The 63,619-nt window shown below is 36.4% G+C and overlaps 2 protein-coding genes across 3 annotated transcripts; both read left to right on the forward strand.

The window, feature by feature from the left end:
- Window positions 1–1,644: 1,644 nt before the first annotated feature.
- On the forward strand, window positions 1,645–8,351 carry TSLP (thymic stromal lymphopoietin). Of its 2 annotated transcripts, XM_011958273.1 has the most exons (5): window positions 1,645–3,074; window positions 3,490–3,626; window positions 4,436–4,480; window positions 5,067–5,201; window positions 7,503–8,351. In XM_011958273.1, exons 2-5 carry the CDS (start codon window positions 3,618–3,620, stop codon window positions 7,629–7,631), a joined length of 318 nt encoding a protein of 105 aa, XP_011813663.1. In that variant the 5' UTR covers window positions 1,645–3,074; window positions 3,490–3,617; the 3' UTR covers window positions 7,632–8,351. The 2 variants fall into 2 exon arrangements, with proteins under 2 accessions (XP_011813663.1, XP_011813662.1); XM_011958272.1 differs by lacking the exon at window positions 1,645–3,074 and having other exon boundaries at window positions 3,252–3,626.
- Window positions 8,352–17,168: 8,817 nt separating this feature from the next.
- On the forward strand, window positions 17,169–54,596 carry WDR36 (WD repeat domain 36). The gene is made up of 23 exons (XM_011958274.1): window positions 17,169–17,496; window positions 19,238–19,265; window positions 21,546–21,646; window positions 23,183–23,300; window positions 25,128–25,260; window positions 26,865–26,919; window positions 28,568–28,700; window positions 28,954–29,129; window positions 29,473–29,593; window positions 30,069–30,134; window positions 30,802–30,888; window positions 32,041–32,186; window positions 35,142–35,256; window positions 35,738–35,903; window positions 36,120–36,228; window positions 38,001–38,080; window positions 43,843–43,950; window positions 45,451–45,548; window positions 45,951–46,096; window positions 48,741–48,860; window positions 49,044–49,125; window positions 50,528–50,715; window positions 51,656–54,596. Exons 1-23 carry the CDS (start codon window positions 17,248–17,250, stop codon window positions 51,803–51,805), a joined length of 2,775 nt encoding a protein of 924 aa, XP_011813664.1. The 5' UTR covers window positions 17,169–17,247; the 3' UTR covers window positions 51,806–54,596.
- Window positions 54,597–63,619: the final 9,023 nt, after the last annotated feature.

Raw genomic sequence — 63,619 nt, forward strand, 5'->3', positions numbered from 1 at the left:
GATCTCACTTCTATTTCCATATGGAAGACACACCATTCTTCACCTAACCTAGGATTTCCCAAACTAGGTATGTAGATACTGTTCACTCCTTCAGCATTTGGACAAATGAAAAGAAAAGGAAAACAGGAAGATTTTCAGCTCACCCTGAATTTTCACAGAGGGCCGTGGTCTGAATTGTTGCCCCAAGTGAGACAGAAGTAGATTCCAAGAAGACAGAAGCAAAGAACTAGAAAAAGAAGTCTTTATAGAGAGGTTCTTTCAATGGAAAAGAATTTGCTTCCTGACAATGATCTTCATAGAAGGTTAATATGCTTAAGCATATTGAGAATTCATTGAATGTCTATTACATGTAGTACACAAGACAGCCCTATTGTTATGATGATGACCATTAGCTTAAGAAAAATTGCCTTTCATGATGAATTTGTATGTGGCAGAGCTTGTCATAGTCTACCCCTTGTAGTGGCTGTTTGGAAGCTCAGAATTCACTTTTGAGATCAATTGTTGTAATTCTCCAGTTTTTAGTAACGTTTTTCTATAGTCTTCCCTGCACCTGATTCTAACCACCTTATTCCTTTGTTCCATTCTCTTGTCTCACCTTGACTGTTTTTTTACCTTTTGGTACCAATGTATTTATTGCAAATCACTTCAAATGCTACTGGAAAGGTAAATAGTGAACAAATGAACTGCTATAAGACATTACCTACTTTTAAAGAACTCACAATCTAATAGAGAGATAAGGTTGAAAAGCATTATTGAAATGTTAAGTAATCTATAGAAGTCATAGAAAGAAGTCGAAAATAGATATGGCTTACAGGATAATGAGGTCGCATCCGGGTAGGAGACCACTTTTGGAGACATCAAATAAGATGAACATGGAAAGACATGAAAATCTAACATCTCAGATTGGGAAGAAGAAAGCCCAGAGCATGTTTAGAGCATATTACCTTCAGATACCATTTGCTGGAAGCCTAGGAGAATCAAGGAAATAAGGCTGGAAAGACAGCCTGGAGCCAATGCAGGAAGGATAATTGTAAATCTCAAAACAACCTTAAGTAGGTTGTTTTGCTGTAACTTTTTGAGCAGAAAAGTAATATAATCCAGATGATCTAAGAGGTCACATAATTATAGACAAGGAAATTGCAGGCAACAGGAACACGTGTTTAGCAATGTTTTAACAGATAAAGAGACACCTAGGATGCCTTAGGAGGAGACACTCTGCCTACCTCATCTCAACAAAGACTCTACATAGATCATAGACACAAGGGGTTTTTAAAGGAGAAAACAAAAGAAGGGAGGCAGCCTGGTTATACCTCCAGAAGAATGCAAGTCAAACCTCAGTGCAGGCTGCTTTCTGCTGTTCTTGCCCCCATCAACAATCAAGAAATGAAGCTGAAGGTTCTAGTGGGCACTCACATTCTCTGGCCCTACAGCAAGCCACTAGAGGGGAAGGCATGTGACATGAGGGTGACAGAAGCAGCCACCATGCCCTTTCCTTTGTCTCTTGGAGCTATCCAGCCCAGTGAAGAAATATGGGTTTAGCTCATGTCTGCCTATGCAATGTCCAGCTGCCGACCAGAATCATCTCTGATGTCACAACAGATGAATCAGATTTTGACATCATCCCACAACACCCTGAGGAGTTGGTGATGGGGGAAGAATGGACTTCTTTTTCAATGAATGCTGTGGTGACTTGAGTACAACACATGAAGAATTCCAGAAAAGGGCCACTTTTGAAGTCAGCGGTGAATCAGAGGTTTTCTGACCCTCTCCAGTGCCTTCTATGAAAAAGAGTTCAAATCTGGCTTCAGTTTGTCCCTTACGCTTTTCCGGAATCCCTCGACATTCCCTGCTCTTTTTCCCGGGCACCGTATGGCCTGTGACATTTGCTGGGACTCACACACGCCGTCCAACCTCCTTGCTCCGAGCGATGACTCCTAGGAACTTCCCAAGTACCAGAGCGATGCAGGCTCTGACACGCGAGGGCGGGGGGCGGGGTGGGGGATGAACGGGGAAGCGGAAGGGAAGGAGAGAGAGAGGGGACCTGGGTGTAGAGAGGGCCCAGGGCAGTATGAGCCAAGCTAGGGCGGAGCAAGGGGTTCGTCTCAGCAACGTGATCGGTTCAGCCTTTCCCTCCCTTCAACGCTCCATTGGTGCCGCTTTGGAACTCGGAAGACTGCTAGACAGACATCCTCTAGGGCGTTCTCCCTGACTGCGCTTTTAAGCACTCTTTCTGGATCAACAATAGTTTGCTAGTACAAATCCAAGCCCACCATCTCGTTGCTTCTCCTGTCTCTAACACCTGTGCCCGCGCTCAGGCCCCAGGTGACAGACGTTTTCCAGTCTATACTGCGCGGGGCTAAGCCTCTGGGAGGCAGAGCTCAGGAAAGCGTGCGCCGCCTCTGGGAAAGCTGAGCTCAGGGCAGCATCCTCTCCGTGCCCTCACCGCTGCGCACCCAGCAGCGCGGTCTCCTCAGGTTTAACGCTGGCTTTAAGAGTGGGACTGTGAAGGTGGCTGGGCACTGGAATTTGTGGTTTTAAAAGTTGTTGACACCTACTAGAAAGTGCTAGAGGACCCTTCAGTCCCTAAGGTGCCCCTAGTCACTAAGAGTAGGCGCTTTTCCTGAAATTGATATGAGAATTTGAAAAGTAGGATTTTTGAGAACAAGGCACATCAGATCTTTCCCCATTTATTTCAACCTGTTATCGTTCCTGCCCCTAAGGTTCTGGTCACGGTTGCACACTTAATGCTTTCACATGGAAGTGCTGTTGAAGACTGAGACTGCACCCACCCTCCAAAGCATCCCATAAGTAAGCACAGTTTCTTACTAGCCAAGGAGAAGGGAAAGCATTAGTTGAAAGCAGCCACACGAAATTCTCAAAGATGTTCAGGATGCACGGGACAGTATGCAAGGACTCCAAATCCTTACAGTGGCTGCTGGTTTCAGAAGGTGTTTCTCCCAAATAATAGAAAGGATTGGTCACTGAAACGCCCTGTGGGAGAAAGACACTGGTATCCATTTCTTAAAGGACATTAACACATATAAAGAGTTTAAGGCAAAGTAAAAAGGAGGAAGGTGAGGGAAATTCCTGATGACTTTACTAATGTTAAAATTCGATAGATTTAGCTACTCCTTTTTTTTTTTTTCCTTTCACATCATCAATTCAGAATTCTATAAAGGAAGAGAATGACATGGTAGAAAATCATTGGCCTAGGAGGAAGGAGCCCGTAGGCGTTTAGGTGTTATATATCTGCAGCCAGAATGCTCTGGAGCATCAGGGAGACTCCAACTTAAGACAACATCATGGGTGAATAAGGGCTTCCTGGGGACTGGAAATGAGAGGAAAACCTGGTGCTTGAGCACTGGCCCCTAAGGCAGGCCTTACAGATCTAGAGACAATTCAGCCTTAGTGGGAAGAGTTTAGTGTGAAACTGGGGTGGAATTGGGTTTCCACGTATATTCCCTTTTGCCTCACTATGTGTTCTGTCAGTTTCTTTCAGGAAATTCTTCATCTTTCAACTTGTAGGGCTGGTGCTAACTTATGACTTCACTAACTGTGACTTTGAGAAGATTGAAGCAGACTATCTCAGTACTATTTCTAAAGACCTGATTACATATATGAGTGGGGTAAGTGAAGAAACTTTTTTAAAACGAATGTATTTTCATCAGAAGAGTAGGCATACACACAGTCTACAATTTAACTTTGAAGGAAAGAAAAATAATTTAGAAAAAATCATGGTCCCACATTTTGTCAAGAATTCTTACAAGTGGCATCTAAAATGATTATCTAGAAACTGGCACATTCTAAGTGTGCAAATGCTGATGAGGAGCAGGTATTGATAGGAACATGCATCAAGGATGTCTATCCTCTGCTAAAGTGCTGCTCTGACTATGCTGTAAAAAGACAGCAGGGGAAAAGAGCTTAAGAAAGAGGAGTAAAAGAGAGATAATTCTCATGAGCTAAACTTTAAGGATTGATGTTGTGCTCCAGGTCTCTCCAGTGTTTTAGATGTTTCAGGATGCTACTTATTACAGAATATGGTGTACTTGGAATTTTTTAACATACAGTAGTAATCATTTTCCTGATTAACCTAATTTCTAGATAGAGTCTGCATTCATGAATAGCCACAGTACAGATGTGGACATCCAAAGAATGGCATTATTACTCACCAGCATAGTGCTATGTGCAGTCGTGGCTTGAGGGAAAGGAGCAGGAGGTCTCCCTCTGAGACCTGAACCTTTTGGTGTGGTTTTAAGCACTAGCCAGAACTATCTAAAGACTATTTCACTGCCTTGTCAATGACATAGGAAACAGGTACCTGAGTGGAAACTGTTTTCAGAGCACCTTTAAAGCCTGGGAGCAAAGGGTGGAGGGATGATTTTCCTTGTGGACTTAAAAGTCTTTACCCTCCTTGTCGTATTTTTCTTTCTTCCAGACCAAAAGTACCGACTTCAACAACACTGTCTCCTGTAGCAATCGGGTGAGTAGAGAGGTCATTGCTGCTGGCTTTCTCCAGGGAGACGCCAGGCATTTTGGAGAGGGAGTATCCTGCGATGTGCAGAACCCCAAGAGGTGCCTGGGCTCCGGGACGCCGCCGCTCGGGATAGGGGACATCTGGGCTGCCAGCTTGGGGCTGCGCCCGGCTTGGGACAACACTTCTGTTCCAATTTAGGGAAAGGAAATCTCTATCCGGAGGAAAGGCAAATTGGGAACTGGGATGAGGGAACCTTGTCGGGGCACCACCTGCGGGGGTCCGGCGCTCCGCGCTTGGGCTCCGGTTTTTGGCAGCCTCCGCCCCCTGGAGACTTGGGCGGAGCGAGCGTGGGTGACAGTCTTTTCGCGACCAATGCCCTCCGTCACCCTCGCCACGCCCCTGCTCCCCGCGGTTGGTTCTTCCTTGCTCTACTCAACCGTGACCTCTTCGCTCTTACTCTCGACTTGTGCACCCGCTCCTCCCCGACCTTCCTCCGCTCGCCTTTCACTCAATTCTCACCAACTTTCTCTCTCTTCTTTTTTTCTTTCTGGTGTTTTCTCCTTTTCTCGTAAACTTTGCCGCCTATGAGCAGCCACACTGCCTTACTGAAATCCAGAGCCTAACCTTCAATCCCACCCCTGGCTGCGCGTCGCTCGCCAAGGAAATGTTCGCCATGAAAACTAAGGCTACCCTCGCTCTCTGGTGCCCAGGCTATTCGGAAACTCAGGTAAGCCCGAAGCTTCAGACGCTTGCTTTGTACCTTGGGACTAACCTCAAATTAAACTGGGGCTTTTGTGCAGAAGTCGTTCTCTGATTTTTATTTAGGTTTTATCTTTCGAAGAGCAAACGAGCCGGGTAAAAGTAGTAGGATGTCAATTAGACCCACGTTGATACCCGGACTCAAACTCACCTATTTCTAGGGTTCTGATACTGTTTTGGCTGAATTATGGTTCTAAACCTTACAGCAATGTTTCAAGGTATGTTGAGTGAGCCTCCTATATCAGAATGTTTTGATTGCTGGAGCATAAGAGTATGGCTGTTAAAAATGCCAATTCCCGGGGACTCAACCCAGACCTTCAACATCAAAATCTCAAGTTATGGGGCTCCTTAAGAGATTCTTGTCCAGTCCAAAGTTTGAGCAACACCGCTTGTTCTAATCACTTAATTATTGTGTGCTTATTTACTAAAATGTTACATTATACATAAAATCTCTATCCTGTGTTTGCTTAATTGCTTGTATGGCTGCTGTTGCTGTCTCTTTACATATTTTTGCACAGGTAGTTATCTGCATTTGAATGCTTGTGTAGCATTAAATATGGACATAGTGTAGTGGAAAGTTAGGCGTAGGAACTCTGGAGACAACCTGCCTGACTTTGAATCCTGGCCCTATAACTTCTGTGAAGACTTAGTTAAATTACTTAGCCTCTGTGTACTGTAGCTTCATGGGTAAAGTAAGTATCATATCAGTTAGTCTTATATAGGTTGTTTATGAGGATAAATTAGTCAATACATGTAAATGCAGTTGGAACAGTGCCTGGCACACAACAGGCACTCAATATGTATTTCACTCAGCAAGTAGAGAATTTATCTTCAGGATGACAAGTTTAAGAAACAGAGTGACAAGTGCAGATATGTATGATTGCTCCTTATTAATCTAGTAGACTTTATATGTCTGCAATCTAGGTAGATGGACAAGACTGCTTTTTTTTTTTTTTTTTTTTTTTTTTGACAGTCTCGCTCTGTCACCTAGGCTGGAATGCAGTGGCACAATCTCAGCTCACTGCAACCTCCGCCTCCTGGGTTCAAGTGATTCTCCTGCCTCAGCCTCCCCAGTAGCTGGAACTATAGGCTCCTCCCACCACGCCTGGCTAATTTATGTATTTTTAGTAGAGACAGGGTTTCACCATATTGGCCAGGCTGGTCTTGAATTCCTGACCTTGTGATCTGCCCACCTTGGCCTCCCAAAGTGCTGGGATTACAGGCGTGAACCACCATGCCCGGCCAAGACTGTCAGTTTTTAGAGACTAAGGATTGAAGCCATAGGGCTGATCTGGGTTGAGCTTGAATTAGAAACTCAATACCAGACAGCCATATGAGAAATCTATTTGGCTTCATGCCTTCTTATGAAGGAGTGACTGGCAAATCTACAGATGGCCACAGTAAAATTCATTCAAATAAGAGCACAAACAAAAAACTAGATAAAATTCTTGGACAGCATGTGAGAAAGGGAGAGTCTGAAGAAATTTATTTCAGTCATCTCTCAAGCCCAAATGGAGAGTCTAAGACTAATAATAGTTATGATTTTGTAGATTTTTGTAAGATTTGTGCTTAATAACCCTGTGACTTTATTAATCTGCATACCATGTGTCTAGGAGACCCAGTGTACTACTCAAAGGTAATTCAGATAAAGTTATATGCTGGAATCCTCTTTAAAATAAGCCTTCAGATGTCTGTGGCACATCTAGACAGTAAGGCAGGGGAGGGGGAAGGATGGGGAGCAGGAGCATGCATTTTGGGTTCAAAAAAGAGATTAGGTTTACTGAATTACATCTATAAGGAGGTATAAGATAGCTCTTACCCATGAGGAACTTGAGATCTTGTTGGGGAGATCTTGAAATCAGCAATTTATTCATTTACTTAATCACTCAACAAATATTCAGTGTTTCCTATGATTAAGACTCAGTGCTATGGGGAATACCTATGATGCAATATAAAGAAAAGCATGTTAAGTGAGAGCCAAGTTAAATGACACATACTCTTAAGCACTGGAAGACTTTCCAAAACCAAGGTCTGAGTAAATAGTGGAGGCTTTTTGAAGGAGATGGTGGTTGGCCTTGAAGCAAAAGTAGGTGGGTAGAGAAACAGGAATTCATTCCCCTGGAGAAGGCACATACTAGCACATAGTAAGCAGGTGCTTTGGAAATACACTGAAAGATGGATTTGCATAGAGAAGGCAATAAAACCTGCACTCAACAGTTACTAAAGATAGCGAAAAGTAATTTTAACTATTGATTCTCATATTCTACAGATAAATGCTACTCAGGCAATGAAGAAGAGGAGAAAAAGGAAAGTCACAACCAATAAATGTCTGGAACAAGTGTCACAATTACTAGGATTGTGGCGTCGCTTCATTCGAACTTTACTGAAAAAACAGTAAATCATCTTTATTATGGTCATATTTCAGAGCACCAAAATAAATCATCTTTATTAAGTAGATGAAACATTAACTCTAACTGTGACACAGAAGATCACAAATAGTTATCTTTTAATTACAGAAGAGTTTCTTAACTTATTTTTCTAAGTTTTTATTGTTTAATATAAATTTATAATGCAGGGGAAGTATTACTCCTCAAATGTTGAGGGAAGCTTCCATAACATTGATGACTGGCTTCATGGCAGTAATTCTCAGCCATAATTGCATAAGCATTACTCAAGAGGAAAATCCAAAAGTGTAGCAGGAGAACTCTTTTCCTTGAAAAAGGAAAAATATTGAACTAAATGATAGCACCTAAACTTACGTTTAAAAGGCAGACACTCCTTCTACATGTAACGACACTTCTTGTGTTAAACTAAAAATTTACAAGAGCAGAAAGTGAAAGCAAATGGGATTTCACAAATAGCTGTAAATATAGTGAAGCAATTTGAAATAATTTTCAAGCAAAATATTGTGAAAGTATTCTAAGCCAAGTTTTAAATATTATCTAACAGACAAGAGTGGTATATAATAAGTAGATCCTGAGAAGTACCTTTGCCACAGCTACTATAAATATATATAGAGAGAATGTACTTTAATTTATTTTGTGAATGCTTTTGAAAATGTATATGTTCCTTTGTAATTGACACTATATATTTCTTAATAAAATAATTCCCAAATTTGTTTCTTATGAATCATCTTTCAAATCTAGTTAGTAGACAATTTGCACACATACTTTTCTAAAGGACATTATTTTTCTTCAGGTTTTTACCTCTACTTATCCTTAGAGTCCATTGACTGCTCCCCTTTATACCTGTTGGCCCTGCCTATAGGAGAGAATATTTGGAGATAGGCAGCTTCAGGATGCATTGCAGTCCTCCTTTTCTTAAATTATGTCACTAGTCTTTTCTTGTTTCCCCTCTTGAACTTTCCTCACACCTGGAAGAAACAAAGTAGGCAAAAGTGAACAGGGGATGTCAAATCTATTCTTGAATTCCCACTGCAAGCTAGAGCCATCGGCACCCTCTCACTCACCTTCCACTCAGAATCCTCCAAACACCAGTGGGAAGGGCAACCCTGGCCATAGAACCTAGACCAAAATAGAGCACGTGGGAATGCACTGATTTTTCCTAGGAGTAGACATGCTCCTCTACTACTTCCCTGAGGGTTAGTTGGGGCTAAACCATGACAGAAGGGGGGAAGTTCAGTGTCCTTAAATCCATCTTACCTACCAACAGGTAAGAGGAAGCTTACATTATATGTCCAGTAAGCATTTAAAGGGCACTCACTGTGGAACAAGCCTTCAGCCAAACACTGGGGATAGAAAAGTAAGACTCAGCCTTTTTCCAGAGAAACTCAGGATGTAGCTGAATAGGCAGTTTCTTTTGTACTGAGGAAAATCAAGACATGCTTGCTTTCTAAAAACCTTCCTCTGAAGACCTGACCCAAGCCCTTAAATGCCATTATAAGAGAAATTGAGAAATTTCTTTAAGTCTACTAACTCCATTTTAGTAGGGATTCACTGACTAGATTTTACTGAACTATGAAAATAAATACAAACAATTTTTCACAAAATTTTGGGCCCAATTCCCCTAAAAGAATTGAGGATTAGGGAGAAAGGAGACAACTCAAAGTCATCCCATTAAGTGCAGTTTCTTTGAATCTTCTGCTTTATCTTTAAAAAACTGTATAATTTATATATTTTATTCTATGTATTCCATAGATGTCTTAATATAAAATTAGTCATTTAAATTACATTGTCAATTAAAAGGAATGGGCAAGAGGATGTATCATATTAATTTAGTAAGAACTTTCCCAAATGTTGTAACAATGTGGATCATATATCTCTGCTTTTTAAATGTACTCAGGCTTTCTTGATGGACTAGTATAGTATACAGTCAGTTATGTCAATGTTTCATGGTCAATAAAAGGAAGTTGCAAATTCTGATTTAAGCATATAAAGTTGGATATACTCATATTGAGACAACATGGTTAGTTATGCTATTTATATAATCTATATTCTCACTTTTGTCTCCTTCATTCAGAGGCTAAGACTGCTGTATGAAAGTCTACTGCTGATATAATTCTTTATTTCTTTGTATCCATAAAGTTTTGCTTCCTTGTTGCTGATACTATTTTTATCCAATGCCTAAAAAATCAATGGAGCCACTGATTGATAATTGTACCCTTACCATTACAACATTTCCACATCTTATTTGCCAAGTAATCTATGCTCTCTATTAAACTCTTTCTGTGTCTCTTTTCTTTTGATATTTCTTATACATACCATGTAATTTTAGTGTGTGGAGGTGGGGAGCAAGAGGTTTGGAGGAGAGGGAGTGGATGAATTCCAAACTAAGGCATGTTTACTTTTAGTGCTGTTGCTGCATTTTTATGTTTTCTATTTTCATAGTTCCACATTATTTGTATAATTTTAACCTAAAAACAGGTCTTTACATTTATTCCTTTTAACCATTTCTTATTGGTTTTTGTCCTATCCCCTCAGCATGTTGATATCTTGAGAGTTTGGATCTTGATTCTATTATTACATAACTCTCCCTCATAGGCTTTCTATTGCTTAATTCAGTTTTTGAAAAAAGGATGACCAAGACAGGACTAAGCCCCTCCTTATACCATCAAAGGAGGCAACTCTATATGCTGGTAAAGTTATTTGTAAATGTTCTTTGTTAAAAAAGAAAAAAAAAGCTCCTTTAACTTTTAAGAATCAAATATCAATTTTTCATTCTATCCATATCAAAATAAAGGTGAGGGGAAATTTATCAAATGCTTTACTGAAATCAAAACCCATATCAAACCTACAGATCAAATAAACTTATCAAAAAATGGGAGTTTTAAAATATTTCAATTATATTCCTTTCTAAATCTTACAAGCCAAGTCTCTGAGAATTATACCAGACAATAACATTAAACTGATCTGAGATTTTTTAGTATTCCCTCCTTTTTATTATTCAAAAGTACTAGGTTTTTTCAAATGTTTTTGTTCTAGCTGTAGCTTTAAGAATATCTGTTGACTTTCATCTGGCATTGTACTTTGTAAATACACCTATACTTCTTGATACCCAGTATTTACAGATTACCAAATAATACAGTTTCACTGATGATTATCATGCAAAAGTTATTTATGTCTAAACACAAAGGATAATAGCTCATAAACAAAGTTAATTGAAAATTGAATTTTTTGAGTCTCGGGTTCTACATTTCTAAAATAAGGTGATGCTTCCTACATTATAGGGTTATTATTAGAAATAAAGTACATTATAAAGTCCTTGGCAAATGGTAAGGAAAATACTTTAAATTTAGTTATGTGAATGCCTGTTTGTAACCATTACAAAGATTAGGAATAAAGACTGTTACAGAGCCTGTCAGATAACTTTATTTTTAGTTTTCTGTCTAGAACTGCTTTGTGGCAATAGAAAGAAAGTTGAAAAGTTTAAGCACACAGTTACTGACAGCCTGGCAATTTTGAACTCTACCAAGATAGCAGAGTTCATAAGACAGAGTACCTCAGGTGAGAGATGCACAGAGAAAGAAGCTCAGAGACCTGTAGGGATATCTCTTGCATATTTAGCTGAGTACTTTTCAGCACATGGCTGAAAACTCACATGGCTATGAGAAAACTACCCAATACTAGAGAAAGAGTCATTTGAAAGGTTAGAGGGAATAGTGCCCATTACTTGCCCAACACCAGGAAAATTGCCTGTTTTCATCAACTAGAATGGAATATCTCACAACTAATTAGGCACTGGGTTGAGCACTCAGGAGAGTCTTACTTTAGTAATAAATAATACTTAGCCCAAGGCTAATTGCTGCAATAATCCTGCATTAGAAATCTTAAAAGTAAGACTTGAAAGAATCAAACTGTTTCCAAGTAAGTTAGCTGCATCCTACAATAAACGTCAAGAATATCTGTAGAAATAAAAAATACCCAGGACCCAAAAAGAAAAAATTCACAATATTTTGTATACAATTAAAGATTATTAGACATGAAAAAAGTGAGAAAATACAACACATGATGAGGGGAAAAAGTGAAACTGATTCAGAGCTAACATCGAAGTTAGAATTAGCAGACAAGGACATTAAAATGGTTATTGTAACTATATTCAGTATGTTCAAAAAGTTAAATATAGACACAGAAAACATAAAGAAAATCCCAGTCCAACTTCTAGATATGAAATCTGTAATGTGTGAAATGAAATGCACAGTGAATGGTAATCATGAGAGATTAGATGCTGCAAAATATAAGATTAGTAAACTTGAAGACATACCAAGGGAAACTATCCAAAATAAAACACAGAAGGAAAACCATAACTTAAAAATGAAAAGACCATCAGTGAGCTGTGAAACAACTGCAAGTGCCTAATATACATGTAATAAGTCCCTTATGCAATGAAGAGGTACAGAAACAAAAAATAGGAAGAAACAATGGTAAATTACCAAACTTTATAAAAATTCTAAACCCACAGTTCCAAGAAGCTCAATGAAGCAGAAGAAACAAATAAAACTACATTAATGCCCATCATAATTGAATTGCTCAAAACCAGAAAATCTTAAAAGCAGCCAATAGAATTGTAAAGACCTTCAGCATGTTCTTCTTAGAATTTCCTCTCCAGAGCACTTCGACCCTTTCTCCTTTACTTCATATATAGTATTTCATGAACAATATCATGATATAAGTAGAAACAAATTTTACATTGATTAGCCTTAACTATTGATTTCTACCTGTTAGCTTCTGTTTAAGTAGGAGGGTGGGAAGATTCTTCTCCATTCTCCGCTATTCTTGAAGTAAAGACGAGGATTGTCATAAATGAAACCAACACTTACTGAGTAGTTTTATCAGTTGTTTTTTCTTATACTACCTTATGAAATCTTTGTAACAATCCTGTGAGCTATGTGCTATCCCCATGTTATAGATGCAAGAAAAGGCTCTGAGTAAAATATCCAGTGTAGCAAAACCAGTATGTGTAATATCTGGCTGATTCCAAAGTGCACACTTTCCATTACTTGAGATTAAAGTTTGAGATTTTAAAATAAAAAAATGCCTTCTACTAAGTGGAAATTATCCTCATTACATAACTAATAGATGTTGTAGTTGTCTCCTCAACATGGATTCTACCACTTCTTAATTTTGCATCTATTTCCCCATCCACCAGAGGGCTTTAGGGATTAATCCCAGCTCCTGGGGTGGATCTGGATTAGTCTAACCTAGTCTGGGTGTCCCAATATCCTTGCTTGGAGTTAATAGAGGTAACCAGGCTAATATTGATAAGCATATTGATAAGCAAGTACCTTGACTCCGGTCTTATTCAGGATAAACATATGGGCACATTTGGTGATGAACAATAAGCATAAGATTTTTGCGGGGAAACTCTGAAAATATGTTTCCTCACTTAAAAAAAAAAAAAAAAAAGTAGAGTGATAGTCTTCCCCTCTCATGAGATACAAAGAAGCATGCAGTGGCAATTACAATTAGCAATTATCCCAAACCCAGGATTGAGATGAAGCCGTGAATGGCAGAGAAATAAGATGGGAAGAGCCTGAAGTTTTAAATATATAATTACACAAGTAGATTAATCAACCTTGCCCTCACCCTCCTTTTGATTTCCCATTCTGTGAGCTACTTAAGTAAAGGTTTTGTTTTTGTTTTTCTGTGTGGGTAGTTATTGTTTCTTACTGATTAATGCTACAACTTACCTGAATGCCAAGACGAGGCAAATCAATCTTGATTTAATTTGAAGTGGGAATAAAGGATGAGCAAGATGAAGGTAGGCCCCAATATCTTAGGGAACAAGCCAAAACTTGTGGCCTGGGATAGTAGGGATACAGGAAAAGTACACATGTAAAGAGTATGCCATCCTTTGGCATATTTCACATTGTTCCCTGCTGTGACTTGAATATGTATCCTATCCAAAATTCAGGTTGAAGCTTAAATCCCCACTGTATTGGGGAAGTGATTAAATCCCGAGGGTTCCACCCTCATGAATGGATTAGTTCCTTATAAAAAGGGTGGAGGAAGCTAGCCTAGTCTCTTCTGTTCTTCCCATCTTCCACCATGTGAGGACACAATGTTCACCCCCCTTTGCCCTTTCTGTCGTTTCTGCTATGTGATGACACCTAGAGAGTGCTATGTATGAGCAACATACTTTCACCAGACACCAAACCTACTGGCACCTAGATTTTGGACTTCTCAGCCTCCAGAACTGTGAGAAATAATTTCTGTTGTTTACAAATCCCCCAGTCTCAGGCATTTTGTTATAGCAGCACAAATGGGCTAAGAAACTTTCTATAAACAACTCTCATGTCAAGAGATTATTGCCTTGGCAACTGAAGCTGAGATGCCACTTTTCAAGATGGTGCTCATAAATGCAGTATTTGTATGCCTCTATACCCTTTCCTCTTCTACTCTCTCTTCTGCTAGCTATTCTTCTTGTGTGGAAGAGAGTGGCAGGACATTGTAAATTGTATTGAGAATGAACTTAGATTGCTTTTGGAGCAGATATGTTAGATATAAAATTTATGGAATGAATCAGGGTATCAAATGGATGTGGAGTTTGAGGAAGATTTAGTAATATCTTAAGAGTGTAGCCCATACTTTATGTTGGTACAATATCTAGCACATAATAGTTCTCAATAGATATGCTGAGTAAAGGAATGAAGGAATTAAAATGAATTAAACGTTAAATACGTGTTTCCCAGGAATAAACTGTTTTAAAGTCCATCATGAGTCAGAAACTGAATTGGCAGCAGCAACTATCAGATAAACTATCTGATTTCTGCCACCTGCTCTATGCAAAAGGAAAAGGAAACTATCAGTCAATGTCATTGCAACCTATCATTATTCTTCACAGCTTCCTTTTTTTTTGAGATGGAGTCTTGCTCTGTTGCCCAGGCTACAGTGCAGTGGTGCAGTTTTGGCTCACTGCAACCTCTGCCTACCAGGTTCAAGCGGTTCTCCTGCCTCGGCCTTCCTAGTATGTGGGACTACAGGCACATGCCACCACACCTGGCTAATTATTTTTTGTATTTTTAGTAGAGATGGGGTTTCACCATGTTAACCAGTATGGTCTCAATCTCCTGACCTCATGATCCACCCACCTTGGCCTCCCAAAGTGCTGGGATTACAGGCATGAGTTATCGTGCCTGGCCCATAGTTTCTTTTTAAACAACTCTACCCCTTCTTTTCCCCAAAAAAATGCAAAATAAAAATTAAACTTGCATTTATTCAATCATCAAACATCCACTGAGCCTTTATTCTGTATCATCCTTGGGCACACAACTAAGAACATGAATAATTTGGAAACCTGAACATCATACTAGAGGATATTTGTCATTTGTGAACCTGTGACCCAGTCCTCACTTTCTGTAATGCAGCTTTAATGCTTCTATAAAGAAAAACAAACGATATATTTTTATTTTTAGATGCTAATTTTCACATATTTCTCCAAAATTCACAGACTTTCGCTAGGTTGTAATTAGAAGACAAACAAACACCAAATCTCACTGGCTAGCAACAACACTTAATTCTCACTCACATTACAAATTGGCAACCTCAAGTCAGCCATAGGCTTTATCTACAGACCTTCTCATTTCAGGAACCAGGCTGAAAAAGCACCTCCTATTTGAGACATACCTTTCTCTTTTGGCAACAGAAGAGAGCAAGAGAGTTGGTAGAAACAGACAATGGCTCTTCAAGCATCTGCTGGGACTTGCTGAACATCATGTTTGCTCATATGCACTGGCCAAAGTAAGTCAAACGCTTCCTATTCCTGCTCCACCATGAAGGATTTGCTACAAGTCTTGGGCAAAGGACAGAGAGACACATCTTCTTACAGGAAGAAGTTTAAATATTGGAGACGCTAAAGTACACAACTCATTACTTTGGGAGGGAACATGACTAACATAAAAAAAGAGAGAATATTCCACATTTTTAGCATTTTATTACTTAAATGTAGCTTCTTTTTTTTTAAAACAAATGTTTATTAAGCACCCCTTTTGTTCCAGATACTGTTCTGGGTGCTTGTTATGTATTAATGAACAAAACAGAAAAAAAAAAAAATTCTCTACCTTTATGGAGTTTATCCACTAAACTATTAAAATAAAATAAGCCTAATAAATAAATGCATAGTACAGTGAGATGTTCTTTTCCCCCCTTTTTTAATTTAAATAACGTTTACAAATAATTAGCAACTTTTTCACTTTTAAGTCATACCACAAACATGGCTGAAAATGTGCACTGCTATTGAGAAATCCAGGGTACAAATGAAAGCACGAGTAAGTACATGTCAAGGACTAAACAACAAGCTCTCATTCTGTTAGCATCTGCTCCTTAATGATCTTAACATCCAAAGTGTTTGAGGCTCTGTGCCAAGAACTATAAAATAAATCAAGATTTTTTTTGTTCAAGAATGTATGAGTCAGATATTCAAATTAGCTAACAAGTTACTTTTGTTTCATAATAAAATAATTACATTTTAGAACTGGAAGGAACCCAAGAGAGTACACTGATCTGTGTAGAGACAGACCCTCCTTATCCCTTTCAAGCACAAGTATATTTACATTAGTCACTCAACCCAAATCTGAATAGGCTGCCAAAACATTTTCATAAACGAAGTGAAATGGAAATAAAACAGTAAGATAAGAGGTTATTCCATATGTCAAACTTTGGTCCTGGGCGCTAAGGTCACCACTGTTTTAGTTACCCTTCACATGATCAGAGATTGTTCCCCAAACCTACATCTTGTTAAGGCAGTTGGTTCTGGAGGAGTGAGGTGTTTTGACACCCACTTCACTGGAATCAGTCTTGTTCAGCATCCTAATGCACTTAGCTCTAATGAACTGCCCAGACTCCCCTTTGCATTATGATGAGCTCCTCTTTAGAACCCCTACTGTCTGCTTTTGACAGCCAACCTCGAGGAATACTGACTTAATCCAGGGGTCCCAATAACATTTAATATTTATCTTCTTTTTCTGGGAGGAATCTACACTTATCCAAGTTGCCCAAGTGAGCAGTTCTCTTTCCCCAAATAATTAGTTCTACTCCCCAGAGAGTCTATGAGTGAATCCCTCTGTCACCTTTGAAATGTCCCATTATAGTTTTCATCTGTAAATATGTCGGTATGTATCCAAAAGATGAGGATCTTTACGTAATCATAATGCTACTATCACATGCAAAAATTAAACATAATTCCTTAATATAATCAGATATCCAATGTTTAAATTTTTCCAGTCTCATGTTTTTGTACATTTTAAAATAATCACAAGTTTAAATCGTTTCCATGTCCAAGGCGTCGATCTCTCTCTCCTCCACTCTCCTGGGCGTCGCGCTTCCCTCTTTGCTTCCCGCCCTTGCGGTTCCGTCGGAACCTAAGGAGCTTCCTTCCGCCGCAAAAGAGCTGGAGAACAATGCTAGACAAGATGCTGGAGACCTTGGCCAACGGAACCAAAGTCACGCCTCTCATGTGAGCTCTGGAGGGAGAACTTTATGTGTTGCACTGAGGGCAGTCTCCGGAAACGCGATTCGCAGCGGGCGCCGGAAGCGGTGTTCTGTCTGCAGCTCTAGCAGATGACTGTTTCACTAGACACGCTGAAGGGACTGGATACGTGTTTTCCTTCAGGACCGGAGCTAAGCGGACCCGGGATCGCGGCGGCAATGGAACGGGCCTCAGAAAGGCGCACGGCCAGCGCGCTGTTTGCGGGGTTCCGGGCCTTGGGACTTTTCAGCAACGACATTCCACACGTGGTGCGGTTCAGCGCGCTCAAGCGCCGATTCTATGTAACAACCTGCGTGGGCAAGAGTTTCCACACCTATGACGTGAGTGACTTCTTTCGTTGACTTCCCAGGAACCACCCTCCTTGGCCTCTCTGTCCTGGAGCAATCCGGTTCACCCTTCCCATCTACCACGGGCTTCCCTTCTTTAACCCCTCCCTATTAATATTTCGCCATCCAGTCACATCCACGTGCTGATTTAGCACTTGCAGTCCTTCTGGGGCAAGTTTCAGAGGCAGCCTAGCCAAGGGAAAACTGCTAGATAACCCCTCAGTTGTATGGCAATAATACTTGTTCAGTGAATATTTATTGACCTTCCCTTGAAGGTGGAAACATAATTAAGACAAACCTCTACCCCTTGCATTCTTAATGAGAGAGAAAAACATGCACGCTATTACGTTATTGGTGACACGAGATGGGTTAGAAATTCACTCTAGGTAACATTGGGAGAACCGCAGATGGTGAGATTAATTACCGTTAGGGAAAGTATCTGGTAGCAATCAGTTATTTTCAACTAATGCAAAGTGTCTGGCACTGTCACTCTAAGCCTTGCAGCCGTTTCTTTCCAAGTTAGGTATCATTATACCGTAGCACCTTTATGTAAACTATAAAAGTAAATTTCAGATAAATTATATCTATATTCTACTTCCAAAGAAACCCTGTGGTGAGGAGAGTAACATATTTGCACATTTTATAAAGTTAACAATTTACTTACTGTGCATTGACATTTAGTCATAATAAAGATGGCTTTTAACGTCTAGTCTAGTTCTAACACTGATGATACATTCGTAACATCATGGCATGTAAATGTTCTTTACCCAGACTGTACACTGCTCAGATTAACCAATGCATTGGGCTATGACCTCCGAAACAGAAAATACTTGGGAGTAAAAAGAAAAAAAAAAAAATGGAGCTAATGAACCAAAGTCACTAATTGGGTCTGCAAGTGCTCTATCCCATGACTATGGCTGTATATGCTGTCCCCAGTCAGACTTCCTACAGACCTACAGATTAGTTTCTTCTGCAGGGGAAACTAGACAAGTTGTGAATAGGTGGTGATAGTGATGGTAGCAGCTATCATGTATTGAGCAATTACTATATGACTGACCCCACTCTGTTTTACATAAATTTATTCCTTGAATCCTCATAACAATCCCATAAAGTAAATAAATACCTGTTTTACAGATGAAGAATTTGAGGCACAGGGAACTTATTTTTCCAGGGTCATACAGCTGGGGTCAGTAGCCATGATTGGGGTCAGCAAATTACAGTCTGCAAGCCAGTCTAGCCCACTGCTTGGCTTTGTATGACCCAGGAGTTATGAATGATTTTGACATGTTTAAATGTTTGTGAGGGTAGGCTGGGGGTGGGGAGAAGGATATTTCATGACATGAAAACTATGTGAAAATCAAATTTCGGTACCTATAGATAAAAGTTTGATATACCCATGCACATTATTTATGTATTAAGTATGACTGTTTTCATGCTATGGTGGCAGAAGTTAGTAATTGCAACAGAGACCACATGCATTGCCTGCAAAGCCAAAATATTTAATATTTGGTCTATTACAGAAAACATTTACCTACCCCTTCCATTACCACTCCTGGTGAAATATAGTTGAAAATATAAACTTTCCTAGTAATGAAAATTAGGGTCAGTAAGTGTCTTTCTTACAAAGGACAGCATAGCAAATATACGTGTGAGGTTATATCTTACTCTTCAGGTGTTAGGTTATTATGATTGTGTTTGTTAATGAAAATTTAACCTTTTTTCTTTTTTTAAACAGGTTCAGAAACTTAGTCTGGTTGCAGTAAGTAAGTATGGACTTTATTCTGAATTTATGCACATCTAAAAAGTTTTTTTTTATTTTGACATAAATTTGAGACTTACAGAACATATAAGGAAGCCAGGGTAACATGTATGTCTTATAAGCTTACATTATCAGCAACAAAAAAGAGTGGCAGGGTAGAATCATGTTTTGCTTTCAGTTGTTACGTATCTTTATTTTCTTTAATCTGGAACGGTTCTTTAGACTTTCTTTGTGCTTGATGACATTGACACATGGACATTTTTGAAGAGTACAGGCTCATTTAGAATGTCCTTCAGTTTCAGATTTTTTGACATTTCTTCAGGATTAGATTCAGGTTGTACCTGAATCTAGGAGGAATCACGGTGAATTGTATCAGAAGGCACATACTGTTGGTTGATTCTGTTCCTGATAGTGATTGGTTAGGAGGCTCTATTTTAAAGTTAGGCCAGGCGTGGTGGCTCACGCCTGTAATCCCAGCACTTTGGGAGGCCGAGGCAGGTGGATCACGAGGTCAGGAGATCAAGACCATCCTGGCTAACACAGTGAAACCCCATCTCTACTAAAAATACAAAAAAATTAACCAGGCGTGGTGGCAGGTGCCTGTAGTCCCAGCTACTCACGCAACTGAGGCAGGAGAATTGCTTGGATCTGGGAGGTGAAGGTTGCAGTGAGCCAGATCGTGCCACTGCACTCCAGCCCAGGCAGTAGAGTGATAGAAAATTAAAAAAAAAATTAAGTTAGTGTTTTGTCCTTTGTAACGAATAAGTATCTTTTGGTAATATGCACTGGGACTATGTAAATATCCTAATACTCTTCAAAGTTATTACCTGCTGCTTTTAGTATTTTATGATGATACTTGCCTGAATCAGTTATTAATATGATGGTTGCCAAATGCATGTTGATTATCCTTAATCCAAAAATTTGAAACCCAAAATGCTCCAAAGTCTGAAACTTTTTGTGAGCCAACATGATGTTCAGAGGGAAATATTCATTGGAACATTTCCGATTTCAGACTTTCAGATTAGGAATGTTCACCTGGTTATGCAAATAGTCCAAAATCCAAAAAAATCTGAAATCTGAAACACTTCTTGTCTCAGGCATTTCATATAAAGCATAGCTTTTAGTGATTTTCTTTTGCCATCATTCCTTCTACTGTAAGGAAAAGTTTTCCCTTTTCTCACATTTTGGTATTTCTTTCCAGTGGAAGGAATTTTAATAATAGATTAGAAGGCAGAAGAAAGGCATTGGAACTTAAGTTGAATGCAAAAGTGAATGATAAACCTATAAAACAGGATTATGCAAACAAATCCTAATATGGAATTTGCAGCATGAAAGTACAACAATCCTCTGTCTACTAACTCTCCTGCCCCAAAAGAGGAAATGAAAATGTCAGTGTGACCAGGATACTGAATCATATGTCACGTGAGAAATGCTAAAGATTGATAGGCATATTTCCCTTGGAGAAGACTGTAGAAACAATATTGTCTTTAAATGTTTTAGGAGTAGGCATATAGAATACCATATGGAATATTTTTGGGTTGGCCCAAAGGGTTGAGTTAGAGATTTAGATTTTGAGTTACTTTTAAAATTTTTCTGGAGTTATTAGTGAACTTGATGTTCCAGAAGATATTCACATGGGTCAGGCGTGGTGGCTCATGCCTATAATCCCAGCATTTTGGAAGGCTGAGGTGGGCAGATCACCTGTGGTCAGGAGTTCAAGACCAGCCTGTCTAACATGGCGAAACCCCGTCTCTACTAAAAATACAAAAATTAGCTGAGCGTAGTGCTGCACACCTATAATCCCAGCTACTCGGGAGGCTGAGGCAGGAGAATCAGTTGAACCTGGGAGGCGGATGTTGCAGTGTGCCAAGATTGCATCACTGCACTCCAGCCTGGGCGACACAGTGAGACTCCGTCTCTCAAAAAAAGAAAAGAAAAAAAAAGATGTTCACATGAAGACTGAGTGACTGTCAGAGCTTTGTGTATCAGATGACAGTTTGTTCCAAATAACCTCAAAAAGCTTCTTTTCATTTCTGTAGGATTATGTTTTTATTTCTGCAAATCCTAGACATTCTCTTAGGGAAGGACAAGGTGATTTCCTATCCTTTGTTTGATAGTTACTATTAGATATTTAAAATATTTTAGTCAAAATTTTATACTCTGATTCTCAACTTTGATCTTTATATTTTTTTTAAATTATAACCATGAAAAATGTTATATGTATACTTGAGGTTTCTGATTAACATCTTAAAAATCCCTGTTTCTTTCATTTGGTATTTGCTAGGTAATTCTGTTCCACAGGATATCTGCTGTATGGCAGCTGATGGCAGATTAGTCTTTGCTGCTTATGGAAATGTTTTCTCTGCATTTGCCCGTAATAAAGAGGTTGGTATCACTAAACTACTTGTTTGTAGTCAGTAGTTGTTTCTTGTGATAGTGGAGGGAACTTTAATTTTGTCATTCTTTACCCGGCACACTCTGGAACTGTGTTCTTTTTTTTCTAATGTATATTCAGTTTTCTGGAGGAAGATGAATTTTCAGAAAAGGCTTACTTAAAACTGGTGCTTTCCTTCAGTTTCTTTGCCCAGAGATGAATATCAGAATAACTTGGAGAGTTTCTTCAAAATTTTTTATGCCCAGTCAGTTCCCATCTCAGGAGTTTTCTGTTTCATATATTTGTAGAGATGGGACGTAATATGTATTATTAAGTGTATTTTAAAAATACTTTCCTGGAAAAATCATATTTGCACTACCACTTTATGTGGGTTGATTATTCATTATGCATAACTTAGCTTTTAACTCTTTTTCTAAAAACCAGATGCCTGTTCCCTATTTAGAGAAAGCTAGATTCTATGTTTTCTCCACTGCTAAGGAAAGATGTTTTCTGGTCTAAATTTACCAGTTGGTTTCTGAATTTGTCCTGGAACAACTAGGTTGAGAGGTGACCTGGCCTTAATGGTCTAGAATGAAAGGAAATGTAGGAATGGGAATACAAGGATAGCCAAATGATAGTATCACTGTACTTGTCAGGGACTTGGAGTGAGGTGGTTCCCACAGTCTTTTGTCATCACTACCTGTGGCAAAGGAAGGTAACTTATCTGTAGAGTTCTTTAATGGAAGGTGTTCAGATTTTTAGAATTGGAAAAAATGTTCATTTTTGTATTGTTGTTTATAGTTTTTTCCAGGGAGGTACATATGATTTACATGAGGAGACTTTATCCCATATGTATATCCTATATGTGGTTCAGATGCAGAGACTTTAATAAAGGACCTTTATGCACAAGTGTGGTCTGGGTTAGGGGAACAAAGTAGGGGTGGGGAGGCATCAGACACTGTCAACTGTAGGAAGTTGTTACCACCCCTAAGGCCAAAGGGCCAAGGAGAAGAAACAGTGTTATTGGAATCTGGTGAGAACTGAAACCATGGAGAAGGGGCTATACTTATGGAGGGATCAGCTACTGTAAGGATCTCTGTCAAAGCAGAAAGGTGTGGGGAAGAAGACCCTATGTCCCCCTTTCCCATCTCATCTGAAAGCCAGTTGGTGATGGAGTCTGTAGAGATCAGCCTTCTGGAATATACCATCTCACTAGGATATATGTAGTTGCACTGATTGAATTGGGTGAGGGAACTAGGTATGTGTGCATGCCTCCTCTCTAACCTAAGTTGGAAGACTGAGCTTCAAAGGTCTCATTTGTACTGAATGGACAGTTTACTTCCTTATTGTTGAACTGGCTGAGGGAGCAGATGAACATGCCTAGTTCCTTCATATCTATGCGTTCATCCTAACCTTGAATAATCAAAAGTTGGGGTACATTTCTTAACAGAAGCATCTCAGGATTAGCATGTTTTTGGGATAATATGAATAATACGACATGATGACTGAGTAATAATATGAAATTCTTTTAAACTTCGATATTGTAGATAGTACATACCTTTAAGGGTCATAAGGCAGAAATCCATCTCTTGCAACCCTTTGGAGACCACATTATCTCTGTTGATACTGACAGCATTCTTATTATTTGGCACATATATTCAGAAGGTAAGAGTTAACTCACTTATTTGCTTTATCTTAGGGTAGTATGTGTTTAATTAAAATTTAAAATCTATGTAAATATCTATGCCAGAGACTTTGCCTGTAAATAATAAGAAATTTAAAAAATTAAAAATCTTTAGCGTATATAAGAAAAAAGTTCTAAGTAAGAAAGAGATAAACAACTGTAGCAAAAAAGTTCTAAGTAAGAAAGAGATAAACAACTGTAGCAAGTTAACTATTTATAAACTGTTTAATGTGCTTACCTCAACTAATGTATTTTCCATTGCAGTTCTCCAACTTTAATGATTTGTTATATTGTTTTCTCTGTGGAGTGAATATTGATGTATTTTCATACCTGAATAATTCTTGGTTTGTATTTTCAACTTTTAGTAAAGGAGACTGTAATAGTAAACTTGATCTTGTAATCTGAAGGAAAATGTACATCCATTTCCTAGGGATATGAGTCAGTTTCTTTCAACTGTGATAGTCTTTGACAGTGGCTATGTTTATGGGATTATGTATCTTTAAACATGAAGAATTTATCCCTAGCATATCTACACCTTTCCTCAATAAAATACTGGGTTCATTATGAATTGAATCTTTTAAGTTCTTTAATCTGGTTACATTTTTAGCTTATATTGCCTCTTGGTTATTTCATTGTTCAATACACTGTGGGTTTTTTTTTTCTTTTAGTAAATATCCTGAAGATTACATTTCTAGGAATTATTCCAAGTTCTTATTTCAGATTAGTAACCCTTTTCTTGTTTTGTTTTTGCTCAAGTAGAGGGAGGGAACAGAATTCCAAAAGTATTCCTTGTGTAGATAGAAGTTAAAAGGACTTGTATTAGGTTACAGGATCTGGTTCTTACATTCCAGCAGACTCTCTTGATGCTGATGGACCAGCTTTTTTGTTGCTGTTATAGCAGCATATTGAACCAGTGTCTTCAGGGAGCCATTTGTAGTGACGAATACAGTCAAGGATCTCTTAAAATAACATTCAAAGTAAAGTTTATATAATTTTTACCTATACTGTACTTCCTAAACTGGGGTACCCATACCCCTGGGATTGTACAGCAGTGTGCCAGAGAGTATGTGAACCTAAAGCTTAATGAAATGTACCTTCTTTGATACCCAAATTTATTGGAAAATATAGTGAAACATTGTTTTAATCATGGAGGAACAGTAAAGTAAAAACCAGAATTCAAACATAGAAATTTTGAATGTAACCAAAGATTTCAGAGAGTTTTTTGATCTTGGAGCAAGTGACCACTGGTTATGGCACCCCCAACTCCACAGGGTTATAAGTTTTTTTCTTCTCCTTTGTTAGAGGTTCTTTTGTGGAAATGTGTGAGAAGTACTCTTAATAGTTTCACTGAGGTGTGCCTTTTATTTTTGGCATTTTTTTGAGTGACCCATCAAACTTTCTAGATAGTTGGCTTTTCATTCCCTGAAAGAGCTAAGTATAAGTACTTCACTTGGAATATTCACTCCTGTCTGTTGATCAAATTACAGAAACATTAATGCTAATCCTTAGGATCTTTTTTTTAAACTTTATTATCCTTTTCTGTAAAGTAATGCAAAAGTGAATGAAACTTTTAATAGTATTTTTATTAGAAGTTGTAGAAAATGTTTGACAGTCTAAATTACATTTACAAGTTGCCCCTCATTTATTTTATTTCTCAAGGAATGTTTATAGATTAGTATCTAAATCTGTGGTTTATTTTAGCATATAAATCTTTGATGTGATAGACTTACTTTAAGTGATAAATATATGGTTATATAAAACGTTTTAAACTGTTTTATAACAAATAATTATAACTTTCACTTTTGTAGAAGAATACCTGCAGTTGACTTTTGATAAATCAGTATTTAAAATTTCTGCAATTCTGCATCCAAGTACCTACTTGAATAAAATACTTCTGGGCAGTGAACAAGGAAGCCTGCAGTTGTGGAATGTAAAATCTAAGTAAGTATTTTAGTTAGAAAATAATATAGTTGTCACCTTATCCTCATCTACTACTTCCTAATGCATACTTAGGTCTCATTTATCCCTGTCCTTATATATTTATTTGGAGGGTTGTCTATAAATACAGTTGGTCCCCTATATCAGAGGAGTCAACCTCGGATCAAAAATATTCAAGAAAAAATAGATAAATAATATAACAATAAAACCACATTTTAAAATAGTACAGTATAACAGCTATTTACATAGTATTTACATTATATTAGATTTTATAAGTAAGCTAGAGATTATTTAAAGTATATGCATAAATGTGTGAAGGTTGTATGCAAATATCACACCATTTTATGTAAGGGACTTGAGCATCTGTGAATTTTGGTATCAGCAGAGAGGTTGGGGAAGTTCTGGGACCAATCCCCCGCAGATACTGAGATATAACTGTATGTTTGCTTTTGGAGTTGTTGTTGCTGGCATCACATATGTCAAAGCTGGCATGTGATCCTGACACTTGTTAGACAGCTTCATAAATGTTCACTGAAAAGTATGTACTAATGACCTAATAACTAAAGAATTGCTATAGAGAAGGCTCTAATAAAGTAATAGGAGATCCATCAGAAAATAATAATTATGAGATTATGACTAGGGAGGTTCTAATTTTCCATACATGAAGATTTTCTATACATGTAGATGGTAAAGGATGGAAAGGCAAGTCAATGATAATGTAGCGCTAGCATTTAGAAATGACTCTTCGGGTTTAAAGTACTTCCATCGCCTCCCGTAGATATGGCACATATCTGTAAGATTGGTGTAGCTGGAGGGCTGGATACTCGATTTTGAATACTTCTACCCATTATTTAAACATTTTTCAGTAGAAAAAGGTGGCAGCTCACACTTCTTTGTGTAGCATTTTAAAAAGCGAACAAAAATATTTGACTATCCAAATTGTTTTTTCCAAAGTCCTTATCAATTCAAAAGGGAAAATAAGATTATTAAAGATTTAATGTTTTAAATCAGTGTTTCATTTCAGTTTAACAAATGCCATTGACTGCCTACTTTGTGCTAGGTTCAGGGATAGTGACTGAAATACTGTCTTTGCCCATTTACAGAATTTAGTACATGATTTAATACTTTAATGATAATTATAATGATTTCAGATACTTCTGTTTGCTCCATGGATGTGTTATTTATAATTCATGGCTTGCTTCCGAAATTGAGAGCAGCATTACTGTTGTCATATAACAGTCATATAACATGCAAATAATATTGTTATTAAAATATAAGTTATTCCCTTTCATGATGATGTTTCTATAAAGATACTGCAGTCCTAAATTTTTTTTACTGTAGTTTGTAATATAACATGATTTTTACTCATGTATTTTTTTTTTCCACTTAGGACATTTTATTTCTTAAAGAGGTGGCATAGCATAGTAGTTAGTTTGAGATCTAGAATTTGGACAGTATTACTAACCTTGTGACATTAGTTTAATTATCAGAATAGTGTGTGGAAGAGTAAGAACTTAATAAATATCACCTATTATTATTTCACTTTTTAATGTGTAGCTGATATTGTTTTCCTCATATATATCTTTCAACTATTTTTGTTCTTATAGTAAACTTCTATATACATTTCCAGGATGGAAAGTTCAAGTGACAGCTCTTCAGCAGGTTAGTATTTTTCTGTTAAGTCAAAGAGGAAACAAAGTTAATAGGAAAATCCTTTAGTTTCAGGAATCAATCATAATTTTAGACGTAAAGACAAAACAATATATAGCTTAGTTTACCTTTAAAATTGTTAGCCTGAGGAAACAGTGTTTTGGAAATTAAGTTAAAACAAGTAATAATGCCTTTGCCAATAACGCTTGTGGAGTCCTTTCTGCTTATAGTTTGACTTTAAACCTGTGGTTGCTATAGATCCTTGTTACTAATCATTTTGCAAGTATATGTATTCCATTGTCTTGTGTAGCTTGGAAATGAGTGTTCAGCAATGCAAGGGGTATTGTAAGTCATGCAGAGAAATTTGTCAAGATGTTGAGATTTATGGTTTGAAATAATTGGAGCCAAAATCCTAATGTTTGATTCGATGATGGACTATTTAAGAAATAACTGCTTTTTTTAATCTGCAAAATATGTATAAATAAATGAATGCATGTCTACAGCAAATCCTGTGTTTCTATTGGCTACATATACCCTTATCTTTCTCAGTATCCATTGTCTATACTTGCCCAATTTGTATGTATTCCTTATCTTCTCTTACCGCCATCAACCTAGCTCCACTTTTGCCTATCCAGAAGACTCCGTAAGTATCAGAGGACTAGGTCCCTTGAGGACAAGGGATTATATTTGTTTTAGTATCTCCAGTTTCTACACAGGGTCTCATGCATAGTAGACACTTGATGACAAATTAATAAAACGTGTAGCCTGATTCCATTCTGTAATGATATTGGACATTGATCTTTGCTAAAATAGAGAAATTCATAATAGATCTTGTATGTAAGACTTGTATTATAGACCATTATAGAAATTCATAATAGATCCTGTATGTAAGACTTGTATTATAGACCGTTATAACCATAGAATATTAGAACTAGAACAGACTAATTGTATAATTTTTTTTGCCTTTCTCCTTTCTAGGAATTGTCTCCTTTGTTTTTTTTTTTTTTTTTTTTTTTGAGATGGAGTCTTGCTCTGTCGCCTGGGCTGGACTGCAGTGGCCCGATCTCAGCTCACTGCAAGCTCCACCTTCCGGGTTTACGCCATTCTCCTGCCTCAGCCTCCGGAGTAGCTGGACTACAGGTGCCCACCACCTCGCCCGGCTAGTTTTTTGTATTTTTTAGTAGAGACGGGGTTTCACCGTGTTAGCCAGGATGGTCTTGATCTCCTGACCTCGTGATCCGCCCGTCTCGGCCTCCCAAAGTGCTGGGATTACAGGCTTGAGCCACCGAGCCCGGCCGGAATTGTCTCCTTTTACTGTTTCTATCCAGTCCAGTGATCTGTAATGATTTTATACATGGTTTTCTTTTTCTGTTGTGGCTGTTTTCTTTCTAAAATCTTACCAGCTAGGTTTTGGGAATGAGGATGGGGTGTTGACTGGCAGAATTGAAGCTGGGAAGTAATTTGGAAAAGTTGTTTCTGAAGACTTCTATGCTGAATAAAAAAGTATGCTGGAATGGTAATACTTGTTGAGTTTTTCTGCCATCTTTAAGAAGATACTTCATTGTTTCTTTTGACAGCACCTAATAAATGATGCATATCATCAGGATTATTAAAGCTATTTTGCTTTAGAAAATAAAAGTTTGAATAATCTAATTTTTAGGCACCAGCTGTGGATGTTGTTGCTATTGGTCTTATGTCAGGTCAAGTTATCATTCACAACATTAAATTTAATGAAACATTAATGAAGTTTCGTCAAGATTGGGGACCCATTACTTCAATATCATTTCGCACAGGTAACTTTTAACATACTTATTGATAGAAGCTAAGAACACTTAAAATTCATTATTTAAAAGTCCAATTTTTTTTGTCTTCTCGTAGCTTAATCTAATAGAAGTGAATGAATACTGGAGTAAAAGGCAAAGAAATATGAGTAGATTATTGGTATATAGTTTTTTCTAACTTTATGGATTAAAAGGGAAGAGAGAATTCTTCTTATTTTGGGGGATCTAGAAGTGTTTTTCTTGATGTATTTTATTTTAATAACAGATGGTCATCCAGTAATGGCAGCTGGAAGCCCATGTGGCCATATCGGACTCTGGGATCTGGAAGACAAAAAATTAATCAACCAAATGAGAAATGCACACTCTACAGCAATTGCCGGACTGACATTTCTCCACAGAGAGCCACTTCTTGTCACAAATGGCGCTGACAATGCTCTCAGGGTATTAGGATTATTGTAATCTTCCTAACTCATCTAACTTACCCTTTGGGTTATTACAAGCTTGCTTTAATGTGTCAGCTTTCAACCTAGAAGATGAAAGGAATATGGAATGAGATATTGGTATAGATGAGACAAAAAGCACAGCAGGTGACATGATTGCAGCGAAGCAGGAAAGAATTACAGTTTATTTCTCCCCCAATACCGACTCCCTCCCTTGTAGCTCCAGGGTCAGTGGGTTAGCAAGCACTACTCAGTGCCAGTTGATTTATGTAGGGGGGTGATTTGACTACTTGCAGATCAGATGGAACATTGTAGAAGAACTTTACATTTTTATTTCTTGGCAGATATGGATATTTGATGGTCCTACAGGTGAAGGCCGACTTTTGAGATTCAGAATGGGTCATAGTGCTCCTCTTACCAGTATCAGATATTATGGACAGAATGGACAGCAGATTCTAAGTGCAAGTGAGCTTCTGTTTCATACTATTAGTTTATTTCAGCAAATATTGAGATGTGGGTGCCCAGTATTAGGTTTGATATTTACACATATTTAGATTTACATGTCTCTGAGTGACTTAGAAGTCTGGGTAAAACTAAGAGTCCTTTTTGTCTACTTGAGAAGCACTATAGATGTTATTATCTGTGCTTAATGTGTCCCTCTGTTTACTAATCCTCGGAGACAGAATGGTCAGATTCTAAAAATTCTGTTAATCTGCTGAAAATTATTAGTACCTCATTTTCATTTTATCCTTTATTCTTACGAAATGCCATTCTATAAAATGTTGAATGTTTTAATGAAGTAGTTGCAATCTGGTTTTCCCTTTAAAGTGTCCCAAACTGTAACTTCAAGATTTTCAAGTTGAATTTTATAAAATTTGTGATTCACATAGTCCCTTGTTTTGATGAAGCTTGATTAGGGATTTTCTGTGTGTATCAACAGGTCAAGATGGAACTCTTCAGTCATTTTCCACAGTACATGAAAAATTCAATAAGAGCTTGGGACATGGTAGGTCCTTTGCAAGACAGAAAATAAGCTGGTCACGAAATAAACATTTTGACATTCTATGAAACAACTGGAGGACGTTTCATTAATGCATTTTATTTTTTCTTGGATGAACTAGATAAACATGTATGGAAGAGGTAGTAAGATTCCTAGGATCAAAGTTGCTATAGAAGTGATTGAGGTTCTGTTATAAGGTTATTGAAAAAGGTTAGACATCTCGGGTGGTAAAAACATATGGCTGCCACCCAAAAGATGTTGATGGCCTCACTTGAGCTATCTGTACAGTGCACAGTTTTTAAAAGGGAAGGTAGCTTAGAGAAAGCATCAAAGTAAGCAGCATCCAATTATTTTGCTTTAAAGCAATCATTTTGTTCTCTTTCCGTTTTCATGGTTTCCAGCCTAAACAACAAAATCTTACTCAGTTTTATTATTACTAATTTTTAGGTGACTATCTTATATAATTCATGCATATATATAAAATTTAAAGATTATGTTTTAACAATATCTAAAATAACTTAGAGTTAAAAAATAATGGCAATAACATCTTTTGGTTTTGACTTAAATGGGAATGTCTTGAACTTTATAGTTATAAGACAATGATAACTTTTCTTTTATATACACTTTTTATTAAGAAGGATTCATAGCTGTGTTCCCCTCTCCCCAACCTCAGGGTTAATAAATAAAAAGAGAGTCAAACGTAAAGGACTTCAGAATACCATGTCAGTGAGACTTCCACCCATCACAAAGTTTGCAGCAGGTAAGTAACTTCATACTGTGTTTTGAGAAGTTCTCCTTTGTCATTTATTTCCTACTGTGTGCTATTTTATTTTCTCTGTTTTAATAAATGCTTTTACAAATATTAATAAGCGTTCAGAAGGTAACCCCAGGTGCATGCTGGTCTTGTGTGAAGACTAAAAATGAGTTATTTTAAATGTGAACTTCTTATCTATTAACCTCAGGCTTTGCTCTTCTCTATAACAGGTATTTATAATATTTGATTTTATAGCCTTTCTTTTTGTTCTGTCATATGCCTAGTATAATGAAAGTTACTAATGTAAAAAGAACTGGAACAGCAAAGTATGAGAACATAGAGGTCTGACTAACTAAGATCTAAGAATACTGAGGTCTTAGTATACTATGTCATTTGACCAATGCTTCTTTCAAAGAAGTGATTTTAAGAAAAATATAGATAATAGGTTGCGTGAAATCTATCATGGGAAATTACTGTGTAGGCACCATTTCTATTTGAAAGTTATTATTATTAGCACCTTTCTGTTTTCTTAGAGCTTGAATGATGTTTCTAAATACATTTGAATCACATCACTCATCTGCTTAAAATTTTTTAGTGGCTTCTTACACCTTTAGAGTGGAATCTCATCTCCTTAACATGACTTCCAAGACCTTTTGTAGTGTGGTCCTGGTTGCTTTGCCCTACTCCTGTCCCTCCCAAGAAGATACTACACTTACTTGCTGTCCTCCGTTTTGTTCGTTTTTTTCTTGTGCATGTTATCCCCCCAGCTAATTTCTACTTGTTCTACCACTCTATCCAGAGAGCCATTTACTTTCCCCAAATCTCCTGAGTGGTCTTATAAGAAAACACTATTATACTTTACTGTAATTTCTTCTAATTAGAATCTCTTGTTAGGTATGTCAATTAGCTTGATTTAGCCATTCCACAATGTATACATATCACAACATTATGTTCTATGCCATAAACATAAGTACACACACTTTTTATTTGTCAATTAAAAAATAATAACCTCTTGTTAGATGGGAAACATTGCTATCGGGTATTACCTGTTTGTTTTACCATTGTATCCATAGTGTCTGAAATACTAGCTGCCTAATAAGTAATAGATGAATAACAGAATGAAAAGTAATTTGATTTATGATTTTCGTTACGTTTTAGAGGAAGCTCGTGAAAGTGACTGGGATGGTATCATTGCTTGCCATCAAGGTAAGCTATCTTGCTCAACCTGGAATTATCAAAAATCTACAATAGGTGCTTACTTTCTCAAGCCAAAAGAGATGAAGAAAGATGACATAACTGCAACAGTAAGTGAGCTTGTTTATAAGAGTGTCTTCTCTTTAAAACTTTCCTATGGAAATCTTGTTATACTCAAGGTTTCTGATCATAATATTGATTGAAAGAACGTAGTTTAACATTTTAAAGCATTGTGTAACCCAAGGCCACAAAGATTTGCTCCTGTGGCTTCTAAGAGTTTTCTAGTTTTAGCTCTTATATTTAGGTTTATTCTCTCTGAATCGATTTTTGTGTATGGTATGATAAAGGGGTCCAAATTCGTTTTTTTGCGTGTGGATATCCAGTTGTCCCAGCACTATTTGTTCAAAAGACTATTCTTTCTCCGTTAATGATCTTGTTACCTCTGCTGAAAGTCATTTGACCTTGTATGTAAGAGTTCATTTCTGGACTCTGAATTCTCTTCCATTGATCTGCATGTCTGTTCTTATACCAGTACCCCACACTGTCTTGATTTTGGTAGCTTTGTGGTAAGTTGTGAAATCAGGAAGTGTGACTTCTCCAGGTTTTTTGTTCTTTTTTCAAGATTGTTTTGGCTCTTCTGGTCCCTTGGCATTTTCATATGGATTTTAGAATGAGCTTATCAATTTCTGCAAAAAAAGCAGCTACAATTTTGATAGGGATTTCGTTTTGATTTTGCAGATCAGTTTGAGTGTTGTCTCTGATCTATGAACATGGGGTGTTTTTCTGTTTATTTAGATTTTTCTTAATTTTTCAACAATATTCTGTAGTTGTTTGTATATAAGTCTTACACTTCTTTGGGTACATTTTTCCTAGTATTCTTTTTAATGTTATTGAAGTAGAGGTTTTTTTTTTTGGATTGTTCATTGAGAGTGTGTCAAAATGCAGTTGATTTTTACATTATTGATCTCATGTCTTGTAACCTTGCTGAACTTATTTATTAGTTCTAATAGTTTTTTTTTTTTTTTTGAGACGGAGTCTCGCTCTGTCGCCCAGGCTGGAGTGCGGTGGCCAGATCTCAGCTCACTGCAAGCTCCGCCTCCCGGGTTTACGCCATTCTCCTGCCTCAGCCTCCCAAGTAGCTGGGACTACAGGCGCCCGCCACTACGCCCGGCTAGTTTTTTGTATTTTTTTTTTTAGTAGAGACGGGGTTTCACTGTGTTAGCCAGGATGGCCTCGATCTGCTGACCTCGTGATCCGCCCGTCTCGGCCTCCCACAGTGCTGGGATTACAGGCTTGAGCCACCGCGCCCGGCCAGTTCTAATAGTTTTTAATAGATGCCTCTGCTTTTGAAAATGCTTATTAAAAGTGTAACTCAACATTTGACCCTATTTTATACAAAGGGCATCGTAAGTATGTATATTCTATTCTCCGTAGTATGAAAATCCAGTCTTAAGTTTTTATATAATTTTCTAAACCTTAAAGATTCTATCTTACGCTCCCTTAGGGACGTTTACCTACATAGTTTTGAGTAATGGTTGTAATAGTAGTGGTAATCACAGGTAACATTTTCTGTGTGATTACTTTGTTCCAGGCTCTCTGTCTAGCATGGATTATTTCATATTTTCCTCACAACAGTCCTACAGCACGGTGCATTCTTTAGCTGCTTTTTATGGACAGTAAAACAGGTTTTATGAGCAATATGCCTAAGATCAATGAAATGAGTAAGGGGCGTATGTGTGTATACTATGATATGTGGCTGGAGTTGAGTCATTTGTCTGACAGTCTCAGCTATCTGGAGCAAAGCCAGTAACCAATAAGTAATAAGCAAAAATAAGTATAGAGAGCCTGTGCACTAAAGTACAATTTGTTACTCAAAGCTAACACTCACGGGTTTATTTTTGCTTTGTTTGGCTTAGATAATACATTAGAATGAATAAATTAGAAGAGATTGCCAGGAGCGGGCCAACTAAAAACAATAACTCCCTTAAAAGAATATAACGCACGACAGTGTAGGGCCTGTATTACTTGTAGGTTACAGCGTACTAGCTCCCTTAGTTTCCTAATTGTATAACTATACAACATAGCATAAACATTTATGAATTTTTCAAAATACGTCAGCTTAATGTTTGTGTTTCATTTAGGAAGATAAAATGTTTTTTAACCATAGTAATTTCCTATCTGAAATATGTAATTTTTTTTAAAGAAATCTTTATTTAGAAGAATGTATGTGTGTAAAACATATTTATGTGATGCAATGTAAATATGTCTTGACTCAGTGGTATGTCAGACTTTATGTTGCTTTCCTTAGTTAAATAAACCTTCATTAAATACTTTCTATTTAGTTTGTATAAGTCATCTGTTTAGATGTAAATTCAATTTAGATGTAAATTGAATTATCTCTTGGGTGGATGACATCTGACTGACACATATTGGCAATCAGTTATTTCTCCAGCAGTGACCAAATATGTAGCCAGTCTCATGTTTTCAATATAGAGAAAATATATTGACATAATATTGATATTTTAAGTATTAAAATGAGTTTATATTATAGAAGCTGCTTATAAACCAAATGTTTTATCTGTAGTGTCTTACGTATTTCCTTCCTAATATGTCATAATTAAAACATTTTGGGCTTTTGCTTGGCCATTCTAACTAATGGTATGTTTTTCGTTTGATGTCAGCTGTGGAAGCAGTTACAAAAGGCAAGACAAAAAGAAATTAGGCAAAAGGAATGTTTTGACTTTAACCTTGTTAATAAAATTGAAGGCCAGTCCTATATATAGTTCTCTTGACTTTGTACATTTAAATTGAGTTAACCTTAGTTATGTTTTGTTTTCCTAGATAATAATTCTTCATACTTTTTAAAGAATGGAGATAGAATCTAGCTTGTATGCTTATACACCCAAATATAATTATGTTTAAAAAAACTAACGAAGCAATTCATTTACCATACTTTTTTTAAATAAAAAGGAATAAGTAGATAAAAAATACTTTGGAAAGCATAAAGTGCAATAAAAATGTTAGTTATTTTCTTTGTCATTTGTGGGTTTTTTTTTTTCTTAAAGGCAGTGGATATAACTTCTTGTGGAAACTTTGCTGTAATTGGCCTCTCATCAGGAACTGTAGATGTATATAACATGCAGTCTGGTATACATCGAGGAAGTTTCGGCAAGGATCAAGGTATAGAATTTTTTTCCTTGTTTTTAATTAATATAGGTAGATATAAGACTAGTAGTGAAAGCTGGCATATACAATCTTTAAGTGCTGGGCATTTTGCTAAAGCTGAAGATGGGTTATAATCAACCCTATATGGCAGATACTGCCATTGTATCATAAGGACCATGTTGAAAGAGAAAAGTCATGGGTACCTAAGAGTTATGTGAATATTATACAGATTAATTTTTTTTCTTCTCTCCTTTAAGCAGAAAATCTTAACAAACTTTTCAAACCTATGTTGTATTGATCTGATTTCTGTTTTTTTACTCAAACAGTATTAATAATTAAGAATCTTCTTATACCCCTAAAATCCAGATTTATTTCAAGATTTTAAAGGATATTTAAGTGGCAGCTTATGTATTTGAATGAAGGAATCACTGTGTGTATTGTTCAGAGAGAAACACTGCCAATTCTGATTTTTTTTCTTTTAACATCTACCTTACAGCTCACAAGGGATCTGTTAGAGGCGTCGCAGTGGATGGATTAAACCAGTTGACAGTTACAACTGGTAGTGAAGGATTACTCAAATTCTGGAACTTTAAAAACAAAATTTTAATTCATTCTGTGAGCCTCAGTTCATCTCCAAATATCATGTTGCTACATAGAGACAGGTAAACTTTTAATGATAATGGATTTTCTCTTTGATTCTTTTGGTAAAAGTTACAAAGTCACAAGTTACCAAGTGGGAAAAATCAGACTATTTAGTAAAGAACAACATTTGGCTTAATTTCTCCCAAAGTGTATTTGATTTAACCAAATTCAAGTGGATGTGAGACTTTAGTTCAAGGGTTTTTTGTTTATTAAAACTGGTGCGTTTATCTTGCTAGTGGCATTCTGGGACTCGCCTTGGATGACTTCTCCATTTGTGTTCTGGACATAGAAACTAGGAAGATTGTCAGAGAGTTTTCTGGACACCAAGGCCAAATAAATGACATGGTAAAACAAACTCTAACTGATAAAACTTGACTCATTTCTCCTTTTATTTGAGTGTGTTATCCTTTAATAGCCTTAAAATCATTTTATGAGGTGGTCATCTATTTTAATTTGCAGGCTGTTTTTCAAAGATTTTAAAGGAAAATTTTGAATTGAAAGTTTAATATTTTTCGGGGAGTTGATGCCATCAAATTGAAGTATAAGTTTTAGAGCTCATCTTTTTTTCATTAACTCTAAACAAGGCCAAAGTATACTTTAGAGAATGAATGATCCATTGGTATATATGTCATTCTTAATATTAAAATAGACTGGGAGAACTCATTTCTGTTTTACTGTGTATGGAATGAATTAATAGTAGAAAACCATTTGCCTGGAATACCTGGTATCTGGTTTATTTTACTTTAGTGCTATTTTTAGAGTTTATATATCTTAACTCTGAAAGGGTTTAATTAATAAAAATGTGCTTAAGTTTACTATTATGTTCTTATAATGGAATGTATGATGGAAAGAAGTAAACTAGTTTAAAAAGCGTGTTTAATTAAAAAGGACTTTTAAAATAAATTTGTCACTTGAGGACCATATTAAGTATATGGTATCATTTTTCATCAATTGCAGATACCTTGATTTGCTTGAAAATAGAAAAAGTAAAATAAAAATAAAATCTTAATACTTAGTGACAAACCCAACAGCTACATTTACCAGTTCTCACACCAAAAATCAGAATTTACTCCTTTCCTTAAAAATTGAAGGAAAAAAACCTGGTCAGGACGTTGTGTTCTGCAGATAGGAGGTTGGCAAAATTACACATCACCTCAATTTGTTTTGACAGCATCTGTAGAAACGAGGATGGGATTGGGTTAATTGTGCTGAAATGGCACTTTTGCAAACATCTGTCAGTGTCAACTTGCTCTTCCTATTTCTTTTTCAAACCTTGCTTTCAACTTGTATATCTCGAGTTTCCTTGCTCAGTAATAAGGTACTCCCGTTAGTTAAATCTGTGAGCATTTATAACATGACTTTACCTGTCAGAATCATTCTTTCCCATCCTTTACTATCTGTACCACCCTTCTGTAAATTGATCTATCTGTAACTCGAGATTTGAGTTCCCATTATATTACTGCAGCCTGATGAACAAATTAACATTTATGTATCCCGATATCATCTACTAATTTAAACTGCTGGATGAACAATCTACTACAACTGTAAACTGTAAAGTTTTTCCTTTTGGGTCATCTTTCACCTGTGATCTGATTTGTGCCTCACAACCCTTAGGTACTACAGGCAAGGAGATCTATTATTTATCCATTTTCATAGCTAGAAAAAATAATGGGTGGCATAAGTAGTTTATTTAAATTTATTTTGAAAATCTGATTATAATTTGTTTAGAAATAAAGCATTATTAAAAGAGAAAAGAAGATTTTTAACTTAAGCTTCAAGAAAAGCAAGCCCTTATCACCACACATAAACATAGCCTATAAATAAAGATTATGATTTGAAAATTAATGCAGTACACTTAACTTTTTTAACTTTCAATAATTCATTTAAAAGTCTAATCTTTATCCAGATTCCAATTCAGTGGTATTTAGGAAGTGGTATTTTCTTTTATATAAAATAAGACAGTCTGAATGCTAGTCAAATTAATTTTTTTATGAAGCCTGCATTATCTTTTCATTTATTACATTCTTTAAGGTGTTAACTATATATACATACACACATACATACAAATATATTCATGTATATTCATATATATATATATTTTTTTTTTTAATTTAAAGGCTTTTAGTCCTGATGGTCGTTGGTTAATAAGTGCTGCAATGGATTGCTCTATTAGGACTTGGGACCTTCCTTCTGGGTGGTAAGTTTATATTTCTAAATCCCTAACCTCTATAAGATTTCTAAGTTATTTTCTTCACATGTGACTTTTACCTATAGTTAATGGGTTATATGCTTTGTCAATGTGACTATATTTGGAGATTTTTCTGACATGACTATATTGTATCCTTGGAGTGTTTTTGATAACTAAACAGCAGGTAGTAGTATCATGAAACGTAGTAGAAAAATGAAATCTCACTTAGGTTTTCTCATCCTGCAAAATTGAGATACAGAAGCAAGTTGCCTAAACCTTAAGAAAGCTCATTTGGCCTTTTTGATTCTCCAAAATAAAGCTCAGACTTAAAGATGGCAAACTTTTATTTTGAGTTTGTTTAGTTCATGCTGAATTTAGTTAAAAGGTCAAACCCCTTAACTTTTCCTTTTTTTGTGTGTCTCTTCTGTTTCTCTGATGTAATTCTTAAAAGAAGGCATTTTAGATAGTCTTAGTGCATTTTGTGTTGCTTATAACAGAATATTGAAACTCGGTTATTTCTAAAGAAAAGAAGTTTATTTCTTACACTTTGGGGGATTGAGAAGCCCCAGGTCAAGGGGCCATATCTGGTGAGAGCCTTCTTGCTGGTGGAGACTCTCTGAAGAGTCAGTCGCAAGGTGGTATGGGGTATCACAGAGTAAGGGAGCTGAGGGTGATAATGTAACAGCTTGAGTCTGTCTTCCTCTTCTTATAAAGCCACCAGTTTCCCTTTCATGATAATCCCTTAATCCATGAATGGGTTAATCCATTAATGAGGACAGAGTCCTCATGATCCAATCACCTCTTAAAGGCACTCCCTCTCAATACCATCACATTGGGGATTAAGTTTAAACATGAGTTTTGGAGGAGACATTCAAACTATATCTTAAAGTGGTAAAAATGTGTGTCTGGATTTGGTTAAAACCTGACAAATGTTCAGAAATCTATTTCATGGGTTGAACTTTGCTACTAATCCCGGACTTTAAAGAGAAAACAACCAATTCTGTAAATCATACGAACAGAGGAGACATACAGAATGTGTGTGGGCTTTATTGTTAAAAATTAAGTAGGTATAGATACCATTTAAAATCATATCATTTAACATAGGATTGCTTAGATGACTATGAAGCAAGGAAGAATTATGGGAATAGCAAAACATCTAATTTAACAGTAACATACCATTAGAGAAAGATAGGTGAGAAAAATGAGAAGGAAGGTGGTACTTTTTAATCTAAAATATTCCTAAATTAAGCTCTGTTCACTTCCTCTTCCTACTCAGGAATTGAATAAGCTCATACATGAAAACAGTTTGACCTTTAGAAAGGAAAAATCCTGATGTCCTCAGTTCCCTTCAAGTTTGAAACAGGCCTGAGGCATACCTACCCATCTTGTGTATACACTGGATTTATAGTAAGCACAGCTAACAATTGTCACTAGTGGGTCCAGCTTTAATAACCAGGGACCTTTGTCCACAGGTGTGTCTCTTTCACTTAAAATAGAGTGAAGCAAAATCTAATTTATTTACTGTATCCTCTTTTGGCTTCAGAAAGTTCACTTAAAGTTGGTATTTCTTTAATTAAAAAAAATTTTGTTAAAGACACTATTAGAAATATTAGTGGTCTGTCACTTCTTAGGCTGTTGCTATTTTCTAAAAGTTAATGTTATATAATTTGAATTGCTTGAAAATAAGAAAGTTGTATAAATAGTAGAGTTGGCATAATGCCTTTTTCATTTTCCTTTTTAATATTTTATATTAGTGCGAGAGATTATTCAGTAGTAGTAAATTGGCAATGTATTTTAAGTGGTAAATTTGTCTTTGGAATGGAAAAATTAGGATCCGAAAGTAGCATTCAAAGCCACTAACCTTTGACTCAGCATTAGCCTTTTGCTGAATTTATTATATCAGTAAAAAGTTGAACAGATTCAAATCTGATAGATTTTCAGCTCTAGTATCTTTATTTTTAGGTGAACATAGGCAATTTTAAGTGAATAGAGAGGCATGAAGCTGGGTGTAGCACAAGAGCAAGAAGTGACCACATTGAATTGTTAAAAGGAAATGTAATAAAATCTAAATTGATTGGAGAAAAGTATATTTTTATTAAAGAAAAAAGTTTTGGGTTAACATTCGAAGTGGACCAAATGAGAGAGCAGGAATAACTATCCAACAACTGCTGCTGCTTAATTGCAAGTAAGCTAAGATTTACAATGTGCTGCTAAGCACTGTATATGCTTTTATTTTTCATATCCTAACAAGTTGTAGGTACTATTACTGTTATTAGTCCCATTTCAAAAATAAGCACAGGAGAAATAAATAGGTTTCTTAACAGTTATGTTACCATCTTTGCTCAGACTGTCTCGTTTTAAGTATGAACTGATTTTCTTGAAAACAAAAAAAAACATAATTAGTATGACAGCCTTTGGAAATTACTAGTTCTTCTTTCAATTAAACAATTTGAATAATGAAAACACATTACATAGCCTGGAAAGTAAAGCTATCTATGAGTAAATCCTTGAGTGTGTTAACATACAGGTATATCCATCTGGAATTGTGCCTATCTGAAACAAATTGCATGGGTGTTAAACTTTGCTGTAAAGTTTTTTTAAAGTGCTGAAATATTTGTTATGTTTGTAAAATTTTCAGAGGAACTGAGTTGAAATTTTTTATCTCTGAAGTTATCATTCCTCTACCACTACCACCACCTTTTATGTCTGGTTGTTTTTGATCTAATAGAAATTAGATCAAATTGAATTCTTTTTTTTCCAAGACGAAGTCTTGCTCTGTTGCCCAGGCTAGACAGTGCAACCTCCATCTCCCAGGTTCAAGCAATTCTCCTGCCTCAGCTTCCTGAGCAGCTGGGACCACAGGCATGTGCCACCATGCCCGGCTAATTTTTTTTTTTTTTTTTTTAATGAAGTTGGGGTTTCACCATGGGGTCAGGCTAATCTCAAACTCCTGACCTCAACACCCACCTTGGCCTTCCAAAGTGCTGGGATTACAGCCGTGAGCCACCGTGCCTGGCCCAGATTGCGTTCTTTGAGGAGTGAGAAATACATAAATAATCTGAATAGAACCTTTCATTTGTTCTGTCTCACCCAACCCCTACTTCATGAGGAGCATTACATGAGAAGAATTGGAATTGACATTGTTTTGAATTTCTCACTGAGGCAGAAACATCCCCTTCTACTCCTTAAAGATTTCTGTGGAAGGTGATTTTAGCACTTTGGAAATAGAACATATGGAAGCAGTCTCCATTTGCTCAGAATAATCATCAGAAACAACCTTCTGAATGGTTATGCAGGGCTCAGATCTTGTAAATCTGATCCCTTAGAATAGGAATTGTATTAATATTCTTTGAGAAAAAATTATAAGGTACCTGCGACTTATTTTTTAACATTAGCATGAAACTATATGGTAGTTTTAGATCGGGGATGAGCCTGTGCATTTATGTTTTATGAACTAACGTGGCAGTGTAGAATATGCTGTGTATGTGGAAACCACCTTCCTCAATTTGGTGGTTTTATATAATGGAAGTCCCATCTACCCACACACCACAGCTGTGGAAATGAAGTTACACAAGGAAGTTGACAAGATAATTATAGTATGAAGTAAAATAAGTTTGCTCAAGCAGTAAGCTTTCTTTTTAACAGATAGTTCCTAAACATGTTAGGAAGTTTTACCCTTCACGTATGTAAACTTTTGATGAGTAATATTCAGACAAAGGAAATACCTTAAGATTTGAAATTGCCGTGTTTTAGGTTTAATCTTTATATGTGTTAAGATAATATCTTCATCTCTGAATTGTTTGGATTAAGTGACTTAACATAAATAATTTAATAGTCTGTGGCATAGAATAAGTGTTTAGCAAATGTTTTCTTTTCCCCAACTCCCTTGATTCCCAATAAAAGCCATTCTTGTGAGCTTTCAAAACAGACTTGAACAGAAATCAGACAGGTTATTGCTTCCTTCCCCATAATGGACAATTAAACAGCAGTCGTTTTCCTGAACACACTTTGATGTTTCCAGTGCTTCTAATTGTTGTCTTTTCTTTCTATCTTGTCTTCATTGTTTAAGGTTTACATTTTTATTGGCTCTTTCAGCAAATTGAGAGAGGCATTTTACCATGGGCAAGCAACTTAATGTCTCCCACTGGACAGTCTTCATTTACATTTGAGCTGCTCACAAGTGTGTGTCCCGTGAATCACCAATGTAGGCATACTCTGGGTGTTTGTAAGCTATTGCCCTCTTTTTGTGTTTTAGTTTCAGTAGTAGCTTTACTAGAATTTATATTGGCTAACAATATAAATTGGGTAGAACTGCTTGGGTGAAAATCCTGACCCAATTGCTTTCTACCTTGAGTGAGTTTTCAAATTCTGCTGGACCTCAGTTTTCTGCACTGTATAGTAAGGACAGATCTGCCTTATAGGGTTTGTGAAGATTCGATTAGTTCACACACTCAAGTGCTGAGGATACTTCCTCACACAGAGCACTAAAAAATGTTAATCCTGTTCTTGAAATAATTTGTATTAATGTACATCAGGAGCTTGAGTCATTTGTGTGTACCTTCCTATGGATAATATATTGGCTTCAGAAAAGCTGTAATTAAAAACCAGTATACTCTCCTTAAAGCTGTTCTCACTTTTAGCAAGCCTAAGGAGTCTTTCAGCAGGATTCAGATGAGTGTAGGCCTTTCTCTTTGCTTCTTAAATCTACCTCTTTTCACTTCCTGCTACCACCATCCTAGTTATCTTTTTGATTGTTAAATGATTACTACCATACTGTCACCATTCTCTCTGTTCAAATATATTCTGCATTCTTATGGCAAGTTTTCTATGGAAGTGAAGGTTATGCCACTATCTCCTCTTAAGTGATTAATGACTTTCCATCAATTATAAGATTGAAACAAACTCAGGTGTTTGGTATAGAAGACATTGTATGCAGCCTTATGCTTATGCTTCATGGTCCTACAAAACTGCACTCTTCACTTTACACAATTGTATTTTCCCTTGCCTAATCCACCACCTTTCTCTTAGCCAGGAAGTGGTTTCTCTACTAGACACCAATATCCATTGAAATCCTGTCTGTTTGTAAAACTCCTCTCAAACATGAGTGTTCTCTGTGAAGCCCATTCTGAGTCTTCTACCTGGTTTGTGGTTACTCTCCCTTTCACCCCAACTTGTAAATCCCTTCAGCAGTTTAAAGCTGTGGGGCTAGTTTCCACAAATTGCTTTATGGTTCTTCTCTAGAGACTGAATTTTCATGTGTTTCATGTAGAGCATAATTACTTATTTCAAAAACAGGTACAGTTGCTCAAAAGCTTTTTTTAAAATTACCATTCTTATTTACATCCATTTTGTTATATTACTTTCTCCTTTTGCCTAAGCTTTTCATTAGTTTCACTGAAGTTACAAAAATACAGAATACTGATAATTAGATTTATTTTAAATGTTATGTCTTTAGAATTGTCTCCAGGTCAGTCTACCAAAATTTAGTATTCGAGAAAAAAAGATTTCCTCCTGCTTCCTCCCTGTTGTTGAAACTGCTTCTCCAGTTAGTTGGTCTAGTGAATGTTGTCTTTCTCATTCAGTGAGAAACTTAGTTAACAAAGCTATTTATTAGTGGTGACTTTCTGATCGATGCTGGTGATTTAAGAAAAAAAAAAAACAAAACATTTTCTGCATCTCTTATCCCTTGTGTTTTTGGCAAAAATATTTTTGTGAATTTTATCCTTTTTGGTAGAGTTCAAATACTTTTAACATGTTAATTATTTCTGTAGCCTTATAGACTGCTTTTTGTTGGACTCGGCTCCTCTCAATGTTTCTATGTCTCCTACTGGAGACTTTCTGGCAACTTCCCATGTGGACCACCTTGGAATTTATCTATGGTAAGTTCTTTCATATGGTTCTGTTTTGGGATGAAGAAGATTGTATTGTCAGAGAGTTAGAGTCACTAAAATTGTCATTTAGGCTGTTTTTAAATTTATTAAATGGAAATGTCACAAGTTAACATAGATTTAATTCACTGTAAGTCTGTGAGTGATTCAACATCTGCTTGATAATGTAGACAGCTTTGCCGAAGTATGTATTCCAAACCACGTGATTGATTTTTATCTGTTATCATATTTGGCTTTTATTTGCAGAAAGAATAAGTGAGTTCTAAAAGTTTAGGCAAAGGAGTCCCCAGCCACGCCATGGTTTTCCTGCCAGTATCCCACAACTACTTTATGACCTTGGCCAATCACTTCTGAACCTCAGCCTAGTTTGTCTATAAAATAAGGCACAAGTATAAGCAGAATACTTTCTGAGAGATTTATTCTGGGTGCATGACTTTTCATAACTGTGTAAAGATACTTATGTGATCTTCAAATTTTGATGAACCTGTAAGGGACTATGATTGCTCATAATAAATAGAACATCACCTGAGTTTAGAAAAAAAAATTTTTTTTTTTAATTATTATTATACTTTAAGTTCTAGGGTACATGTGCATAACGTGCAGGTTTGTTACATATGTATACTTGTGCCATGTTTATTTTTTTTCTTTCCTGACTTTATACATCTATTGGGTAAAAGAAAAAATTGATTTTTTTAAAAAAATTAATGGTAAAATGTTGTAATTACATTTGAAGATACAGAAGAAATTTTAATATATAATAGAAATAGACCCTGTTCACCTTAATTTGTAAAATGGAGTATCTTAGAATCCATGAGGCTTCAACAATTCAGAAAAGAATAGCTATGAGCACTCACAGCAGGAGTATGGCCCCTCTCTATAAAGTACTGCTATTAATAACTTGAAACCTGAGATTCTCAATTTTTATTTTCTATTCCAGATTCATAAACTGTGGGAAAAAGAACCTGTCCCCTTCTTTGGGACTGGTATCTGCATCTTGATTAGTCATCCATGGCCAGGGTGCAGGCTGAGAGGCAGAAATATGGCTACTTAGAGGGCCATTCTAGAGAATGGGAATCTATGACCTTTCAGCAACCGCAAGAATATGCAGAGCAAGAATATGCTCAGCATATTTGCACTCTGACTTACTCTCTGAGTTCATCTTTCCTTCTGTTATAATTTACTTAAATAAAGGTTGATATATGTCAAAACAATATATGAAAGTTATTTTACCTTATAAAAGTATTATCTGCTACTGGTCTATCTTTAATATATTTTTGTACTATGTCAGGAAAGAGACTCAAAATGTATTTGCATAGCTTTGTTATGATGGCATCTATGATGTAAGTCAAGGCGTTTTTAAATTGATACAATCTATCCTTGAGGTCTTTTTTTAACTAATAGAAGTCTGTAGTCAAATTCAATATTGTAGAGTGTTTCTCTGAAGAAACTTTTTATAGTATTTAAAATATTGTTTGTGTTTTGATTTTTCAGGTCCAGTATTTCCCTGTATTCAGTTGTTTCATTACGGCCACTTCCTGCAGATTATGTCCCTTCAGTAGTAATGCTTCCTGGTACTTGTCAAACCCAAGGTAATTACAAAATTGCAAAGTAATTTTTGAGGTGTAATATTATAAACCTAATATAGGAGCTATTGCTACCAAAGGCAAAGTTTAGTGCATTCAGTCCAAGTGTTTTTTAACTGATATAAAAGACTTTTAATGACTTCATGAATTTATGCAAAAATATAATTGATGTGGTATTGATAAGCTATCAGATAGTATACCAGTGAAGCAGGTGTTTTGGGTCTAGTGATGGAAGTTTTAGTTATTATGAGAAAATAAGGAAAAGGCAGGGATAAGGAAATGAAATAAATGAACAGTTTACAAGGCTGCATTAAGTGAACATGTTATGAAATACAGATGGATTTGGAATGAATTAAGTTGCTTTTATATGATAAAAATCTTTTGTTTTACCTGAAAAATTTTTTTAAGATGTAGAAGAATCAGAAGAAACAGTAGAACCAAGTGATGAAATGATAGAGTATGATTCGCCAGAACAGTTGAATGAGCAGTTGGTGACTCTTTCACTTCTTCCTGAATCACGATGGAAAAACCTTCTTAATCTTGATGTTATTAAGGTAATAATTAATACTCTTAATAGACCCTAAGCATGCATCCAGAAGCATTTTTATTTTTTTAAGCAGAGAGAACTGCTCCTACTTGAGGGCATTAGAAGAGCAATTAATGTGTAAGATAACACGAACAATACCATTTAATCAAATATTGTTTAATATGGTGTGATTATCACAAGATACTCATATATATATCAACTTTGAGAACACTCAGCAGACATTTGGATGTGGCAAAAGTTCAGCCTGTAACTACAGAGCTATTGGAAACTGATCTTTTAAAATCCAGCCTCAGAAATCACTTTTATATAAGTTTCTAAAACAAGCAGGAACAAATATGGCTATTATAATGTATTTCTACTGCTAGGCATTTGAGGACTGGAGAAATTCCACGAGGCTTTCATTTTATTAAGTTAACCCTTTATCTCACAGCATACCCTGTCAACTACTGAAAGGTTTTTAGAACTTGCTGTGTCAGGGCCAGGTATATAAGTTAACATGAACTAGCTACTAAATAATGTACCTGGAGAGTATGGTGGTGAAGAAAAAACAGCCCCTTTGTCCTTGAGGAATTTATGATTCTGCATGAAAAATGGACAACTGTGGTATAGATTAGTATTTTTTTTAGAGTATGTTTTATGACTCCCCACTAGTCAGTAGCAAAAACTACTGAAAAGAATACAATAGAGTGAAAAATTTCAGCTTACCTTTTGATCATGAATGTAAGTATTGTTTGGTAAAACTTGAGTTGGTTAGACATACACATACACTAGATCTGTTAGGTGTACTTAAGTCACAGTATGGGCTGTGGTAAAAAGTTTAAGGAACACCGACATAAGTAACTAATAAGATGTAATTATCCTTGTAACTAATAACACAAGAAAAGAAATGTGTGTCTTGGGTAAGGAAAGAGAAGTTTTCACATTACATTTCCTCACAGAAGTTAAAATTGCTTCTGTATTACTTGCTAACTTTGAGAGATTAGTCATCAACATAAAGGTGTGCTGTCTAGGAGCATGGGCATGGTGTGGAATCCCTTCATCATGCTGTCCACACTGTCAGCTTTAAAGGGAGTACTTTATGAAATAGTTAAAATGCAAGGTATTAATAAGTACAAATAGATTAGTGTGAGGGGAGCAATCAGAATAATGCTCAACTAATTGAACAGAGTTTTGGGGCTACTGTGGTCCTAAGATATAGTTTGTACTGCATAAAATCATATATCAAAACTTGAGCAGATTATCTTTATGATGGGAATATGTTAAAACCTCTAATATTTTTATTTTCTGCTGAATAAAAGAAGAGAATGTACCAAGACTATGGTTTACATTTGTCCTGTGGATAACTTCTATTTTTGCTTTTCTTTATAAGACTAGATAATTTGCAGGGCACTATAGAGTTCCTCCAAAGCCTTATGGTTTTAACAAATCAGTGACTGTCCCCTTTCTAACTCAAGAATGGTGCGTTAGAATGGTAACTGTGACTCATAACAGTCTCCACCATCCTGAAGAGTACTGCTTACACTACAGTTGGCAGTGTTTTGTCCTGTGTTCATGTGATCATTTTCTTTTATACCATGGCTTCACTTTGGAATAGAAAGTCTCCCTAGGGCTGCATAGCTCCAATGTGAGGTGAAATTGTGAGACTTCTTTATTAGGCACTTTCATCAAATGTTCCTGAGAGGTGGGGCATGGTGGTGCATGCCTGTAATCGCACCATTTTGGGAGGCTGAGGTGGGTGATCATTTAAGGTCAGGAGTTCGAGACCAGCCTGGCCAACATGATGAAACCCCGTCTCTACTATAAATACAAAAATTAGCCAGGCATGTTGGTATGCGCCTGTAATCCCAGCTGTTCTGGAGGCTGAGGCAGGAGAATTGCTTGAACGCAGGAGACAGAGGTTGCAGTGAGCTGAGATCATGCCACTGCACTCCAATGGAGTGAAACTCCATCTCAAAAAAAAAAAAAAAATTTCCTGAGATACTGATGTGTAGCAATGTACTTACCAAAACAAAATTCTTTCAGTGGAAATTCCAGTAGAGTTTTTCCTAATATAATTTTACTTGCATTTGAAATACTTATAAACCAGCAATCATGTTTTCTTGCATTTTAAAAGCACAGAGTACTAAGGAAAAATTAAAATTCCAACGAAATAGAAAAATTAGAGCTGTACTTTGAAAGATTATCAAATTACTTATATATGTCAGTCTGCTTCTGTCTCCAAAGTTCCTTTGGAGAAAAGTAATTTTTAAGAAACCCTTTTGTATTAAGCATTTATGTAAATTTTGCTTTCCATCCTGTTTTGTGAGTTTGTACTCAATACAAAAAGAAATTTAAAATTACTTAATTGTTATATCTTCATGTAAATATTCATATTTCAGGAAAATGAGCTATGTTTGTCTTAGAACTTCTCCTGTGCCCTGTCACTTTTTTTCTGCCTTACCAGCAAGGGTGTTAGAGATCTGCATTGGGAAACCCAGGTTAAGCATAGCTGTGGTATTGGTCAAAAGAGATCGTGTTTTAACATTCTTATGTGAAAGAGTTTCATTCCTCTTTTACTTTTTGGTATTTGTTTTAAAATTGATTTGAAATTAAATATTAGAAACTGTTGGCAGGATAATTCCTATTTTTCTTTCTCATTTTCTCTTAATCAGAAAAAGAATAAACCAAAGGAACCACCCAAAGTACCCAAATCAGCACCATTTTTCATTCCAACAATTCCTGGCCTTGTACCCAGATATGCTGCACCTGAACAAAATAATGATCCCCAGCAGGTAAAAAACAAATTAGAACATTCTAAGTATATTGGTTTATGTTTGTATGTGTTTTGTGTACTTCTTTACCAAGACCTAGTTTTACAGATATAGGGTAAATTAATGAGACCTTTTGATTACAAACTATACATTTTTGGATGATACTTGTATTATTTGAATAATGTGTATTTGTTTTTGTTTAAGTCTAAAGTGGTAAATCTTGGAGTTTTGGCTCAAAAATCAGATTTCTGCTTGAAACTTGAAGAAGGACTGGTAAATAATAAGTGTAAGTTGAATTATAAAATATTTTAACAAATATCTTTAGCTTATTTTACTTTATATGAGGAGAAATTGTAGGAAATATCAGAGTTCTCAGTAGTTAAGATAGTAAAAATCAAAAGGATTGAAATTTTGGTTTTAATTTTAAATAATTTTAGCATTTATATTAAATAAGCCCACTAAGGTCAAATGGTATTGATATAAAAATCTGTTGAAGATTTTTCATATATCTAATTTATTTTTTGCTGTTTGGAGATGGACATATTTATTGACTACATTTATAATAAGGAGATCCTTCTTGATGTGAATTAAATGTAAAAGTTTTGTTTGTCATTTTTGTAACAAGTAATTTGCAAGTCTTTTGTTTTTATTTATAATTTGTAATTCAGCAGACTGCTTAGGTAATTTCATATATTCCTAAATTATTTTATTAAAAAGGAAATGTTTTAATCTATCTGTTGTGTTAATATATTTAAATTTTGAAGGCTACAGTCTGTAGCTAATAGTGATTAGCCATAAGAACTGTAATCATTTAAAAAATCGTAGTCACTCTCCTAATAATTTTAACTTATCGTCTTGTTTTGATTCAAATGCTTTTGTTTTCATACCAAGATTACTTGAGTCCACATTAGCAAAAGTCAAAGAATGATACTGATGAGCCCTTGTAAATGACTTGTTAAGTTTATGGAGAGACAAAGAAATAAAAATACTGTTGTTTACTATATACTGAAGGATCTAAAAGTGATTAGACTTTTGTCATTGGCGATGTTCTTTTTCAGAAAGCTAAAGCATAGTCATTGCAATTCTCAAATGACTCATAAAAATAGCTGTAAGTGTATTGAGTATGTTTTCCTAGGGTGCATATGAAACAATACTTCTAGAGAAAAGAAGTAGGTTTGGGCTGGGTAAGAATAAGGGGTGGGGTCTTCCCCCTCTGATTTTATATATTCTTTATTGTTGGTAATGTATTTCCTAATGATTATGTACTTTTATAACTTTATAACAATAAAAAAAATTATTTTACCTCGTCGGATTCCCAATGCTAACCACTATTAATACTTTTGTATGTATCTTTATAGCCTTCTTGATTAGGATTTACTCTGAGAGAAGATATACAAGATTTTAAAATTCTAAAGTGTTGCGAGGCATTAGATTTTCTTTATTAACAGGAAAAAGGTTTAAATTACAGAAAAAATGTGTTTTGAGTACTTTCTCTTATATTGCTGTCATTATTTGTACTGATTTTCAATTATTTTGGGTTTCATTCTACGTAATATGAAAAAGTTAACCCACAGAAAGAATTTCCTGTACCATTTAAATATATCCTATTTGGGGTATAAAAAGAAAACTGTAGTTTTCTAAGTTAAATGATTATAATCACGTCATAACTGGAATAAAATTTAATGCAGATGACACTGCTCTCAACCTTCTGAAAGAATCAGGCCCATCAGGAATTGAAACAGAGCTGCGAAGCTTGTCTCCTGATTGTGGTGGGTCTGTAGAAGTTATGCAGAGTTTCTTGAAAATGATTGGGATGATGTTGGACAGAAAGCGTGATTTCGAGTTAGCCCAGGCATACCTTGCATTGTTTCTAAAGGTAAGTCTAATGTAAGACAGTACTGCCCAACTTGTCTTCTTCTGTGGCAGTGCTATCTAATAGAACTTTCTGCAAAGATGGGCATGTTCTATATCCATCCTTTCCAATATCATAGCCACTTGCCACATATAGCTACTGAATCCTTGAAATGTAGACAGTGTGATCAAGAGATGGAATTTTTAATTTTATAGAATTTTAATTAATTTAAATTTAAATGACCACATGTGGCTAGTGACTACCACATTAGACAACTGGACGGTGCAGCTTGGAAGTCTTGTTTTCTTTTTTTACACAACTGCACAGCAATTTTGACTTTACCCCCTGACATTTTTATGCTATCTGCTTGATCCAATGTGCTGAACCATTAACTTTTCTTTTTTTAGTGGTTAGTTACATTTTGGAAGTTTTTTGTGATTATGAATAGAAAGTAGGGTTTTGTTTTGTTTTTTTCCTACTGAAATCAAAATGTTCACTTCTATCATTGGTAAAGGAGTTTTGATCATTTTACAATGAGATAGTTACTTTTATGTTTAATATAGTGGAGAACTCATGTTTTGAGGGTCTACTTTAGTAGTATAATGTGTTGAAGGAGGTAGATGATGCCGATTGTCGGTGATAGTAGATTTGATTCTTTATCCCATTTATACCTAAAATGAGTTCAGTTGATCTAATTATTTAAACGTATCAGGACTGTCCTTAGGTGGAGAAGAGTGATGACCACTTTAATTCTATCAAGGAAGTCATAGTATCATAAAGGTGCTTATAATAAAAAAACAGAGTTTGATAGAGGAGGGGAAAATGGGAGATAGTAATAAATCAGCACTTAAGAAAACAAATATTCACCTAGTGTCTTCTGTGGTTCCGTGGTAGAAAAATTGAATCCAGATTAGGTAAAATTTTAATTTTCTTAAAAGTTTAACCATCATGTTTTTCTTTACAGTTACACCTCAAAATGCTTCCTTCAGAGCCAGTACTCCTAGAAGAAATAACAAATTTGTCATCCCAGGTGGAAGAAAACTGGACCCATTTGCAATCACTCTTCAATCAAAGCATGTGTATTTTAAATTATCTCAGAAGTGCTTTGTTATAAAAATAAATTTGTGACTAAACATATCAAAGACTTACATATTAAATGGGTTCAATTGAACTCATTTCTCATTTTCCAAGTGTCAATGTGAAAAAGAAAATAAATGTTAGCATTACTGACTAGTCAGTAAATCTCCACTTTAAATGCTAAATACTTTCTTGAAATAAAATCACACCTCCCAGCCAGGCATGATGGGTAATGCCTGTAATTCCACCACTTTCGGAGGCCAAATCCAGGAGGATTGCTTGAGGCCAGGAATTTGAGACCAGCCTGGGCAACATAGCAAGCAAGATCCCATCTCTACAAAAAGTTAAAAAAATAAATTACACCTGCCTTTCGTTTTGAAGATTTAAAGAATCTGCTCAAATGATTTATTTTCTGAGTCTCTTCACATTAACTTTTATATGATTTTTTAAAAATTATTACCTGCTTATATGTTTTAGTATCTGTTTCACATAAAGAGATGCTGCATGTTCACTGTGAAGTATTGCTGAATTAAATTGAAAATGTCAGATAAAACTGATACATGGTGTAGTTATAAAAATGCTGTTATGATACGAAGAAAAAAGGAATGTTTTTTTCCTTGGTGGCCTTTGATAAAAATATGAATCATTGACTCAGAGTTGGAGGATAAACTAATCATCTTCCAGCACAGCCCTGTTATGTTGCAGGAGAGGAATCAGTTGGTCTGTTGGTATTTCAGTGACAGATTGAAACTAACAGTGGCCCAGTGCTTTCTCCATTGTAATGTACTGAAAGGAAGTTGTTCCTTGATCAGAAATGTGGGAGACCCTTCCTTACCCGTGGCAAATGGCTAAAGACGGTTGAACTGATATCAAGGATAGGTAAGGGAAATTACGAATTCCACTGGAAGGTGGCCCTTTATTGCCACTGCAGACATGTAGATAACAACAGTTTAATGTCCTCTGAAAAGGTAAAAATTCCATAAATCATTGCAAACAGTTTTTAGCAATATTGTTTATTGCTACCACAGCCAAGAATGGGTATTTCAAAGCCACATGTTGTTTTGTTTTGTTCTGTTTTGTTTTTGGCTACACTTTTTAGGGGGGGACCTTTTTATTTGGGAAGAAACTGCTGAGTATACTTTTCTTTCACAAGCATTGCAAAACCAGGTAGCCCTGGAGTTTTTTTCTCGTCATCATTGTTTTTATGGTTCAAGACTTTTGCAATACATAAATTAAAAATAAGCAGTTCTTTAAAGCATAGTGCTCTAAAAGCTATTCTTAGTTTATACACTTAAAAGTTGGGTCTTTCATGAAATGCAGTGAGTTGAATATGAACACCAATAGCATTCTTGTGCATTGTTAGGGTAAGAGAGTTTTAGAGAATAATCTCCAAAAGAAGCAGTCCTCAAAAGGCGTTTACCAATGATACTTTGAATATTCACGTTTTTATTTAATGATGTCAGATAGAATTAATAAACTACTAAGGAAATAAGCCAGTCTGGTTATTGTACTCAATTTCATTTTTCTTTTAGAAATGTATATTGACTTAATAAAGCCACTGACAGAAATGTTACTCATGACTTAAGTTCTAATTTAAAAATTATTTTCCTCTTTCCTAAATACTATATTCTAAATTGGAATATGGCAAAATTCCAATATATAATTCTATACCTAGTAAAGACTGTAAATAAAACAAAATTATAAGAGCTATGAACTGAAATTGTATTGCTTACATAAAATCATGAACTGAATTTTCTTCTCTTTTTAAAGTGGGTATATAGACTTGAGTGTATTGTTATCAGAGATATATTTAGATAGTATTACATCATTTTGACAAGTAATCTAGAACCTTTCATGTACTGTTTCCATCAAGGGAGGGAAAGAAATACAAAATATATTTTTTTGTCTATATTTTCCTTAAAATATATCAGTCTGTGTACACTAGTTTATCTTTAAATTTTGTAATTACACATGTAATATATGACTACATTTTGCTTGTGTACTTTTTGAAAACTATCTTCAGTCCCAACACCCTCTGTAGAAGTAACAGTTATTAACTCTCCTAGATTTTTTTCAGATTGTTTTTATGAGTGTTTAATGTAGGAATGTGTATATATTATCTACAGCCACAAGAAATGTATAGTTGTGATTTTTGCATACATATATGTATATTATTCTACAATTTGCTATTTCTACTTGGGAGTTTTTTATTTTGGTACATTCACATTTACCTTATCTCTTTTGCAGTGTCCAACAGTCTACTTTGCCTATAATAGACACTTAAGGAAGTTTTCCTTCTTTTTATTCCTTTACAATGCTGAAAGGAACATCATCCTACATGAGCCCTTTTTGTACATACAAGGCTTTCTCTGTAGTATATGCTTAGGATTTGAATTTCAGGCCAGAGTATAAGCATTTTTAATTTGAAGAGATACTTCCATTTGGGTTCCAGAGTGGCTGTATCAAGTTACAGTTCCCCTCAGTAACAAATGAGCATCTGCTTCCCCATGTAATTAATGACACTTGCTATTGGATTTTTGTAATTTTTATTTCTCTGATGAAAAAATTATTTTGGTTTTAAATCAAATTTCTCACTAGTGAGGATGGACATATTTTTGTATGTTTATTTTAGAACATATAAACAGTTGTGAATTGTCTTTTTCCTCCACTGTTCATTTTTCTGTTGAATGGTTTGTCCTTTTATCTCATGGATTTGTTAGCAGTTCTCTTGTATTTTCTGTCTGTTGCCAGTGTTTTCTCCTACTTAGCCATTTGGCTTTAATTTTACGTAGTATCTTTTTAAATAAATGTTTTATATTTGTATACAATCAATAATTTTTCATGACTTATTTCAGGATATAAAGCAAATTATTTTCTAAGACATTTGTAGTGTATGTTTTCCTGTGTTTACATGTGCTCGTTTCACATCATGTATTTTCCTCTACGACATGTTTCTGTGTGAGTAGTTAATGTGTAGATCTTTAAAATTGATTTTTGTGAAGAGCGAAACATACAGCACTGCCTCCTATGTCTGTGAAAAATTCATTGATTGAAAAGTCCACTCATATGTCTGATTTGAAATGCAGTTTCATTATATGTTCAATACTTTCATTGAGCTCTTCTATATTCCTAATAAATAATGCATTACTTTGGTATGTTTTCAGATTTGGGGTAAAGTCTTCCTAATGTTTTGTAAAGATTTGTTGACTGCTGGTGAGTATACCTCTTGAAGTTTTATATGGGTTGCACAACATTTATAGGACTGATTTGGAGAGACATACAATACCAGGTGCAGTCCTCCCTTGGTATCCAGTTCCAGGGCCCCTGTGGATACCAAAATCCAAGCATCTTCAAGTCCCACAATCCGCCCTGCAGACATATATTTTTCCAATACATGTTATAATTGGTTGTTTCTGTTTGTGGTAAAATGATTTAATTTTTATATTCCAATCTGTCATGACACTGCAGAACTCTTTGTCAATACAGTCTTACTAGAAAATCCAAGATAATTCTACTGCAATTGATGAGACTTTATTTCCTATCCAGTATTTGTGTACTTGAAATTTTTTTGCATTAGAAAGTTTTATACTTTAAATATATGCCCTTTTTAAAGATAAAAGCACTGAGGATAGAAAATACGTAGACTGAAATATGTATTTTGTATTGCATGAAAATAAATATAGTTTAAAAGCCGTTGTAACCCCCAAAACATTTTAAGCCTTCAGAGTGATGTGACTGATCTGAGTCACATATGGCTACTTCTTTTTCTTAGATTATAGATCAACTCACTTTCTTATTTTGCTTGTTGTGTACAATGACTAGAGATACTTAAATGATGTCAAAGACAAAAACCTCTTGCCTTCTTAATGACCTTGTTATAGATAAATTTCCCTTTCATTATCCTGCTTTGCTTGGACCAGATGACAGAAAACTCATGAGTATTTCACCCTCTATAAAAAAATGTTAAATGTACCCTTGCCAAAAAGAAATACCTATAACCAATTCCTGTAATGATTTCCCAACCTTGTATGAATAACGTTGTAATCCTGCTAAAAGAAACTCCTCTGTATCTGCCTACATAAATGAAACCTTAACTTCTCTACTTCAGAATACTGACTATTCCTTTGGAGTTGGTGTTTCTGGGTGGGCTATCCTCAAACTTTGCACTTGTATAAACTATTTAAATTAGATTCATACCCTTTTGATTATTTAGGTTGAGATAAAGAGCTTGTTAAAAAATTTGGGAAGGCCATGGTTTTGCACTGAACTTCTGCACTCGGTCCCAGCAGACCAGAGCAAACTATAATGGAGTCACATACTGAATGCATAATCAAACAAACTTCAAGGAAGCAGATAGATTCCAGAACAGACCATTGTTTCCTTTGAAAACAGATTTCAGTCTACCTGAGTCAGCACAATAAGGAAGTCTCTACTTTAATCCTTACCAAAAAGTAACCTGATGTTAACCTTTTTTTCTCTATTTTTCTGTTTCCCACCTTATAAAACCCCTCTTCTGCTATTGTCCAGTGGGAGTTCTCATTCTGCTTTATAGAATGAAGGGCTTCCCTGATGAATGGTGGATAAAAGGCAATTACATTTATAACTAAATACGTTGTAATTTTGTTTTCTGATAAGCTAAGTTAGCGTTAGTCAAATCAAAGTGCCCAGGGAGAGCCAGGTCATTGAGACAAGATTTTACTAATGTGTCTGCCTGCAAGGCCAATGTTAATATTTTTAAAATTACATTTTCTATCATGTTATTTAGGACACTTGACTGCAAATTACAGAAGTGTTATGTTTAAACAGGAATGGAAGTTTAAGAATTCAGGAATACTGGATTATCTAATAATATCTTTGTTTTCAGGAATTTTTTGTAACCTGTGACACTGAGAAGTGCAGGAAGTACTCTTTGAATTCTGCTTTTCTTTGCAGAGTGCCTCATTCCTTTGACTGTGTATTTCCTCTGCAACCAGTGCCTGCCAAAGGCAGTCAACAATCCATTTGATGTGCGGCCTCTTCCTAAAGTCCAAGATTGCGCACTGAAGACTAAAAACCCTCCTTTCTGGGTCCTAAGTCTTCCCCTCACTTATCACACTTCCCTTTCTTCCTCTGGAGGAAGAGGAATCCTTCTGTTTTTGTAATCTTTTCACCATCCTTCAGGGACAAAAAAGGTTCGCCCCACCCCCACATACCCCCATCTTCCTGTTTTCATGTTTTTTATAACTCTGTTATGCTAAAGGAAAGATTACATTTTTAGAGGATGGAAAGCTATCATCTCACTGAAAAATCTCATTTTTCAATTGGTGGATTATGAGTATTCGCATAGTATTTCACCTTACAGCCCTGCAAAAAAAAAAAAATGGTAGTCTCCTTCTATAAGACAGTTGCCTCAAATAATCTCAGAAAGGTGATATGTTTGAAAAGGCAAGGGAAAAAGGCCACATCATCCTTTAAATAATTATTCTTACACATTTTTGGTCATTATTAGCCTTATTTATGCTCTACAGACTCTCTTGTTTTCTGCTGTTAATAGTTTGAGATCCTGAAAGTCTCAAGCCAAAATTGTTTCCAAGAGTAATCTCAGTGATTTGAGATATAAATTTAATACAATATAAGGCATATATCTTGCAGTCCTTCTCCCTTTAAGGCTAAGCCATGAGACTTATTGCAAGGGAAAGGGAGCAGTGATATTAGAGAATGTCACAGTATAGGTCAGTAGTTCTCAAAGCGTGGTTCTCCAATTAGCAATATCAATGTCGCCTGCGAACTTAGACATGCAGACCCTACTGCAGAACTACTGAAATAAAAACTCTGTGGGTAGGGGCCAGCAATATATATTTTAACAAATCTCCTTTTTGGTGACTTAATATACCTGAACTTAGAACTGGAGAAGGGAAAAAAGAAGGCTATGAGGCATAAGGTTCTCACCTATATTCCCTCTTCATCCTAGGAAGAAACCTGAAGGAGGGAAAGTGAGGGAAAAGGTTAAAGATAGGATGTGTAGGCCCTGGCCCTAGATCTAGAAGTAAAAGGGGAAGTGGGGATGGAAGGTTAGTTGGAGAAATCACTGGGTACACTAAGTGGAACTCCAGAGTTGTGGGGCTAGGTCCTGACTCCCCTGGAGGAGACTGGCTCACAGGCCCTCTATCCTGACACATGGTGGCCATAGTCAAGGGGTGTGACTTAGGCGGAGAGAAATGACTGTGACAGCTCATAGAGTTTCCATGACTGTGGGTGACACTAGGAGGTCTCTGGAGGTTTCCACCTGCTCCCTGAGCGGAATGAGGAGGCAGCTGGGAGTAGAATGCCAACAGGCCTGTCATAGAGCCCCAGTGGCAGAGTGTGGCCACACCATCCTGGCCCAGGGCCCAGCTGGAAGATAGGGCAGAGACTCAGGCCACAGGCTAAGTGGGACCGTAGTCCTCGTGGAGGGAGGTGAGAAGAGGGCCTGCCAACACAGAAGGCGCTCACACATCGTGAACCTTTCTTTGTGAGGAAAGAAACAGACATGGTAGGGAATTTGAACATAAAATCTCACAAAATATTTATCCAAAAGAGCCTAGGCTAATGTGAAAGAGACTGAGATTCTTTTTAATTGGTAATTTTGTTCCCCACCATAAATCTAGTAATATGAGGGCTCAAGATGAAAGTTAATCAGTTTGATATATAAAATAAAGAATTCTGTAGGGATCTTTCTTTCAGTATCTGTGTACTATATGCTGAATTTCCCAATTCCAGTTATGCTAATTTCCAATTCTAGCTGAATCTACTAAATGTCTCTGAAAAAGTACGTAAAATATTCAATACTTAGTTTTATCTCTATTTTGTTAAAGTGATTTATTGACACTGCAGACCTGTAGATAACAATAGTTTAATGTCCTCTGAAAACATAAAAATTTCATAAATCCTTGCAAACAATTTTTAGCAATACTGTTTATTACTACCACAATCAAGAATGGATATTTCAAAACCAGGGTTTTTTGTTTCGTTTTGTTTGGTTTTGTTTGGCAACCCCCTTTTTTTCCTCTACTATCTCTGGCTAAATTCCAGTCTTTACTATTAATTTATTTTTTCTCATTTGAACTTTCCAAGTGTGATGTCAGCCTCATAACTTTGGCCCTGTTTCCTCACTCCTGGCCACACCCTATTCTCTAGAGTAAATATGATGCAAGCCCAGTGGGTGACTAAATGGTGGGTGAGAGTGAGTTATCGAAGCCTGGACTCACTTTACCATGTGGATTTAGTTTCCAAGAAGCATCATATACCAAAAAAAGGAGTCACATACCCGACAGCCTCCCCATCCAGCTCACAGTGCTGTGATCCCTCCTCTTTCCTTCCTTCAGTCATTGATTTATTCATTCTGTCTTCAACAAATACTTAGCTCTGACTCTGTCTCAGATGCTGTTCTATGGTCTTGAGATACTTTAGAAAACAAAACATATAAAAATTCCAGTCCTTGTGAAGCTTATATTTTAGCTCATTATTCTTTTATATTATTTTGCTTAGCCTTTTGCCTTGCTCTCTTTTAGAACCAAGATAAAGGAGAAGATGTTTCTAGGCCTTCACACTCTACAAAGACTGACTGCCAGGAGTTTCTCCGTTGGTTTCGAAGTGTGGCATACATGGGTGTGTGTGTGCACACACGTGTGCGCACATGTTTGTGTGCATGTACAGGAATTCCCAAGTAGCCTCAAAATACACCTATATACCTGAAGGGAAGAAAGTACAATGTGAAAAAATGCCTGCATGCTGCTTCACTGCCATTCTTGTTTTAACAAAGGGTTTGTTAAAGCAGTGCATGTGAAGAAATAAAACAATTAAGGAGGAAAAAAATTATTATTTTTTCCTTGGAAGACACCACCTCTCCATTCTCTGGCTGATAATAGATGGCCAGGCATAGGGAAGCAGAGACTAGGAATCAGCCTTGCAGTTTGTCAGACGTGGTTCCTGGAGCTGATGGCCACCCCCCAGGGGCCTGGATGCAGTTTTAGCTCTTGGCATACTGTGTGGAAAGGTGGAGGCAGGGGACAGAGATGAGATGTTCATCTCTGTTGCTGTGGTGACAAGGAGGTGAGGTGAAGGTACTTCCAAAATGTGAGCTACAACACATGAGGAAAAAGGTGAATGTGGAACTGTGTGCTTCTCTCAACCTGTCCCATTCCCTCCTAAATAATCATGTATGGGGCATGGCAAGATGGAGATTCCAATGCACGTGAGACAAGGTCCCTGACCCCCAAGTCCAGGAGGTGAGTCTTGCAGGAGGAGAGGCAGCACACATCTGCCTTCTCGGACCCAGGGGAGGCTGCGCAAAGAGGACAACTGCCATTGATCTTAAACAAAGGGGGTGGGAGGGGCATGGTATTACAGACAGAGACAGGACAGCATTCAGAGATGAGGCCATGAGAAAGGCAATAGAAAGTCAGAGGTGGCCAAAATCATGCCAGCTGCTGCCTCTGGTCCGTGGTCCTGGAACTGGGTACAAAGGAGAGACTTCATCTGCAATGTTTTGTGTAATTTTAAATTAAACAAAATAAGATAAAATACCAACAACTATTGATTCTAGGTGTTGCCGTCTATATATTTTCATACTCTACAGTTAGTTTAGTTTTTTTAACTGTATTTCAATTTTTATTTTTTTGTTTAGCTTTTCAAATAGAATGTATGTACACATCTCTAACCATTCATCCATCTATCCATTCATGCTACTTCATAGATATATCTTGTGTGGCTGGCCGGATCTCATTTCCTCTGGAAGGTGACCTTTGGAAACTACAATTATGTTTGCCACCCAAGTCACTGGACCTTTCCCAAAACTCCAGGCCAACACTTGACCTAACCACACTCATTTGGATGCAAGTCCCTGGCATTGGGTCTTTATGAGGCACGGATGGTCTCCAGGTCAGCACTGAGCCCTGTCTCTGTCTCTCTGTGCCCAGCTGGCATGAACTGGGAGGCAGAGGAACCAAGGGAGTTCTGAGTCACCTAGCTTGACTGAGCCAGAAACTTCTCCAAGGGAGTGGTGGAAAGGGGTGGCTCTTGGCAGAAGAGATCCTCACCTCAGTGGTGTAGTACTTGCCTGAGATTTCCCAGAAAGCACGAAGAACATGAGGGCAGAGAGTTTCACTCTCTTTCAACAACAAATAGAAATAATCCACTTAATTCCACATGAACTAAGTGTTGAAGAAAAACATAATCTCACATTAGCGTATCTCTTTACCCTTCACCAGAGCTCGAAGATGGAAATTACCATTCTCTTCCTGCTGGGAAAGGGCAATCATGCAGCAAATACACCATACCTTGTGTCACTTGAAAGCAGTTTTATCTATAAAAAAATACTAATCCTTAAAAATATTATTCCTTTATGAAACATAAGGCCTTTTTTTTCTCATAGCCTCTATTGTAGCAAAACTCCTAAATAAATAGCACTGCCCAGAGGCAGTTAGGGTAAATTTAGATCATGCAGGAAAGTGTCTCTCACTGTTTGCCTGCATCTCCAATGCCCTTGACGGGTTGGTTTCCTCCTCTTGTGCCAGTGTGGAAGTCTCATTCCCATTGTGTGCCAACAGCTAAACATCCAAATTTGCTATAGAGCCCATCTCAATTTTGTGACCACAAGTGATCCATAAATACCTAATTTAGTGGTTTTCTAAGAGTTGTCTGTCCAGTGTTCCCTGGAGGTCCTTCAAGTATTTCCAGATGGTAAGCAAAATATGATTAAAAACTATTTTCATAAAACTGTATTTACTCACAGTATTTCAAGTACAGGAAATATCAACAGATATAATTCATATAACACTGAGATCCTCAATAATTTTTTAGAAAGTGAAGGGCTCCTGAGACCAAAAATGCTGAGAATCATTGAACTAATTGATTGGTTAGAGAAATACATAGCCTTACCAAGAGGTGCTAGCATATACTAACACCCAATGCTTATCTCTGAAAATACCTTAAATCTGATGTTCCAAGACATGGAATATGAATCAGTACTGCCCTTGATCCTCTGAGAGAGCCAGTGGGGTCAGGGCTGGTCTCAGGTTTTAAAACTCCATTCAACCTCAGATTTAGTTGGATCGGTCACCTATTGAATTGAATTCTGACTAGATGGCAAACTTTAGAAAAAAACAATTAAGTCACAAATAAAAAATGTTTTAATTAGCATAATGAAATGTATTACTCAGAACCAGTTTCAGTTATTTTCAGCAGAAAGTAGTATTTAAGTATATTAGGGTTTTTCCAAGTCCCTTGAAGACTTCGTGGCTGAGAACCTTGTCTGGACCATCCTAAGTTACACACGGCTGATACTGGCCCTAGATACTGGAACCTCTGTCCCCGATGCCTCACTGAACACAGTCCACACAGCATCTGCTTTTCCATGGTACTACACAACTCCTATTGTAATGTTAGTGCATCCATATTGTAATGCATATGTAGTGCATAACATATTATAATGTTAGTGCATTAGAACAGTCTAGGGCTCAGGCCTATACCCAATGCTGAGAGACAAAGGTTCTGGGTTCTATGTTCAGGAAGCAGAGACTCTAAGTGGGGAATTCCCCAAGCATAGAAGGGTGTTCACAAAATATTGAGAGTCAAAAGTAGGATGATCCTCCCCTTGGCTGCCCAACTTCGCAACACACTGGGAAGTTTTCCCACTTAAACTTCCTAGTAGCAATAACAGCAGCAGCTATAATAAAATACCGTCCTTCACAGAAGGAAAAACATCTTGCTGTGTGTTTTCCTAAAAGGAGAAACAATTCTTTATTAGTTAAGAATATTTTCCCTGTCAGTGCAACATGGTGAAACCCCATCTCTACTAAAAATACAAAAAATTAGCTGGGTGTGGTGGTGTGCACCTGTAGTCCCAGTTACTAGGGAGGCTGAAACAGAAGAATCACTTGAACCTGGGAGGCGGAGGTTGCAGTGAACTGAGATCAAGCCACTGCACTCCAGCCTGGGCAACAGAGTGAGACTCCATCTCAGAAAAAAAAAAAAAAAAAAAAGAATATTTTCAAGACCAAGTAACAACTTAGTAACCTTGGTTTTCACAAGTAGCAATTAATTTTTCTCGTACATCAAGAAATCTAAAAGTAGTTTTTCACAATGATGCAATTACACAATGGTCCTGAGAAAGACATAGGCTTTTCCCCCCTACTTCTTCTGCTTCATTTTTATAACAAGGCTTTTTTTTCCTTATGTGTGTCATTTTAGAGTCTCAAGCTGACTACCGCAGCTCTAGACATCAGACCTCAGAAAACCTTCTTAAGCAGGAAATAAAAGAGGCATGGGAAAGATACCTCTGGTCACTATCTAAACACAAAATCAGGATCTGTTAGAAAGAAATGGAAAGCAGAGCTTGTTGTTACATTGGCAGTAGACCCTGTCTTCTAGTTTATGAGGCCCAATATTCCTCCTACACCATTCACTATCTATAGAGATAGTTTTAATGCATGTTATAGATGGAATGGTTTAAACTAAAGACATTTTGATGTATACTTTATTAATGGTAAAACATTTTGGTGTGAGATGAAACAAGTTGGTACAAATACTCCAACTTGTTCTGGCTTGGGAACCTGGTTCAGCATCTCTAAGTAGCTGTAAGAGTTGAATGATGCTTCTAGAATTGGAAGTAATATGGCTTATAGAAAAAAGGTGACACATTAAAACCAATACCACAGAAATACAAAAGATGGTTCAAGGCTACTATGAACACCTTTATGTGCACAAACTAGAACATCTAGAGGAAACAGATAAATTCCTGGTAATATACAACCCTTCTATATTAAATCAAGAAGCAATAGAAACCCTGAACAGACCAATAACAAGCAGCAAAACTTTAAATTACTGATTTAAT

This window comes from Colobus angolensis, unplaced genomic scaffold, assembly GCF_000951035.1.
Source record: "Colobus angolensis palliatus isolate OR3802 unplaced genomic scaffold, Cang.pa_1.0 Scaffold465, whole genome shotgun sequence".
Classification (NCBI taxonomy): Eukaryota; Metazoa; Chordata; class Mammalia; order Primates; family Cercopithecidae; genus Colobus; species Colobus angolensis.

Bases quoted from the DNA above. Each gene is read 5' to 3' on its own strand.
- TSLP (XM_011958273.1), top strand. The intron at 4,481-5,066 runs GTGAGTAGAGAG...GCCTATGAGCAG, and splicing joins CTGTCTCCTGTAGCAATCGG to CCACACTGCCTTACTGAAAT. The intron at 5,202-7,502 runs GTAAGCCCGAAG...CATATTCTACAG, and splicing joins CAGGCTATTCGGAAACTCAG to ATAAATGCTACTCAGGCAAT.
- WDR36 (XM_011958274.1), top strand. From the start codon at position 17,248: ATGACTGTTTCACTAGACACGCTGAAGGGACTGGATACGTGTTTTCCT. The intron at 46,097-48,740 runs GTAATAATTAAT...TCTCTTAATCAG, and splicing joins TTAATCTTGATGTTATTAAG to AAAAAGAATAAACCAAAGGA. The intron at 48,861-49,043 runs GTAAAAAACAAA...TTTTTGTTTAAG, and splicing joins AAAATAATGATCCCCAGCAG to TCTAAAGTGGTAAATCTTGG.